At 34.0% G+C, this 71,598-nt stretch overlaps 6 protein-coding genes, 2 long non-coding RNA genes and 4 pseudogenes across 11 annotated transcripts; 6 read left to right on the top strand and 6 right to left on the bottom strand.

Moving 5' to 3' along the window:
* Positions 1 to 5,899: 5,899 nt before the first annotated feature.
* Positions 5,900 to 7,747, top strand: LOC120128738. 2 transcript variants are annotated; one of them, XR_005516655.1, is made up of 5 exons: positions 5,900 to 6,068; positions 6,375 to 6,440; positions 6,782 to 6,889; positions 6,992 to 7,122; positions 7,637 to 7,747. It is a non-coding gene; the product is annotated as an uncharacterized LOC120128738 (long non-coding RNA). The 2 variants fall into 2 exon arrangements; XR_005516654.1 differs by lacking the exon at positions 7,637 to 7,747 and having other exon boundaries at positions 6,992 to 7,526.
* A 305-nt stretch (positions 7,748 to 8,052) lies between these two features.
* On the top strand, positions 8,053 to 9,013 carry LOC120128737. The gene is made up of 2 exons (XM_039146365.1): positions 8,053 to 8,466; positions 8,553 to 9,013. Exons 1-2 carry the CDS (start codon positions 8,426 to 8,428, stop codon positions 8,872 to 8,874), a joined length of 363 nt encoding a protein of 120 aa, XP_039002296.1. The 5' UTR covers positions 8,053 to 8,425; the 3' UTR covers positions 8,875 to 9,013.
* A 79-nt stretch (positions 9,014 to 9,092) lies between these two features.
* LOC120128620 lies at positions 9,093 to 11,518 on the bottom strand (annotated as a pseudogene).
* Positions 11,519 to 16,928: 5,410 nt separating this feature from the next.
* On the top strand, positions 16,929 to 18,094 carry LOC120128736 (protein SODIUM POTASSIUM ROOT DEFECTIVE 1-like). The gene is made up of 3 exons (XM_039146364.1): positions 16,929 to 17,568; positions 17,642 to 17,717; positions 17,795 to 18,094. Exons 1-3 carry the CDS (start codon positions 17,080 to 17,082, stop codon positions 17,905 to 17,907), a joined length of 678 nt encoding a protein of 225 aa, XP_039002295.1. The 5' UTR covers positions 16,929 to 17,079; the 3' UTR covers positions 17,908 to 18,094.
* A 2,767-nt stretch (positions 18,095 to 20,861) lies between these two features.
* LOC120128735 lies at positions 20,862 to 22,048 on the bottom strand (annotated as a pseudogene).
* A 2,108-nt stretch (positions 22,049 to 24,156) lies between these two features.
* On the bottom strand, positions 24,157 to 40,524 carry LOC120128774. Its single transcript, XM_039146408.1, has 4 exons — positions 40,512 to 40,524; positions 24,707 to 24,752; positions 24,523 to 24,628; positions 24,157 to 24,416 (listed from the first exon to the last, which is right to left on the bottom strand). The coding sequence occupies exons 2-4, from the start codon at positions 24,737 to 24,739 to the stop codon at positions 24,280 to 24,282; spliced, it is 276 nt and encodes a 91-aa protein (XP_039002339.1). The 5' UTR covers positions 24,740 to 24,752; positions 40,512 to 40,524; the 3' UTR covers positions 24,157 to 24,279.
* On the bottom strand, positions 33,701 to 34,999 carry LOC120128619 (annotated as a pseudogene).
* Positions 40,525 to 42,247: 1,723 nt separating the features above from the next.
* LOC120128720 lies at positions 42,248 to 44,810 on the top strand. Its single transcript, XR_005516650.1, has 2 exons — positions 42,248 to 42,358; positions 44,582 to 44,810. It is a non-coding gene; the product is annotated as an uncharacterized LOC120128720 (long non-coding RNA).
* A 1,836-nt stretch (positions 44,811 to 46,646) lies between these two features.
* LOC120128810 (ras-related protein RABE1c-like) lies at positions 46,647 to 49,686 on the bottom strand. Its single transcript, XM_039146437.1, has 9 exons — positions 49,613 to 49,686; positions 49,347 to 49,465; positions 48,696 to 48,768; positions 48,495 to 48,595; positions 47,858 to 47,923; positions 47,529 to 47,626; positions 47,343 to 47,405; positions 47,164 to 47,256; positions 46,647 to 46,982 (listed from the first exon to the last, which is right to left on the bottom strand). Exons 2-9 carry the CDS (start codon positions 49,417 to 49,419, stop codon positions 46,899 to 46,901), a joined length of 651 nt encoding a protein of 216 aa, XP_039002368.1. The 5' UTR covers positions 49,420 to 49,465; positions 49,613 to 49,686; the 3' UTR covers positions 46,647 to 46,898.
* Positions 49,687 to 52,757: 3,071 nt separating this feature from the next.
* LOC120129009 (ADP-ribosylation factor GTPase-activating protein AGD7-like) lies at positions 52,758 to 55,967 on the top strand. Of its 3 annotated transcripts, none has more exons than XM_039146612.1 (4): positions 52,758 to 53,893; positions 53,991 to 54,080; positions 55,096 to 55,600; positions 55,720 to 55,967. In XM_039146612.1, exons 1-3 carry the CDS (start codon positions 53,090 to 53,092, stop codon positions 55,597 to 55,599), a joined length of 1,398 nt encoding a protein of 465 aa, XP_039002543.1. In that variant the 5' UTR covers positions 52,758 to 53,089; the 3' UTR covers position 55,600; positions 55,720 to 55,967. The 3 variants fall into 3 exon arrangements, with proteins under 3 accessions (XP_039002543.1, XP_039002544.1, XP_039002545.1); XM_039146613.1 differs by having other exon boundaries at positions 55,696 to 55,967; XM_039146614.1 differs by having other exon boundaries at positions 53,991 to 54,041; positions 55,090 to 55,967.
* Positions 55,968 to 58,661: 2,694 nt separating this feature from the next.
* LOC120128789 (histone H4) lies at positions 58,662 to 59,178 on the bottom strand. Its single transcript, XM_039146420.1, has one exon. It carries the CDS (start codon positions 59,114 to 59,116, stop codon positions 58,805 to 58,807), a length of 312 nt encoding a protein of 103 aa, XP_039002351.1. The 5' UTR covers positions 59,117 to 59,178; the 3' UTR covers positions 58,662 to 58,804.
* A 7,120-nt stretch (positions 59,179 to 66,298) lies between these two features.
* Positions 66,299 to 67,585, top strand: LOC120128698 (annotated as a pseudogene).
* The last annotated feature ends 4,013 nt before the right edge of the window (positions 67,586 to 71,598 follow it).

Here is a 71,598-nt window from a genome sequence, read left to right as displayed (position 1 = left end):
TTTAAGCTCGAAAATCACTTCAATTTCTCTCAAACACTTCATATATCATCCCCTTTTCATTCTTAACTCTAGTACACATACTTAAACCAATCTATATTCATTTATTTCATCTTAAACCTTAGAATTCTATCATCCATATAAGATTCAAAAATCATACCAAATTTTCAATGTGTTCTAAATCAAATTCTATCACTCCAAATCTCTTAATTTAACCATTGACAAGTCAAATTCAACTTCAAATTCTACTTATCAATCCTTTTCCAAAGTTTCATAAAAAACTCCAAATCTTTAATCTCTCTTATACCTTTCATATTGTTGTTTAGAACAAATTAAGCTTTCCTTAAGCTTAATTATCATCTAATAATCAAAACCCAACCTTGAATTGAACAAATAATCAACTAATGAAGAAACTTACCTTTGCCCTGCTCTTACGGGAGAGGAAGAGAAAGGAAGAAGAAGATGAAATGCTTTCATCTTCTCATGTTTTTATCTCTTAATAAAGGGATAAAAAATCTTTCATAACCAATTACCATTTGCCCTTCATTTCCTTTAACAATTACAAATAACCTTCATCATATGTATCCAATAATCCTTGAACTATTTCATTCTATACTTAGTCACCAAATTCCGAAACTTTATATTTGGTCACTAACCCGATATTGAGGATGTTACAAATCTCCCCTCCTTATAAGAAAATTCGTCCTCGAATTTTCACTGCACATCTTAATAGACATATCTTCTAATGTTCTTATATTGCTTCCCTGACTTATCTTTCTGTCATCATCAGAAACTTACTTTTCAATCCTTTAATTATCCAACTCTTTTTCGTTTATACATTCATCTTCTGTTGTTTATCATATAAACAATAACCAGTAATACCAATCCTTGTGTCTTTTCTCTCATTCACTATGCATTTTTCCTTTGACCTTTCTAAAATTCCATATAGTGTCACTCATCACGTGACAGTACATCCATCTCATCACTTATCATAAATCCATCTATTTTTCATAACTCTCTAATTACTTATAACCATACAAAACTTGTATTTCGTCATCATTTGACCAAAACACAACTTTAAATCTTCTTCAATTGTGATTACTCATATACTTTAAGGAGTCAAACAATTTCACATCACCTTGCACATTTTTCGTGTTCTGTTTCGAACTTATCATTTACACTTCCATACGAATCCTCACTTTATTCACTATATCACATTTACGTAATCAAAATATACAACTATATCCAAACAATTCATCACAAAATCTTGTCAGTCAACGCTAACTCTTTCATTCTAAAGTACAAATCCTATCATCTCCACACTTTTTCTTATACACAATACTATCCCTTTGTTTCAAATTCATAACTCTGATTTCATTCATATATGTTACTTATCCTGTAGACAGTAACATCAATTCTTATCATCTATTGTACTTGTATTTCCTTCAAACATACAAATCTTTATCTTCTTCACCACAACACCTTACTATGATCAAATTATATAACTGCATCCAAATCCTCTTATTTGGTTATCATAACCTGTCAAATATATATCCATTACATTTTCATTACATACTCTTGTTAGCCAATGCGAACTCTTTCATCTAGAGTACAAACTCTTTTACAAACAATAACCGGTCACTTGATCTTTTAATATCCTTATGGTGACACTCGTTCACCATATTCCATCTATCCACATAATAATAAGCTTCTCAATTTAATTCTCCACTATGGAGAAATGAACATCTCTAGCATTATCTTCATATATACAAAGGTCTGTAACAACAGAGCCTTCCTCAAATTCACCCTTGAGATCGGGTGCTCCTAACTCTTTTAACTATTTCGATACATCTATGAGTTAACAAAGTATACCATTTAAAACACATCAGAATATCATTCAACATCATGAATCATTCTCTATCTTATACAGGCATTCCCTGAGGTTTTCGCTCTTCTCCCTGCACACTCCTTACCCTATCAGATCAAAAATTTTTCACTTTTTAGTTGGCATGTACACTTTTTAAAACTCTTTCGACTTCATTTTTAGCCTAGAATCGGCTAAACCGTAGCTCTGATACCATTAATGTAACACCCCCAACCCGTATCCGACCCGGATACGAGTCCGAAGGGTCACATTGACTTTTCAACAATTTTTTTTTTCTTTTTTTTTTTTTCTTTTTTCGTATAAATAGTGAGTAATTTAAAACTTTGTATATGTAACTTATTCAAAATATTTCCAGAACTATTCAGGGCTTACATGTTTTTGACAAAACCGATCAGAGCTATACAATTCAAAATGTTAATTACATGCCAACTATTTGCAATGTACAGAATACATCTAATTCAAGAGATCTTTCTGATCTGATCTTCGGTAAGAAGTAACTGACCTGTCTTGCTCCGCATCACTTTTTTACTCTTCTCGAAACCTACGTGTGAACAATCACACGCTAAGTCTATGACTTAGTGAGGCAATAAAATATGTGCAAACTTTAAACTAATAATCATACAGGAACGATTACTGTTATCATTCATGCATTCATACACTCTTACAGGTAACAATACATACATACATATATGTCATTATTCATACCTCTTAACCCAAGTTCCTATGATCTCTTATATTCATATAATTTATCTTGTAAACTTATTACTATATCCATGTAAATCCATTACAATTATTCACATATACTGTAACATGTACTCATATATATATCCTATCATAAAACAAATACACAAAAGCAACTATATCATCATCTTCATGCTTATCACTATCATTGATTCTTTTTATCATATGATTCAATAAACCATTTGTACAATCATATCACATATAACATTTCACAAGGAAACAAACATATCATCATATCAAGTTTATTAATATTATCTCGTATTTAGCCCATGTACACTAGTGAGAACTTAAGGTATGTGAGTACATGAGGTTGTGCACACATATGCTGTCACCACAGCTCGATCAATGTCCCGAAGGACCAGTCCATAGATTCCGAAGAACCTAGGTAATCAGTCCATATGTCCCGAAGGACATAGGTAAACAGTCCATATGTTCCGAAGAACATAGGTAACAGTCCATATGTCCCGAAGAACATAGGTAAACAGTCCATATGTCCCGAAGAACATAGGTAAACAGTCCATATGTCCCGAAGAACATAGGTAAACCCTCGACCCTTGGCATGCCAACTATACCCCTAGCTCTCATATCACATAACATGGCATTATCATTTATAACAGTTCACATTACTTATTCATATTCTTTCTCTTATAACCACATATCTTTTCTTTTCAGTCACGTATCACATGTACTTGTAATCATATATCTAATATCATACGTTGCATGTAATCACATAAATCTTATCTTATACTTTGTTTTCTCATGTTCACATATATCATGTCATATGATTCATATCTTCTCATGCAGTCACATAGTTCAGTTTCACATATGTTCATATATACATTACATAGCACATACTTCTCATAACATTACATTCAAAGCATGTTAACATAGAATCATGCATACATACAATTCATGTCATTCATACGTATAATCATATATTCATGCTTTCTAACAGAGGAAAACTTGTCGCAAGTCTTGTTTCCATTTAGCACCATAAACTAATTAATATGCACTCACCTGGCCTCACTAGTCCCTTTCAATCTCTTATCTTCCCTTTTTATCGATCTTACTTGTCAATGATTCCGGAACTCGTTTAGGCTTTGAATCTACATAATTATACAATTTAAGACAATTATTAGATACCTACACCTTTTAAGTGGATACTAGCAACTTAAACGAACTATTAAACCAATATTAACATTTTCCTATAGGGGGAATCGGTTCCCCCCTGTGGGGGTATCGGTTCCCCTCTGGCCTTCTGGAATTCTGTCGCTTGAAGGGGTATCGGTTCCCCTTGAATGGGTACCGATTCCCCTTGCCCAGAACTCATATTTTAAGCTCGAAAATCACTTCAATTTCTCTCAAACACTTCATATATCATCCCCTTTTCATTCTTAACTCTAGTACACATACTTAAACCAATCTATATTCATTTATTTCATCTTAAACCTTAGAATTCTATCATCCATATAAGATTCAAAAATCATACCAAATTTTCAATGTGTTCTAAATCAAATTCTATCACTCCAAATCTCTTAATTTAACCATTGACAAGTCAAATTCAACTTCAAATTCTACTTATCAATCCTTTTCCAAAGTTTCATATAAAAACTCCAAATCTTTAATCTCTCTTATACCTTTCATATTGTTGTTTTAGAACAAATTAAGCTTTCCTTAAGCTTAATTATCATCTAATAATCAAAACCCAACCTTGAATTGAACAAATAATCAACTAATGAAGAAACTTACCTTTGCCCTTGCTCTTACGGGAGAGGAAGAGAAAGGAAGAAGAAGATGAAATGCTTTCATCTTCTCATGTTTTTATCTCTTAATAAAGGGATATAAAAAATATCTTTCATAACCAATTACCATTTTGCCCTTCATTTCCTTTAACAATTACAAAATAACCTTCATCATATGTATCCAATAATCCTTGAACTATTTCATTCTTATACTTTAGTCACCAAATTCCGAAACTTTACAATTTGGTCACTAACCCGATATTGAGGATGTTACAGGAGGCACTGTTACTTAAGAAAAAATCTTTATGCAATGGGGATACTCCAGAACTTCATGCTGAAAAGGTACCATTCTTCCACCTCCTATCTCTTTGTTTATGATACATAGCAATTAGTGAACTGCAAAATGTCCAAGATTTCTGGCTAACAATTAATGCTTCTCTTTCAAACATGCACAAGACTATAAGCAGGGGTGGATCCAAAGGGGGAAGGCAGGGGCCTTGGCCCTCCTTGGCTCCTCTCCAAAATCCTTGGACCTTAATAATCATCTTGCATATATTTTGGCCCTCTAAACTTCATATTTGATCCTATTTTTTTCTCCCATTCTCAATATAAAATTCTTGAGCCTTGTCCCCGACTCTAAGGTCCTTTTGTTAAGAGCTGAATGCCATCCTATTAGACAGCAAGTGATCGTTATCTGCTGTATCATTTTTCTGGTAATTCTACCTGCTCTACTATGTTATTCTAATGAAAATGTCTTTGTTACATTCATTTCTTGGAAAGATCTGTTTGGAAAAACAAAATCCATTCGAAAGGTAAATTATACATAAGCTGTTGAAAAGAACACCAGAATGATGTCACAGTTTTCTGCTTACTGTAACAGTTAAATAGCTAATATAATCCATTTTTGTTGCAGGTCGATAAATTAAAAGTTTTATCAGAATCTCTCGTTAACTCAACATCAAAGGCTGAAAAGCGCATTTTAGAGCAAAGGTTTTAAATGCAACTTCACATTTCCAGCTTGGAATATTTTAAAACAATTGAGTTCCCTTTCACTTTTTTATATATGCACTAACCTTTCAAGGGCTACTGAAATTTTGTTATTTAGTTTGATAATTGGACCATGTTGATTATAGGTTTTAGTTTTTAAAGTTATTGGATTGAAATGAACCTATCATGGGTTTTCAAATTTTATTGGAGTAAAATTAACCTATGTAACTTGGGAATGAGAGTGTATCGGATACGAGAATGTGTCTGGTATGGGTTTGTTCAACTTTTATTTTCTCTAATTTTTCCATACAAGTGGAAGGACCTTGGAGGATGGGTCTGAAAATCTATTAGCTATGAGTGGGAAATATCGGTACTTTAAGAAACATAAAGATTCAGAGCCAAAATGAAATGAACTAAAAGTAACATGAATCTGGGAATTTTCTTGTGATAATCGGTTGTACTTGTGCTGGTTAAATTCTCATTATCATGCAACAACAAATATATTATCCCTATATATGTCAAAAAAGGGAAATACATTCATACATTTGTGTTTGAAAGGCATTTTACTGTTTCCTTATTAGTTTGGTTGAATTTTCTCTCTCATTTTAGTTTTTTTTTAATTTCCTTTTCTCTGTGTGTTTCAATCAGGGTTCAAAAAAGAAGAAGCAATTAGCTTTCGTATTGCTAAAGCAAACGAAGTCAACCAACAAGAGAAGGTATTAATTATCAAGCGAAGCGCTTTTCTTTTCTTATCAGAATATGAAATGAAGAACTTCCCATAATCATTCACTTTGAATGTTTTCTTCCTGAAATACATAGAGGGCATTGATCTCAAGGCAATGCTTATTATTCCCTTCTCTTTATCAAATCGATGGGGACTTCGAGTTTTCCAATTATTGTCTATGGATCAGTGGTGATTTTCAACTGGTTTCTGGTGTAACATTTGCAGATTGAACAAAATTTTCCTCTTTTCTTTTCTTATCTATAAGTATATCAAAGATAATTGATATTGAATTTCCCAGGAACTGGAAGCTGGGATTCTAGAGCTTGAAAAACAAAAAGATGAACTTGAAGCTGAACTTAGAAAGGTTTACTTTAATACTACTACTTCTTGGAAATCCTATTCTTTTATGAATTGTTTATCATCTGTCATTACATAGTTAAGCTTCAGTTTTACCCTTTTATTTCTTCTTTTACATATATACATATCTGGTCCTGTATGTCAGATACTGGTATTTTTCCAATACGGGTATGTTTATTAGAGTCCTTAGTGGATCATATCCTTCTAACTATGTCCAACATATGTCAGACACGTGTCAGATTCTAGATTTTAGGAAAAGTGAGAGTCGAACATAAGATGCATTATCCGGAAGGGGTTTCTCAATATTTTCCAGAGTGGGATTATGATATGATTATGAATCTTGTTCAGGTCAATGCATCACTTGTGGCTGCTCGTGTATGCCTCCGCAATGCCAGGGAAGAGCGAGAGCAATTTGATGATGCCAGTAACCAGATTCTATCACAACTGTCATCAAAGGTATAATTGCTTTTAAGTACCAGTTAGATGAAACGCTTTTATAAGCCGAACTATCTCTCTATTTATATTCAGAAACTTGCCATCTGTTTCTTCTGTTCATAGGAAGAGGAAATTTTAAAATCGATTGCTTTATGCCGAGTAGAAGCAGACGTTGTTAATGTGTGGATTCATTTTCTGGAAAATACATGGGTTCTCCAAACCACCTACCTCAAGCAGAAGGAGAAGCAGGTCAAGTATGTACATCCTTTCTTCTACCACCTATTGAATTGGTGCTACCACTTCTATTGACTATTGATCCTATCATTACTCAAACCCGAGTGTGATTGTCAGATAAAGGGCATTCTGACCAACACAGATTTCTCCTTTTAAGAACAAGAAATGGTTGCAATATCACCATATTTCATATCTAACTCTGGATTGATGCTACTGCTTCTATTGACTATTTATATATGTTACTCCAACCTTTTTGTGTGTGTGTGTCGGATAAGGGTATGTATTCGACATAGATAACTAATAAGTTCAATTTTTAAGCTTTTGCATGTTTTTGGAAAGTACTTGGAGGGTTTTACCCCCGTACTCCGCACACAGATTATTCAAAAAATATATCAAAGAGTCTGACAAACATAGTTTATCCTCTTAAAACAAGGAATAGTTGTAATATCACAATCTTGTCAATATCATATCTAACTCTGAAATTTCAAATACGAGTTTTGATTTCTTTCTTTCTTTTTTATTTTAATCTACTAGTGGTGAACTAGAAAGATATGGAGAATATTTTGTGAAACTGGTCTCTCACCTTCTAAATGCTTACAAGGTATTACTCTTCCAACAATCTTATCCATGAAAGCTTGTCAAAAACTTAATAATATCCTGTAATTCCTATTCATTTCCATGCAGTCTTTTGCAACTCATGCCCCCTCATTTTTATTTAGTTTCTATCCTTTATTCTTAAGGAACAACTTGGGCCTTCCCTCGCAAGAATTAGGCAACTAGTGGAAAACTTGGTCTCAACTGAAACAGCTAAGGACCAAAGAAGAAATCTTGAAGAAGAGTATTTAAGCCTTGAATCCAAAGTATGTATCAATCTCATTCATTATATTTATATATGCAAAATATTAATTTTATCATATTAAGAAATAACAACGTTTTTTTCTTAATTACACCAAACATCCCAAATTATTACCTAGATTCTAAATTGGTCTTTAAACTTCAAAACGTGTTATTTGGATCTTCAAAGTATCAATATCTTATTTATCAAGTCCTCCCGTCAGCCTAGCCATTAGTTTGGGTGTTAAATGCCAACTTGGGTTTGACATGGAGCATACTTGAAATACAAAAATCATATTTTAAACACTGATGGCTTGGCTGGTCCGGTGATGGATGGACTTGATTGATATAAAAAAGACACTTTGATGATTTAGTTAAAATGTTTTGCAGTTTTGGACCAATTTAGAATTTGAATCATCATTTGGGGACATCCGATGGAATTAAACCCCCTTTTTTCAGTTTGTAAGTACCTTTAGTGTAGTGGGTTCAATGAAAACACAGATTTATTCTCCAAATGAGGGAAGTTACAGGTAAACAGCTCTATCTTGTTTTTCATTTCCCTTTATGAATGTATATTACATTAAGCAGCCATTAATGTTACTTGGCCACCATCCAGGAAGAAATACGACAAGCTGAAAGAGCTATTTGATTATCTTGAAAGTATAAGGCAAGAATTTGAATCCATTGAGAGACCAATTCTGGATCTTGAAAATCCAACTCATATATCAGAGTCACCATCCACCACCAAGTCGCCGATAAGTCCTTGGTCACGACTAAAGTCTTCCTTAAAGAAAACGGATCACAAAAAACTGAAGTTCGAGTTGGAACAAGACTACGAAGTGAGTCTAGAGGATGAAACGGATAAAATCGAAGAGTGGGAATACGATGCATTCGAGAAGGAACCTTATACCCAACTAGCTAACCAAATATCTGCCTAATCTATCTAGTTTGCATGATGAAGAAGCTACCCTTACTGTTTTTAAAGGTTAGAAAAAAGGGTGTAAGATTACGTGTTACTGAAGCAAAAACTACCACTAGAGAAACTGATAGTTGATTGTATTTGTAATGTCAAATGTTGTGGTGTTTATTGGAAGAAACATAGAATACATGAAGTTAAATCTATAATGATATTATTTATGGTAAATTTTAATTTTATTCACGTTAGACAATTGAAAAATAAGTTTACTAGATGCTGATATAATTTGTGTAAATACTAAAAAATATGAAAAATCAATAATTGAAGGCATCAAAAATATAGAATTATAAATCTGAAAAATCAATAATTACGTTTTTTTGATTTGATCAAAATTTACAAAAATAAAAATAATGACCATCAAATGGCATAGAGCTTTGACTTCATGATCGGATTCTGATAACTGCCAGGACCGTGTTCCGCTCCTTGATCTCTTCTTCCTCTTCTCTTTCCGAGTCCTTTTGTGTTTGATCACAAAAAAAGTCATGACGGTAAGAACTCCTCCCATTATTACTCCGGCAATAACTGTTACAGCCAATGCAGCCCTCTTGTAATGCCGGCCGAGCACTATATACGACGCCGATATGAATGAAATACTCATGCACACGGCCGCCAGCCACATCAACTTATTGATCACCTTCACCACCCTTCTCTCCGATTTCAACTCGCCCCTTACGACCGTGATTTGTACCACCACGACGGCGAGTGAGATGAAGAGTGCAGCCGCGTTGATAATGAAAAAGATCTTAAACGGTGCACCGCTAACCACGGCGGCACGTCCGCTGTCGTTAGCACCTCCCGGAACTGTCAAGATAGCTGCGAATGCAACGCTTGCGAAAAGAACGGATACCACGGTGACCGAATTGGTGGCATTGTTGATACCTGCCTTGTGAAGTTTACACAGTTCCATGGCAATATCGTTCACATTTCGGTTCGTTCTTCGTGTTTGTTCAATCTGGATAAACATATCGTTCTTGATCTCTCTCATTGTTTTCCTTCGTCTCGCGGTCGGTTTAGCTCGTTCGCCGAAACGGCTCCGAAACTAAACAAGCAGTCCTTTATTTCGGACATTTCCTCGGAGAACGGCAGCCCTTCGGCTATGTCGAGAGGTGTTTTACGGTCTTTTGTAAGCGCATTCACGCTTGTGTGAGGGACAAGTAAGAGTTCGTTCACTATCTGCAAGAAACAACATAGTCAATGTGACAATGTCATCTACTAGCAGGTCTAATCCCAGGATGACATATATGATATAGGTACGAAGATAATTGATACCTCAGTCCGTTTTTTCCGAGTTGCGATATGCAATGCCGTATTACCGAACTTGTCCGGTATCATGGCGAGTGCAGAATCCATATGAAGAATCAACCTCACCACCTCAGAGCTAGTTCCTTTGACAGCCGTATGCAGAGAAGTTTGCCCTTTCTTATCAGTCCTTGCCAATTGTGGATCCTTGTCAAGCAATACTTTAACAATATCCACGTGCCCTTGCCTGGAAGCAAAGTGCAATGGGTTTTCCCCGTTTGCTTTCGGGATCTCGAGCAAGCTCGGATCTTTTCTCAACAACTCAATCGCTACAGCAGTATGCCCTTTCATAGCTGCAGATACCAGAGGTGTCGCATTGGCTTGCCCAATCGTTTTAATTAGACTCGGATCATGGTCCAATAGCACCCGGACAATGGCTGCATCATGGTAGTCATCGAACTTAATCCAAATGCAGCATCCTAAGGTGTAATTTGCACTAAACAACATAAACGAAAGGCTTGTGACATATAAAGATGCAGTGGAAGAATACCTTCGTCACCTCGGTTTGCCGCAATGTGCAACGGATCAAACCCGGATTGATTCTTCAACGCAATGCCTTCCTTGGTCGTGTACTGCAACAGCTCCTTCACCACATCTAAATGCCCCTTCTCGGCTGCGGTGAACAACGCTGTCTCCCCCAAATAATTAAGCTCATTCACAGCAGCTAACCTTATTTCTGCCACCTTATGAAAAAAGCATATACACGGTATCAGAACATCGGCCGGCATTGTATATGTGATGATAAGAACAATGTGGTTCCTAAACAACTAACCTCAGCATAGAATTCCGCTCCACTAAGCGTCCCGGTCATTTGAGCATCAATTTCTGCCAGAATCTCTCTGATTTCTTCGACGTCACCTCGCTGTGCTGCAAGGTGTAGCTCGGTGTCATTGTGGTGGCCGGTGACTTGTTTCACGTACTTTTTATCGAATAGCTTTCCGGAACTAGAACCTGCTAGAGATTTTCGGAATTGGACACCACCAGGGTCTTCCGGGAATTCGATGCGGCCAAGGCCTTCCCAGAATTGGATAGAACAATAACAGGCCTCGGCGTCTTTGGAGAAGACAGCAATATTGTCTCCGTCAACTGGCCATGCCATGGTGAAACTCCCTTATCGCATACTTAGATCGACCATGTTCCTTAAAAAAAACAAATTAGACACATTACAACTTTTTCCTTCATTTAAAAGAATCCTTGAATGTCACGTTACATTGAAAGGGGAAACAACATTATATTTCCATTTCATTAATCTGGGATTCCTCGAAAACCAAAAAGATATTCATACCTTTTTCTTTAGCAGGTCCCATCGAAAGACGGTGATTTAGACTTCAATTATGTAATGACAGTGCCAAGTTTTTATTGCGTTTCTTTTGTTTTTGTGATTGTAGGGTACGCATGGAAACGGATAAACCCAAGGATCCAGACCAATTCCAGTTAGTTGGGGCCAATAACTAACTTTGAAACTATTAACGAACAACCAGCTCTGGGATATTACTTTTCCTAACCCTAACCATGTTTTGGGGTATATTCCATTTGTGATTTGACTTGTGCTTGAATTTGAATAAATCCTCTTTGCAATACATTTGACTTTTCACAGCTGTTTTCAGATTATTTTAGCTTAATCTGACCAAGGATGGCAAAATATTCCCCCACAAATATGCATTTCTTTATAGCAGATCGACTTCTGATTTTACATAAAATCAGTCTACTTTCATATATTTTCTGAAATATCTTTCTAGTATTACTATTAATATCTAATTTATTAATTACTTAATATGTATCGAATTTTGCAAAAAGTTTAATATTTAAATAATTCTCCTAACCCAATTTAATAAGATTTTCAAGGAATTTTCTCAAGAAAAAAAACTTACAAAGTATATTAATTTAATTGTAAAATTAAATATAATAGAAGATTCCTCTCTAAAAAGTGTGCGGTCAAAGAGTACTTTTCTACAGCCACAAGCATTCCAAACACGTTAGACATCCCACATAAAATGTGTAAAAGTAAGCGCAGACAAGCTAGATTTAGAGTGTATTCAATAAGGCAAAACTAACAAAATTACTTGCATGTATTAGTTAAACGCATTGTGAAACGATAAATCATATTACAAGAGCTCAAACAGATGTTGCAGGAATAGTAATAAAAGGACAAAAATGATCCTCATATAACTGCATCTAAGCCACAACTCAACTTTTTAAACTTTGATAAACAGCATGAGAGAAGAATGAAAAGGAAGAAGCTAGATTCGATTACACTTTGATGGCAATATTTCCTTAGTGGGAAATACATCTCCTTCTTCTTTTCACCTTTGTATTCAAAGATACATGCGTATAAACCCAGAAAGTCAAAGGAAGATGGACTAAAACTTCCAATTTACCCACACAACCAAGTCTCGGAAAAGAAGAATAGCATAGTAGTAGACTTGAGACTTTTTTTTTAATGGGATCATGTTATTATTTGGTAGACATGTCTCCTGAACTTATGACTGGTTGTCTCTTTGCTTTCCAACGGCGTGTCAATATGATATCGGAAACTCAAGATACACTCATTTTAGTGAAGATAGCACATGCAAAAATTTCTATATATAATTAATACGAGATTTTGTAAATATTATGAATTTTTAATATTTTTATTGATTATTTGTAATATAATTTAATATAGGATGATGCATTATTTTTTATGATTAGATTTATTATTTTATTAGGAATTAAGATAGAGTTAAAACAATTATCTTTAGTTTATTTTATTGTTATTAGGAATTATGATAGTATTGTTATTGTTATTTTTAGGGTAATCTATGTCAAATACCACTCATCTTTAAGCTCGGGTTCGAAAATGTCATCGACGTTTCAATTTTGTCAATTTTAGCATGGACGTTTATGTTTCACTGCAATTTTGCCACTTCGCCATTAATCCGTTAACGGGATGATGACATGGCATCTTTTTTCCGTGACGACGATGACATGACACCCTCATCAAAACGACGTCGTTTTGGCATGACCGTTTTGATGCTCAAAAAGCTCAAAACGACGTCGTTTTGTTCATGAAAAATATGTTTTTAATGAGATTCGAACCGTAGACCTTTAGAGTCCAAATCTAAACACCCAACCACCAAACTAACTTAAGAACTTGGTATAACTTAACAAAATTATTATAAATGTTCATCACTACCACCGTCACACTCATTATCTTCCTCATTATCTTCTCTCAAGAACTTAACTTTGGTTACACTGATATCACCATCGACTACCACCGTACGTGCCGGAAATGGGCATAAGGATATAATCCTCCAAAGACTCTCGACTAATACATAAAAACCTTAGAAATTAACTGGTTGATAGAAACATAGGTAGAATGACATCAAGAAAGAAAGGTGATACTGATACACCTCGACCTGAACACCAGACCACACAAAAAAAGTATACAGGGATATGGAGCATGAATAAATAAATAAAACAACTCAATCATAACAATTTCATGATAGTTTTCTTCATTTAACTTTTGTGGTTCATTGCAAATTGAGTTTCATCAAGAAACAAAGCATGCTAACCACTACGAAGCATTAAGCGTGCTTAAAATTTTAAAACCCAACCTTGTAAACAGCATCAAATTTATATGGCATTTTACAAATTCTTTCTGGACGAACAGGAAGACCAAGAGGGATGAGGACGACATCAGCTTTTGGTGCAGGCACTTCTTTTGGATGATGATATCTATAGGAGGATCCGTATTTACAATCACCTATTTTCATATAATACTAATATTCTGGTTGGCCAGGTCTCTCCGGAAATGACTGCTCCTGATGAATACTACTCGAAGACACAACACCAGGAATTACAGGTTGATAAGATCGAGTATAGGCATGTGCTGATGGAGATAATGATGTTACTCCAAAAACTGAGCTCGATCCAATAGTGGCTTGAGTATTGGGACAAACAGGTGGCTGCATCAGGTGCATTAACAACCTCAAGAATAAAATCTAATGAAAATTATTCACAGCTAAGGAAACTGAATAAAATTTTAATTTACCTACCGCATAGGGATTCCAACTCGCAACAGAAACCATGCATGGGGAATGAAACAAAGGACCATAGGGGCCTTGCACATACGAGCCCGACATCAGGGGAGGCCTCACCATTACAACTATTATCCTTATGTCCTTATGCCCATTGGTTTCTTTGTAGTCGGTGGTGATATCAGTGTAACCAAAGTGAAGTTCTTAAGAGAAGATAACGAGGAAGATAATGAGGGCGACGGTGGTAGTGATGAACATTTATAATAGTTTTGTTAAGGTTATACCAAGTTCTTAAGTTGATTTGGTGGTTGGGTATTTAGATTTGGACTCTAAAGGTTTATGGTTCGAATCTCATGAAAAACATATTTTTCACGAACAAAACGACATCGTTTTGGCATGACGTCGTTTTGATGAGGGTGCCATGTTATCGCCGTCACGGAAAAAAGATGCATGTTATCGTTCCATTAACGGATTAACGGTGGAGTGGCAAAATTGCAGTGAAACATAAACGTCCGTGCTAAAATTGGCAAAATTGAAACGTCGATGGCATTTTAGAGCCCAAGCTTAAAGATAAGTGGTATTTGACATAGATTACCCTTAATTTTATTATTATTTTCAAGCATCATTCACACTACAACAAGGACTCATTCATCCTATATAAAAGAGGCTCCTCCCATAATTTTAAATACATCTTTTCTTGAATACAATACATTGAGAGTTTATCTTGACAAATGTTGATTATGTGTGTCTTCGAATCTTATTTTCATTAAGGTTTTTGTGAGAGATCTTCACATTCAAGTTTGTCTCTTCATTGTTATTAAGAGAATGGTTAGAGACATTAATAGAGTTCGATTTTTCATTGCGACTAGGAGGGTTTGATAGGACAATTATCCATCTATTTTCATCATATCTATCTTCATTATCAATATCATCAACGCCACCATCTCTATGATTTGGCCATAAACCTAATTTGGTTAAGTCATTCTATCTTTATCAATTCTTTATTTTATGTTAATCTTCCTTGTCTTTATTTATCTTTATTATCTTAGTCTTTATTGTTTTAATCTTTATTCTTGATTTGGAATTAGCAATCGAAAATCATTTTGGAATTAAAAATGAACTAAATTTGAGCCTATTTCTCTTACCTGTTGTGAGTTTTGCCATTGCAGCTGCACTGATCTCTTCGCTAAAACCCTATAAATTTTGAAGGTAAAGAAGTAAGAGAGGAATTAAGACTTTGGAGAATTGCATCATGTAGGCTTTTTCTTCATTTGGACATTCATTTTCAGTCGAGTAATATTATTAAATTTGGGTTGGAATTAGTGTCACTGATTTATATTTTTCTCTGATATGTGTGGCATTTAGACACTTCCTTCTTAGTGGCCAAGTCAACTTAAACCCCAAAGATCTTAGTATTGAATGCTTAGAAGAAAACTTTATTAGCTTTGGAGAATGCTTTATTAGCAAATGGCCAAGGCTCCTTTATATAGTCTTTCACCTCCTTAACGAACGATGGAGATTTGTTTGATCCTACGGTTTATATTTTACATCCAGAATTTTCTATATAAATCTAGAATAACCTAGACCTAGGGAATACTCTATAAGCTTCTAGAACCTTCTATGATGTTCCAAAACCTTTCATGAAGTTCTAGAACAATCTAGGACGTTCCAAAGTATTCTAGAACTCTCCATTGTGTTCTAGCTCTTTCCATTGTGTTCTAGAACTATTAGCTATATTCTAGAACACTTCATAATCGTCCCCAAATTTCTAACTATATGTGGAGAGATTTAGTTTGTGACATTAGGTATGGGTCGTGTGACCCGAGCTTTCGAAATGATATTTTAATTTCAGAACGACTTGGCATGAATTTAAATTACAAAAATATTTTTTTTTTACATTTAAAACATATAAAAATATTTTTTAAATAGTTTAGGGTGGTTACAAGATAATATTTATTCAAAAAAAATCTTACTTAATGATAATTGTTCTAACTCAAGACCTTTATAGAAAACAACATTCTCTTCTATCATTAAGGTAACTTGATGAATTCATAAATATTATATTTTTTAAACATTCTAAAGTAGATAAATATCATCTTACACTGACAAACATGGCTACTTAAATTTGGGTCATTAAAAAATAAATCTTGGATTATACGTAATTTGTAACGTAATACATTTTTCGATTTGCTCATTTAAGTATTTAAAATTTAATAATGTTGAGATCACATCTGAAATTTAAAAAGATAATAATTAGAGCAAGTAATAATAAAATTTGACATGAATAGCATAAAAACTCTTGAATTGAGCCAGAAGTGGTAAAAGGGGAGGCATTTTCGCAGCATCTGATTCCACAAAATTTGTGAAGGAGAATTTATATAGTTTAAAAAAGAATTCCAAAATATCTGGCAGCATGTGTTGTATAAGAATATCGCTTTTACTTTCTCAAACTTTAAATCCTATATGGCGTTTTACTTCTTCCTCAACCAACCCCATGAATTTTGACTTTAAATCCTATATGTAGGATAATTCAAAAAAATTACTTCCACTCTAAATTTTAACTAACATTCAAATATTGAAAATCGATTTACTGGACTAAAATGAATTGAATTTGATATTTAATTCTTTTCAAATTACAAATACCTCACTTTACATTACAAATCGAATAGCAGGTTCGTGTAACATGGAAGTAGCAGCAGCAACCTTTTTGTCGGAATCTGCCCTCTTTCACTCCCTTATTATGCAGGTTCTTTAAACAACTGGTTACACTTGAGTGCTACCAATATCCTAACTCAAAGAGAGATTTTTTTTTTTGTTGAAACGAATGGATATGTTCCGCGCATTCAACATCCATGTATCTAAGCATGGATGAATCAGCCTCATCGTCTTCTTCCTCGTCATCTGCCATTCAACTCGGTGGTCGAGCCATCGATCGCCATAATCCCATCATCCGAGACGCTAAACGGTTCAACACAAATCCTTTGCCTTCCAACCAGAGGAAGAATGGGAAAGGGTCTTCTTCAAGCAAGTCGAAAAATGATCATAAAAAGACTTGTCCGTCTGTTTCAGCCAAGTCCAATGACCAAAAGAAGACGAGCTCAACTAAGAAGAGTTGGTTGAAGGAAACCGGTAATGGAAAGGCCAACGGGATTGATCTTGTCACCCCTCCTGGTTCCTCAAGGTATCTTTTGGGTGATTCTGTTTTTTTATCAGATTATGATCCAGTTTGGGCATTGGTTCCTGCTGAGGAAAACAAGATGATTCAAGCTGTAACACAAGAACGTTCCATCATTTCCAAATCCTCTTCCCCCTCTTTCAATCAGAAGCCTCCCAGAGACCAGGTTTGCTCTCTTTCTGACTACTCAGTGAGTTCGGTTAACCTGTAACAATATTCTAATTTTCAATTGATTTCAGGTTGTGGTTTTAAGGGTGTCATTGCACTGCAAAGGATGTGAAGGAAAACTGTGGAAGCATCTATCAAGAATGGAAGGTATTAATCATTTCTGGTTTTAATCAATTTAATTAAGGGTTGAATTGAAGTATTTGTCTAGGCAATGATTGGATAAGGTGTGGCGTCCTTCAACATTGACTTCAAGGCGAAGAAGGTGACAATCATGGGAGAGGTAACGCCGTCGAGAGTACTTGCTAGCGTCTCAAAGGTGAAGAATGCACAATTCTAGACATCTGCAACTGCAACACCACCTCTTGCCTCCACCAAGAAATGATGTAATCATCTTATTAATCTTTGAATTCAAAATTGTTTACAAATTAGACTGCTTTTGGGCGTGAAACTGATGAATTTTAGTGTTCGTATGGAACTTGGTATTGTTAGCCGAATCAGAATCACTGTTGCTTTGAACAAAGTAAGGAGAAAGCAGTGGAGGAATCATATGCCTCTTTTATTCTCAACTATCTTCTACTCATCCTTTTATTTCGTATAATTTATTTTTCATTTTATAATATTATTAATAGATTCTAAATGACAATAGTCATCGCTAAAATGAAAAAGTGACTAAAAAAATCACTTTACAGTACTATCAATTTGAATCAACTAATAAAGTACATCATCAAACCACACAATCAAAGCATATTCGTGAAGCAAATATGTACATGAATATGCATTTGTGGTAGAGGTGAGTAAAACTTTACTCAATTAAAAAAAAATTGAATTTTTCAATTCAACTCGACTCAACTCATAATTTTATAAATCCGTCCCCAAACAATTTTAAATTCGAATTGAATTATAAAATAGAACTCGGGTAACTCAAAAAAATTTAATAATTAGTGAATTCATTTTTCAAGTTGAGTCGAGTCCCTCGACTTTGTATGACATGTATATTAGATATGAAAAAATATATGTATACTGTTTATGGGTTATAAAAATATTTAAATTGAAATAAAATAGTATCATAATGTTACAAATATTTACAATTAAATTTAAACAGAAACTCAAACTACTAGACTCGAATAAAAAAATTTAAAAAATAAAATATAAAATAAGATTCATCAACTCGAAATTTTGTTACTCAACTCAATCAAATATTCACCCCTAATAAGCACGAGGAATTCTAAACCAAATATGTGCATTGATATGCACATCATTGTAATACATATTTGGAAACTAGCCAGCCCAGTGTCACGAAATTGGGCCTTTTCCCCACACTTTGGGCTATTTTGGCTATGTTGGGCCATATTTGGTCTTGGAGGTTGATAGAATAGTGTAGATTATTCTAGAACACTCAAGACTTGTACATATTCTAGAAGCATTCTAGAGTCTTCCATGTTAGGTAGGAAATAATGGAGAATTCTAGAGAATCTCTCCTTACCGTAGGATCAAATCAATCTCCACCGTCCATTGAGGAGGTGGGATGCTATAAATAGGTGTAGAATCCTCATTTATTTGGTCTTGGAGGTTGATAGAATAGTGTAGATTATTCTAGAACACTCAAGACTTGTACTATTCTAGAAGCATTCTAGAGTCTTCCATGTTAGGTAGGAAATAATGGAGAATTCTAGAGAATCTCTCCTTACCGTAGGATCAAATCAATCTCCACCGTCCATTGAGGAGGTGGGATGCTATAAAGGTGTAGAATCCTCATTGTAAATCATCCAAGAGTTGTAAGCATTCAAGCATTCAACAACTTCTCTCTAAGTTCTTTCCTTTCTTCTTTGTTTCCTTGCCAACCCTTTCTCTAGCACGAGTTCGAGTGAGGCTGACTTAGCTATCGCAAGGGGCGAAAAGGAGCTAAGGCCGCACGAGGCTTATTGAGCGATTAAGTCAAACAATTTTAAATTCGAATTGAATTATAAAATAGAACTCGGGTAACTCAAAAAAATTTAATAATTAGTGAATTCATTTTTCAAGTTGAGTCGAGTCCCTCGACTTTGTATGACATGTATTAGATATGAAAAAAATATGTATACTGTTTATGGGTTATAAAAATATTTAAATTGAAATAAAATAGTATCATAATGTTATAAATATTTACAATTAAATTTAAACAGAAACTCAAACTACTAGACTCGAATAAAAAAATTTAAAAAATAAAGTATAAAATAAGATTCATCACTCGAAATTTGTTACTCAACAATCAATATTCACCCCTAATAAGCACGAGGAATTCTAAACCAAATATGTGCATTGATATGCACATCATTGTAATACATATTTGGAAACTAGCCAGCCCAGGCTGCAAAAGAAAGAAGGTGAAAGGTAATGGAGAACAAAATTTCTAAATCAAAGTAATACAAGAACTTACCAATCACGATATATAAACTCTACTCTAAAATGAAAGTGATCCACCGGCCATGAGCTCAAATCATGTTTTGCACTGAATTCCTTCAAAAACTTCTAATCTCATACGCACATGCAGCTCATAACTCACCAGAAAAGAAAATAAACTGGCCCCTGTAAGTATACTCTCTGAAAGTCCTATATATCTAGATTTTACAGGCATTTACGTTTTCTTTTTAGGTATACTGTCTATGGGGTATTTTCTAATTGACACATGTAACCTAAAATGCCACAACATCAAAGGCTGAAGCCGTTGCAAGTTAAGAAGTTTGATGAGAATACCTTTTCATGGAGAAAGAAACCGAAAACTACTTCAAATTTCCTACCTTTTGTAACAGAAATACAACAGATGAACACTTACTTTTCACCCTCTCTTGCTTCTTCTTTGGGCAAAATTAGAGAATGTGTGCATTGCGCATCCCTGTTTCCATACCAGCAATTCTAGCAAATTCTCATTTATCACAGCAGTCTCATGATAAAGCAACTACTGTAACATCAGCATGTATAGCTACTACAAAGCAATCTCTACTGCGATAATTATCGACTCCCAATACATACAAAAGAACTAAAATGCTTGCCTCAAATTGAAAATATCAATACCATATATTATATCTTTCATGAACCACATCTACTCCTACGAATTAGCCTCATAAGGGAAGAATTTGACGACATCTCCAAGGTTCAGTTCGATATGTTATGAGGGAATATCACCAAAACTCAGCAAAGCTCATACTAAACCAAGAAAAATCATTTAATGCAAAAATCAATTGAACATAGAGGCATATCAAGCTTCCTAAGATGTCCATGCAAAATTCAGGCGGAGAAACGACTGATCAAACACAATTATCAGCCTTTTATCATTATGCATATTACAACGGTAAATACCTAAGTAACTTCAAATTACTATCCAAACTGTTGCAAAAACATTGAAAGGTAATTAAAAACAAAACAAAGGGCACCTCTTTGTAAAAACCACCATTTTGCTCCAATGATGATAAACAAAGCAAATGTTTATTCGCTCTTTCAAGCGCCTTCCCTCTCAGCCTTTTCAGAGAAAAGCTTTGTTGCCACCATATTATCAACAAAGTACTCCCTATAAGGGTGATTCCTAGGGACAAGTCTCCTAACCTTTTCAAAGTATTTCTCGGCCTCATCTTTCTTCTTCAACAAGGAGTAAATAATACCCATACACAGATATGGCCTAAAATCCCTTGGTTCTTCCTTAACCAAGCCCTCATATACCCTCAAAGCTTCCGAATGGTTTCCTTCAATGACCCGAATTTGAGCAATCAATAACTTAAAGTCTCTAAAATCTTTATTTTTCTTCTCATTCTTGCATTTCTCCATTGCCCCTTCAATTCTTTTTTCCAGCTCTTTCAATTTCTGACCTGACTCCGAATAAGCCATTACAAGGCCGTGAAATGCCTCCACTCGAGCTGGGTCTTTAGCTATTATCCCTTCGAACTCGTTCTTGGCTTGAGCGTAATCGCCACTGTAGCTAAGAATTTGTGCTCTTAGCATTGGCCACTCATCGTCTTCGGGTTCAAGCTCAATCAAACGGTCGATAACTTCAATAGCTTGTGGAAGTTTCTTCGATTTGATTCTGACCTCCATGAGTGCCTGTAGAGCTTCAATGTCGTTTGGGTTCACTGTCAAGTGTTCCTCAAAGTTTTTCTCTTGGTCTTCCAACGCAATATTCGAGTCCGTTGAGGAGGGCTCCACCGTGGGTGTTACAGTTGTGGCGGCGGCGAGCGCAGGTTTCTGGTGGAAGCGCGTTACAACGGAGATGACGAGGAAGATGAAGCTCTGATAGACGGTAATTTGAACGACGATGATGACGATGAAGTTCTGAAGGTGACAGATGACGCGGGTTTAGCGAAATACGGTCGGTACTGATTGAAAGAGAGATGAAGAGTTTGGTGACGGCAATTCACTTTAGAAAGAGACTCCATTTCTTAGTGAAAAGAGAGAGTTTTTGCTCTCTCTCTCTTTTTGTCTAAAACCCTGATTGATGATAACGCAGAGGGCGAAGGGGACCCTTCAATCAACGAGGATATCCAGAATTTAAGGTATTTTTCATGAAAACGACGGCGTCTTCCGTAGTTGGATTTAGTGATTGAGGCCCAATGATTATTTGTCCAATTTAGCTTGAGCCATCAAGGTGCCCAATCCATTAATTTCCTATTATATACGATTAAATTTTTAAATGAGATAATGCACATTAGCCCAAATGTAGTAACTGTATTTTTTTTAAATGTCAAATACAATAATTATAATTTTATTTTAATTTCATCCCTGAACTTCTAACACCAAATTTAATCACTGATATTATATATAGTATACATAAGATAATAATATTTAGAATCTAAAAGGGAAATTGACAGATTTACCTATATACTTTATCATTTTAATGTAATATATACATCTTTTAAATGTTCAATATAATATATATTTATTTAATCTTCTAATATAGTACCTATATACTTTACAAGGCCAGACAAGGACGATACAACTAGGGTTAGGGAGCGAGAAGTAGGGGGAGATGAAAAATAACCCCAACTGCTCGTATAATAGAGTTTTGGCCCTTACGATATGATTGACAAATAAAAAAAGTAAAAATCTCACAAAATATTTCATAAATTCTCTTTTATCATATGATTAATAATTTTAATCAATAAAAAATAATCATTTCATTCTTTTTATTCTACGTTACTAATCCACTTATAATAATTTTCAAGTAACCGTCAACCTTCATATTTACATGCAAAAAACAAAATGAAAATTTGTCATTAAAAAATAGCATGGAAGAAAATATACAAGATAGATAATTTTTAATGATTAAGATCGTACAAATAAATTTTTTTAACATGTGATAATAAAAAAACTATATGTATTGTGTTCACCATTTGTTCTATTAAAGAGAACGAAATGTCCACGTTCACCTGAAAAATATAATCTTTCTTCGTTTTATAATTTTCAATATATTAAAATTACGACATAACGCCAACAATACAAAAGATTTAGATAAGTCATAACACTAAAAATTAATATAAGAGACAAATTATAAAATTAAATCTTAATTTTTTATTAATCTAATATTAATATAAAAATATTAATTTAAAAATAATTTTTAACTGTTTAACTTTAAGTACTCTTGCTCCACATTCATGGTGCCCAGATAAATAATGGTCATCATCTGACATTCCCAAGCCTAGCCTCGCACTTTGATGATGGGAATAATATTGTATTAAAGTATCTTTGACCTACTAGGGAGATGATAACCTCTTCAAGTGAAATGTTATCTTTGATTTTCTTTTGAGTGAATTAAAATATTTTAGAAATTTGAATAACATTTTTAATGAATTTAGATAAACTTAATATAAAAATAGGTATCTAAATTATGTCTTGAAAAATATTTTAGTATCTAAATAAATTTTTCGTTAAAAATGGGTATATAATATTTTTTTAAATAATATATTTATTTTTTAATAAAAACATTTTTATTTTTCAAATAAATTATCAAAATTATCAAGACGTGAAACTTGTTATTTAACAGAGAAAAGTGTAGCGAAAAAAATATTAGACACCTATTTTTCGTAAAAAAAATTTTATAGACTAAAATATTTTTAAGAATATATTTTAAATACTTACTTTTAGATTAACTCTTTCGGATAATATTTGATGCATGCATGTGAAAAGTTCATTTTGTGTGTTTTTAAGCTAACACGGCATACTTGAGGTGGTTGGCAAATGGGTTGGGTGGGCCAACTCATATCAGCGTAAAAAGGCGAAGTAGGTTTTCTCCACCGCATACTTCGACACCACAAAATAATACGAAGGCAGAGAAAGGTTGTTTGATGGGCATGGAATAAAGCGATTTCTATTGCTCCAAAACCCCCCAAAAAACCCTTGGGACTCTGATAATAGACACACGCAGTCGTCCCTTTTATAACATAACATGGTCCCCAAGTCGGCCTTTTTAATTAAACATCTTTTATTTATTTCTATACATGCATTTAGTATAGTTCTTAAATGTGCAAAGGACCAAAGAGAAAAGTGGGGTTACATAAAACGACACCAATACAAAAGTAAACAAATAGGGCAGTGCCACGTTTGTCGAACGTGCCATCACCTCCTGCAATCCCGTTTTGTTCATATACTGCTCCCACATTCTCACATGCCGTCGCACTTCCCAACTACTGTTGAGTTATACAATTCTTCATTCTCTTCCTGCGACGTCATTTTCTACTCGTTCGTATTATTCTGAATCCTTCGTGATAGCATTAAGCCTCTTCTGAATCCTTTGCCTTTTCTCTCTCTCACTTGATTTCTGACCTCTGCCCCTTATGTAAGCCTCAAAGAACTCTTTGTTCTCTTTCTCCAATTCATTCCAAACTGAAAAACCAAAATCATACACATCATATAATAAATATTACAGTGCATGTAAGCTTATAATCTGCAATAAAATAAAGAGAGAAAAAAGGGTGGGTCAGCTGAGAACCTGTTGAAGTTTTGACTGGTATAATGTCGGCGTGCTTAGATAAAGCTTCCATGCACTCTTCTTTGCTCATGTTGAATATCAAACACTCTTCTATAAGATGCTGTACCTGCATACAAAATATAGAGATGAAAATTACAAGTGGAAATACGAAATTAACAGGCTTAATTAATTGTTTACTTATTACCAGGTGGATGTATGAAGCAGAAGAGTCTCCCATTGATTTCACAAATCTCTGTTTCTACTGGTTAGGCTTATGGATAAAACTACAAGGGCTGGAAATATATAGATAAAGAGAGGGAGGGAGGGGGGAGAGTAGATAAAAGAACGGCAGGTAGCTAGGAGAAGAGTGGGTGCAAAACAAGGAAGAATCGGGTAGCGAATAAAGATCAAAGATAAGAGGGCCAAATTTCTCCAATTTATAGAAAGCTCGGGGAATGGAAATGCGATATTAAATAACAAAAAAAGTCACAGATAATCACGTTAGATTGGACGTTCTCAAACTATATCTCAAGTTTTAAATTGGTCTTCAAACTTTAAAACATTTTGATTGAGTGCTTAACACGCATTAGTATTATATCAATTAAGTCATTCTACTAACTTAATAACCTATAATAAAATTAGGGTTAATTTCATTAGGCATCCTCAAAGTAGTGCACAGATGTTAATCGACCTTTAATTTTAATATGTTTTAATTGAGTCTACAACATTGGAATTGCATTAAAATGGTCCTTTCACTGTTTCACCAACATAGTAATCAATTTTGGTATTCAGTTATAGCTCAAATTTAACATGGATAAGATTTTTTTTATTAAACTTGGGTAAGTAAAAGGTAATATATGTTCAAGATAACTTTTAATTTTTCGACATTGATCGTTCATACCCTTAACATCTATAGTGCTCGAACTCGGATCCTCAAGGAAAAACAACAATTCCTTTACCACTTAGCCCACTTGATTTGTGCAATATATATAAGATTTTAAACACTGGTAATGACATTCATGTGCCAAAAACTAGATAATATCATTAAAATTTAGAAAAATGATATATTTTCTGATGTATATCTTCATTCAATTAGCACATATTCAATTATCGTGTATTTAAATTTAAATCTTTTTAATTTAAATATGATCTACTCCATATCCAAACTAATAATTAACGTATAAGTTGACAATTAAAATGACTTAATAATATAATTTATACGAGACTTATACTTCAAAAACTCGGTTATAATATTTTGAAGTAAGATGACCAATCTAAATCTAGAGCATAATTTGAGGACATAAGCTCCAAGCCTCCAACTAATCCATACAATTTTTAAAACTTTTATTTTTGAAAGATATATAATTATAGCAAAGGGAATAATATGTTGATATTATTGTTCATCTAGTATGATTAATTGATCACATTTATTTATATTATAATATAGGTTCACACATCCTATAAAAGGGGTGAAAGAAAAGCAAATCTACGTGGATGAAGTCATAGGTTGTCGGCGGTGTCCAAAGTGCACGTGGTACTATGAATATGATTGGTTGAGGGGCAAATTTATTTTAAAAACCTCAAATAAATAATTATTTACATAAATAAGATCCTCTAGAGATTATTTGAAAGAATAACCCTTAAATTGTCCATATAGGACAACCTCGCAGCCTGCAAAACACGTGTTAACTCATCGCACCCTCCAACAAGCGAGATACGTCCGACGTGGTTGTATTTTTTAGGTAAGCCAATAAAACAATTGAATAAAAATGACCTCACTCATTACGAAGCACGATGTAGCCTTTATGATCCAAAATATCACGAGATTTATAGGGGACCTCGTGGCATGCAAAGCCTGAGGTTCTTTCGGAGTCCCTAACCCCCTTTAGTGTCCATAGCCTTGTTCGAAAACTATTTTCAAGTGGGAAATTGATTTTTTTTTAAAATTTAATTATAAACACGTAGTGTTGCAATTTATCTTTAAGGTGACTATAATATCATCATATATAAAACATTTCAAGCAGGGTAAAAATGACGTTGAAAATTGTTAGAAATCATGGTTTTGTGAAGGAAGAAGAAAAAAATGGTTTGATAGACATATTAGAGTGTTATTATTTGCTTGTAAATATGAGTGATTTCAGAATTTATATGCTTAGAGGTATAGTATTGCAACTTATATTTATGTTAAAGCTAATTTGGCCACAAACGAGATATTTTAATGGGGTAAAAATCGTGTTGGAAAAGGTTGGAATACATGATTTGGTGCATGAAGAAATCAAAAGAAATTGAAAACTAAGAAATATGTGTTGTTAATTAAAAAATAAATAATGAAAACAACCTCATTTAATTGATACATGGGTCTGAGCGATTGTGACATTTTCTTCGTATGTCCGGGATTCTTACATATAGAGCATAATTTCGGTTGTCCTATTCTTTCTTGATGTTCGACCAAATCCTCGTCACAAAAAATCCGAGTTGACATTGGACGACTGATTTTTTTCGTCGTAGTGAATAATCTAGCCGTATTGTAGGTTCATCATTAGCTTCATCCAGATCCCATTCATTTTCAATGGGAGGGAACTCATATTCATTAACCTTGAATATATTCCAAGTAAGTAAACTCGATCAACAAATCTCATATAGAGTATTCGGACAGAAGCAACAGCAGCAATGGTGTGCGTACATGAGTATTTGAAAGTTTGGAAGAATCCGCACTCGCATGTTTTTTTCTCGTAAATTAACCACATATGTGTTGTGTTGCATTCCTTCCAATGTCCTCGTAAATTCTGATACACGAAATAATGACATTTTGCGAGAGAAGCATATGACACTCATTGCGTTGGAATGGTGCTGAAATGATTGTAACTTTCAGAGGAGGTCTGGGTGGATTTGGTGGCCACCTGCCATCCAGCCAGTTGTTTGTCTTCCCAAGGTTGTGAAAAGAGTTATCAGTCGATAATATGTTGTTTTGACAACGGATGTGATAGGCAAATGGTGCACTCCCTTGAGTGATGAATTTATTGCCTCAACCAAGTTCGTTGTCATGTGACCATACCGTCTACCCCCATCAAATTATCGAATTCATTTCTCCTTTGTGGTTCTAGTAAGGTAGTTGAAGCCCTCAGATTTCATGTGTCTCAGTTCCTGCATCATGTCCTCAAACTCACGTACGGACTGTGTGTAATCTATCAATAAAAGGTGGAACAATTAATTTGAAATAATTTTTTAAAGATATGGTAAACCGAAAAGGGTGAAATATGTACCCATTCGAAGCACCATTAGATGTTCATCTTGAATCTTGAACTTCTGTAAATAGTTTGTGGCAATATGTCGTAAATAGTATCGGTGATAAATATTAGGGGGGTTGGCAAGACGGGCCCATACGTTGGAGTGCGTATTTGATACTAACGCATTTGCCAGAAATAAGACAAATCCCACCATCTCTATCATGTATCACATGTGATAGAACATGTGTTTGAAAGTTCGTAAGAAAGAATTCCCAAGAGTTGATACCTTCCTTTTCGACAGTTGCGAAGGCGATGGGAATAATTTTTCTGTTGTTGTCTTGTGCAACTGCTAATAACATTATTTGAGTGTATCAAACATATAACCAAATGTCATCGATTTGAACAACCGGCTTGCAATGTCGGAATGCATTAATGCATTGTGGAAAAGTCCAAAAGAGTCGGTAGAATTGGCATACACATTGTACAACACGATCATTTTTGTACGTCTGGATTGTTTCCAATTTCACAATTGTTCCCGGAATTTGTTTCTGCATCAATTTAAGCCCTGACCGCAATTCATTGTATGATTCATCCCATTGTTCGAATAATTTTTGTTAGACCCCGATACCTTGCATATCATGCCTTGTGGTAGTCAACTTTGTACCCGTATAGCGATGTAACTGAAGCAATGCATGTCGCAATCGTAACACGTGGATTTGATTTGAGCAATGGAATGAAGGCTTCAGAAAGCACGTGCACATCCAAGTTATGATGATCTTGATTCAGGATGTCAGCGGTGTATGTATGTGGTTGGACGTATTTTATGAGTTTCCAAAGGTTGTTCATCATCTTTAATCGTGATACATGAACCCTTTAATTACATCCATGCTTATTGTGGAGACATTCAACGATGTACTTATTCGTATCAGTTTTTTTCACAGTTGACGTGACAGAGTGACGTATGTTGTAGTTATTGATTACAACCACAACTTATTCTTTTGTCTTAAAACTCATTCGTGAAAAGAGAAAATAAAATTGCCAACTTACTAAACAAATCAAAATAAATATTGAAAAATTAAAACATTATATTAACCTGAAAATCATTCCAACATAGAGATCACCATCACTACGTTGATTGTATTGCTCAATGTTTGAGAATTGGGAAAATTCTGGAGCGTTGAATCCTTCCATATCAATTGTTGTAAAGTGTGATGGTAGTTGTTAATAAGAAATAAACATTGCAGCATGTGGAACCGTTGTAGCCTGGTCGTATTCTATGTTGTCTTATGCTTTTGGTGGCATGTCAAGGTCTTCTGGTTCTTCATAGAAGGGGCCTAACTCATCACCATCGGGGTCAGGCTCCCTTATTGGTTCTTCGTCAGAATGATCCCCCTCAAAGTGAAATAGTTCAACCTCGTTTAAATCAAAGTTAGCTGCCACTGCATATGTTTGTCGATCACGAGACCGCTCACGAACTGGTTCCCCAAGATCAATGTTACAAACACCAGTAAAAGAATGTCTCCCCATATGTGTTGAGACGTTATCCGCAGAAGGGATTTACGTTGAATATTGTCCAGATGAGAAATCATCGAACCAATTAAATGTGGATTGTTGCATAGGTGCATGGTGGCATGTTCAAGTAAAACTCAAATCTAGCAACGCATGAATGCCTTGGCATTGAAGACGACGATACACCAAAATCGTTATGTGTATTGTGTGTGCTTAACAAATTGAAGTCGTTTCTCAAATTTTTCGTCGGACTTTCAACAGTTGGATCAAAGCCGAACTCCGCTCGTCTCTAACTTGGCATATTGGTACCATCATCAGCATCAGAAAACAATGCACACAACTCCATCGACCCTCCAAATGAATATTGCAAGTGAGCATCGACCATCATATTCACATCACTATTATCCTCAATGGTGTATATCGTGTACGTTAATGGTTCTAACGATGTCGGTAGTCGTTACTTCAAGGGTAACAATTTTGTACCATAAGCATGTGAGACATTTTTCTTCACTTCCTTCATTAACTTGTTATACCTTAACTTTGTTGGTAGTGCTATTGTCATAGTGTGTACGGACTCAAACACGACACCGAGATATACATCACCTATCATTTCACCATTCTAATATACCAAAGTAGTAAGGCTTTCTCTTATCGACATTTTAGTTGAGTGGTTGTTCGCTAATACTGAATTGTGGTTTTTTTATTGATTAAGAACCTCGCGGGTGTCAAGACGCGATTTCAAATAATGCGTGTTGCAGGGTGCGAGATCTTGGTATATCGCATTTTGCAAGATGTGTAGTTCTGCTAACGTACTTATGGTTATCACACAATTATGATTATCTCGTTATTATTATAAGTCTTTCTCTATAGCTTACGCCTTAACACACGTTAGTCGATGCCCCTCTAAAGAAATCAAAGTAGCTTAATTACTCGTTATCGATCTTGCTGAAGTTAGGTGAGGTCATTTTCTCTCACCTGAACTATCTCGTTCGTCTTCTCACCTAGGATGTTAAGGAAAGGTTAATTAGCACTTAAAGGGTATTTTAGTGATCTCTAACTTCAGAGAGATCTCTAAGCGTTTCACGATTTTCTCGCAATTATGCTTGTTGTTCACTAACTGAATCACTAGTTAGCTCAATACCTGAATCAAGTTCATTACTAGGTTATAACACTCCTAACACTCTTATTGTACTTCTCCCACCCTTGAAGTAGTGAAACGACTTATCCATTCCCAGTTCACTGACATTCTCGAAGCCCCATACTTTTTGTTAATACTGAATCTGACATATTCATCGTATTACTTATCGGATATCTCTTGTAACGATCTTTGGTCCCAACTATTTGTATACGTCATTGATTGAAGATACTTTGGTGTATTACGCTTAATATGGTTACACTCGATGTAAACTACTCCTACGAGTGTCTTTAGGTATGTTTGATCATTTATGTCCCTCACGGACTAAGTCTTACTATTACGAATCGACATTAGATCTAACAAACCTTAAACGGGTCAAAACAACATTCAATAACGCTTAGTACCTTTAATGAATGCAAATGCATCCTTTTCCATCGAGCAGAACAGAGAATGATCGATCATTTCTTTCAAGGGATCGATCATTTTTCTCAAGGAATCGTTCCTTTCAAAAAAAAAGGATCGATATTTTCTCCTGAGAAATCGATCTTTTTGGAATGGGATTGATCCTTTGCTAGACAGATACTTTGGGATCAATCCCTTTGGTTGAGGGATCGATCCTTTTTCTGAGAATGACTTGCTTAAGCTCGGGAATCACTCAAGAATCATCCCAAACAACATGGGTTGGTTTCTAAACTTATTCAAAAGCTTTAGTAAGTTATTCAGGGTCTTAAGGCATCATTTAAACATATTATTAACACCTAAAACGTGATTTGGTTGAGAAATCAAAGATGAACCCTAAAATACTCAAATCACAAAATCTTAGCAAAAACCATAGATTTATGAAACCTTAATACTCCAAAGGATTAAAAATACACTACCTTGAATTTAGAAACCCAAAATGAAGCTCCTTTTTCTATCAATCAGTCTCCTTTTTTACTTTGGTTGATTTTCCACCATTTTTCCAACTCTTGAAGCTATGGAGACTTGGAGGAGAGAAGGAGAAGAGAAATGAAGAAGAAGAATCTAAGAAGAGGAGATGGGATGAGAACCCACGTCCAAAACACCAATAAAAATCCTAAAATCAGCTTCCAAAATATTCAATGGTCTAATTGCACTTTTGGTCCTTTGCATTTTATTTTATATTAAAAAATTCTTTTTTTGTGACTAATAGGGCCCAAAGCCAACCCAATTAAGCCCAACAACTTAATTTATAATTTCACATGGTTTACTTACCTCTCGGGTAAACCCGAAACTACTAACCCGTAATTTGAGGTATTACAACCACGCCGACTAAAGATTGGGATTGGGAAAAACTAAAAGCGTTTGTTCCAGAATGGGTGTGCTGCTGTATAGCTGCTATTTATTCTCCTAGTTCAAGACTCGCCAAGGATATACCGGTTTGAAGACGAGAAACGAATCATGCTTTCACGGTTCAGTCAGCATACTGTGCTTTGTCTCTAAATATTCCAATTGGGAATAATGCGCCTTGAAAGGTTGTGTGGCAGCTGAAAGTATCACAAAGAATTAAAACCTTTCTTTAGTTAACCTTTCATAGAAAATTATTAACCAACATGGAAAGGTACCGTTGACATATTGCCATGTCTAGCAGATTCTCGTTATGTCAGGCTGGTGAGGAAGATTCAAGCCACGTTTCACGCCACTGCACATTCGCCACTAATATATGGCGCAGGTTGATCAATGAAAATAAACTTCAATTGTTCCTTTCGATGCCCCATGAGGAGTGGATCATGATGAATGTGAAAGGCCAAGGTAATTTCCCTCTTAATAATAGCAATTGGAATATTCTTTTTGTTACTGTGTATTGGAATATTTGGAAGTGCCAGTGTAGCCTTCTTTTTCAGCCCCACTATGTAGAGAAGGATGATGTTATAAAGCAAAGTATCAGATTTAAATTAAAATGAAATTTTGGTGAGTAAAAATTCCAGATCACAGCAGAATGGCGCTACGCAAGTCTAATGCGTGGTGGAGTCGACCTTCCATGGGTTGGATTAAGGTGAACACTGATGATGTGGTTGGTGGAAGAATGAACATGGCTTTTGCGGGGGGGAGTGCTACGAGATCATCAAGGAGCTTGGATTTTAAGGTTTGCTCGTAGCTTAGGTATATGTTTTGTGCTCTCGGCTGAACTGTGAGCAATCCATGATTCCTTGATCCATGCATGGAATCTCGGATTTAGGAAAGTTGTGTTAGAGATAGATTGTGCAAAGGCGGTTGTGATCATTCACAATGTCGGCCAGGAAAGAGACGGTTGTGCGATAGTTAGCAGGATCCATGAGTTGATTCAAAGAGACTGGGTAACGAGATCATTTGCCACTTTGTTGTAGATAAACTGTAGACAATGGCAAGGGGAAAGGAACTTAGGACAGTGTTCTACCATTATCCTCAGTGAGGTGGCTAATATTATTGATAAGGATAATGAAAATAAAACTAAAACGTATAACACATGTTCAAAAAAAAAATTAGTGTAAACTACGCCAATGGTCACTGTGTTTTAGGTAAGTATTCATTTTCACCATTGATATTTGAAAAGTCAAAAATCGATCACTAACGTTATTGTTTGACCATTATTTTGCACAATGTTAACAATTATTATTGTGGCTGACAGAAAGCTGATGTGGCATGTTAATATAATTTTTTTGTACTATTTGACCATTATTTTGACCTACTCTCTCTTTGTTTCTAACCAAATGACGCCAGACAGAATAGTGATTATCCTGTAGGCTAGCTCCGACAGACGATTCACAAGAGAAAATTCGCCCAAAAACCAGAGAAAAAGTCTCTAGGGTTTAATAAAATATTATAAAATCAAAACTATGCAAAAAGCAGTCCACAAGCCGGACTATTATAGCAAAAAAATCGTCTTTATTCGAATTTTTCCAAAAATCACTCTAAATTGAAATTCGAAATAAAATAAGCAATCTCCCAAAAATCCGGCCTAAATCGGATTTAAATTGACTTCCTAATTAACAATCGAAATATTACCATAAATAGTAAAAAATAACTAAATCTAGTGATTCGGAGGGGAAAATGGCAGAATTTGAGGTTGAAAAAAAGGCCACATGGAGCGTAGCTCGATGTGGAGAGCGTGCGCGTCGAAAAGAGCTTTCCGGATTGGGGTCTTATGCGTGATTCTGACACCTGTAGCCAAAGTTATGGCCAAAAGACTGAAACATACTCAAAACGACCCCAATGAGGAACATGTCACAATCAATTCCCGTCTTTGCGCTGATCTGCCAACTTATGGTATCTCAGCGCCATCAACGTGCAATCTGACAGCTCAGCATCATCTGTCTCGGATCCCCCTACATCACCAAACAAGTGCTCGTGCATAACCTCCTCTTCGTCCTAATACCTTTGAGATAATCTCCAACTCATCCTGCAAATCGCCTTTGAGGTCGTATTAAAAAGGATCATATAATTAAATTATCTAACAATCAATACCTAATGTCCCTGTCTAAATGAAGAAACAGTAGCCATGGTCATAATCTTGGACTACCTGAACCGATTATCAAATATATGTATATAGTGGGATTATTGAAAGTAACTCATAACATTAAAAGACAGATATTCTTCATTGAGCCTAGCAGTTCTGAGAAACGAGATGGACATGTCGACTGAAACATTCATTGTAAGGCTAAGACCTTTGACCTGAACAATAGTCACTCCAACTTCATCGACAAGATTTACAACAGCACTTGCAACTAAATTTCCAGTTTTATCCTGCCAGATTTAATTTATTGTCAAACAAAATGAATCCAGATTTCATATGATTCTAATTTCACAGGATTTCAGATGGAGATTTTGAATAGCTTACGGTGAGGCGATAAGGGACCTTGAAGGTGTAGTAAACGAAGCCAAGCTCCACCTATCTACAAGGATGCCATGCACGACGAAATCTTCGTAGAATCTTCCCTCGAAGATGACTCTGTAAGGGTGAATAATAAGCCGTGAAACGCTCTCCGCTTCTTCTTTGTTTAGCTCCAGGAACACCTTGGCTTTTTCTATGTCCAATTTCTTAACTCTCTGGCTTAAATTAGATAGTGAGAAGTAAACACCATGAGAGCTCACAAGGTTCAATCCCCAAAGTTTTTTTTTTCAAAAACCGACAATTCAATAAGGTTAGAGATTGGGTTTAACAGGCTCAGTCCCAAAATCCCTAACCTGATTGAATTGAAGATGAGAGAGTGGAGATGGAGGAGAAGGGTTGATCAAAATAATGGTCAAACAGTGATAAAAAATTATATTAACGTGTCGCATAAATTTTTCGTCACATTAACGGTTGTTAACGTTAAGTGATCATTTCGTAACAAATGATAACGTTAGTGATCAATTTATAACTTTCCAAACATCAGTAGTGAAAAAAGAATACCGACCCAAACAATAGTGATCATGGATGTAGTTTACCCAAAAATTTATTTCAAAAGCTGATTCAAACAGTAATTTAAATTAATTATCGATAATTAAATTTTCAACGTTGCATAGACCATAGAGATAGGGCGATTTGACTAAATTGACATCTTTTCGTCGAAATTCTCCCTTTCTAATACCCTTTGACCAATATTTCCCGAAGTAGCATCCTTTCGATTGAGGTGGCACAAAGGCGCATCCCTGGGGATGCGCCTTACCTGGGTTTATGTTGACTGGGATGCCACGCGTATAAGGCGCATCCCCGGGGATGCGCTTTATATGGGTTCTGTTGAGTCGGATATCACGCTGATGTTTTTTTTAATAATAAAGATTTTATTTTTATTGTTATTATAAATTATTAATATATTATGTAAAGTGTTTCGGTTTTAATTTAAGAATTATCGAATGTATTTTTTAAATGTGTCTTAAAGGTAGAGTGAATTTAGATTTTAGTGTTATATGTTTCAAGGACTTTGGCATTCACCCATTCCACGCGATATTAATCGGATGAAACAATAGATGAAAACCAGCTTTGATCTTATTGTAGTTATAGGAAAAATGTATGAAATTATAATATTACACGTATGGTTATATATCTATTATTTTTTTATTTTGATTATCGATCTATTAATTTTATCACTTAATTATTTAAATGTTATCAATCTAGTCATATGTTAATCAATATTTAACGAAAATATTGATGCATAAGTTAATAAAATTAATATAATTACACATTTAATCTTCAATACTTACATATTTTATTAATTTAGTTTTACTTTTAATTTAATTTAATAAATTTAATCCTCCAATCAGAACATGAAATGTGTCATCGTATACATAAATTTTTTTATAACTTTTAATTTGTTTAATTTAATATTTTTTTCTCTACTTAGAATGTGGAATTATTATAATATTTTAAAATTAATAATTAATTTTTATAATAAATAATATTAATTATTATATTAAATAAATATCATAAAATAATTTTTAAATAAAAATTAAAAAAAATATTTAGGTGTTCATACATTGAGAAATTATAGAAAATACAATTACATTTAAATATTATAAACAAAAACATTCATTTAAATAGAATATTAATTACATAAGGGTTAACGGTTATGTGATGATAACAGAGCTGGACATTTTTTTTCTATTGTGTCCGATGTTTCTACAATGCCCACATTGTTTTTGTTTTGTTGACTTCTCCCGAATATCCATATCACAATGTATTCTAGTAGATTTTGGACGACCTGAGTCCCTCAATAGCAGTAGATCTGATACAATTGTAAGCCAAGTTTGAATCTCATCTGAGTCTCTTTCGTTTCCTATGGGTAGAAACTCAAATTCATATATCTTGAATACTTGTGAAAGTTGGTATACGGGATCAACATAATTTTTGTAGTCTAAATGCGAATATGACCAAGCTACAATGACATGAGAGCATGGATATTTGAGTGCTTGAAAGAAACCACAATCACACCACCTCTCTTGCAAATTAACTCTGAAAGAGTTAGTTTTAATCCCTTGCAGCGGACGTGGCATTTTGGTTACACGAAACAATTCACGGGTATGAGAAAAATTTGTAACCAACATCACATTTGATGCAACCACTTTTTTCTGTAAATCAACTACTAGTCTTGGGTGGTAAATATGGATGTTTTACATCCAAGTAAGAGCTTGTCCATCGAGCTTTGTAATGAGTTGACCCAAACGAAAATAAGTCGTTTTGACCAACGTCGTGACTGGTAAATAACGCGCCCCCTTTAAGGTTGAATTTATTGCTTCAGCCAAGTTGGTTGTCATATGACCATAGCGATACCCCCCCCCCCCGTCATACGCATTTGTCCACAACTGGATCACCGATGTCGTCTTCTCGAATGAGTTCCACATGGCGGTGGTTGTCTATTTCGCTGAGGATTTCTTCATGGAACTTGTTCTTCAATCTCTTCATCTTCACTATCATCATCATCATCGGTATTTTCTTCGGCTGGTGTTGTAGATGACGCTGAAGGGCATGTATAAAATAACTGTAACATCCCAAAATACAGGTTAGTGACTTTATTGTAAAACTTCAGAGTTTGGTGATTGAAGTAGGATATTTGAATAGTGTAATGATTTGTTCGGAAATATTTCCTAAAAGTTTATAGTAATTATCCAAAGAATTAAAGGCAAAATGGTCTTTTAACCATTAAATGATTAAATTGTGTTATGTTGAGGATATATACGGGGAAAGGGATAAGAAGAATATCTATTCGTCTCCTCTTTGTTCTTCCATACGAGAGAAAGCCACAGCAAAGGTGAGTTTTCTATTTTATTGCTTATTTGTTGTTTTAAAAGTTGGGTTATGATCACTAGATGATAATTAAGCTTAAGGAAAGCTTAATTTGTTCTAAAACAACAAGATGAAAGGTATATGAGAGATTAAAGATTTTGAGTTTTTGAATGAAATTTTGAAATAGAGTTGATAAGTTGAATTTTAAGTTGAATTTGACTTGTCATCTATGAGAATAAGAAGATAGAAGTGTTGGAATTAAGTTTGGATAACATGGAAAATTTAGTATGATTCTTGAATTATATGAAGGATAGGATTTTGAAGTTATAGATGATTTTCATGGATATAAGTTGGTTTAAGTAATGGTAGTTGAGTTTAATGTCATGAAAAGCGCTTAATATAGAAGAATTGAAGGAAGAATTGATGATTTTCGGGATTGAAATACAATTTCTGGGTAGAGGGAACCGATACCCTATGAATGGGAATCGATTCCCCCTCTTGAAAGAAAATTTCAAGAATGTCTAGGGGGTATCGATTCCCCCTAAAGGAAAAATGAAATTTGGTTCAATAATCTGGCTTAAGTTGTTAACATCAAGTTTAAGGTTTAGGCTTCTGATAGTTGTTTTGAAATGTTATATTTATGTAGATATTGAGCCTAAACAAGTTCTGGAATAATCAAAGGATTATAATTGATTCAAATCAAACAAGGCTAAGGTGAGTGCAATTTTAATTGTAATTATATTATTGAACGAATATTGGCTTGTGATGAGCCAATGATGGAGTTACTATGGTAAGAAGTGACTCCTAAAATGTTATTTGATATGTGATTTTTATATGTACATGAATACATGATATGCATAATCATAAGAGCATAAAACATAAGATATATGATATGATATGCCTGATTATATGCATATGTGATATATGCTATGAGACATGACCAATGTGAAATGAAATAAGCTATGTGTATATATGAAATGACATATGAATATGCAATACATGATACATGTGATATGATATGAAATACATGGTTACACATGCATGTGGTATGTGACAGAAGAGAAAGAACAAGTAATGAGAAATATATTCATAAAAAATGCCCATAGTATATGATACGAGAGTTATAGGTATAGTTGGCATGCCAAGAGTCGAGGGTTCAAGTGGTCCTTTGGGATATATCACGTGGTCCTTCGGGACATATTCAAGTGGTCCTTCGGGACATATCATGTGGTCCTTCGGGACAAATATCAATACTGAACGAATGTTCGGTGCCCCATGAGGGAATTTATCGAGCTGTGGTGACAGCATTAGTGCACAACCACAATGTACTCACATACCTCTATTCTCAATATTATACATGGGCAATACAATTGCAAGATAAATTAAAGTGAAAGTGATACAAGAAAGTAAGTTTCACATGTGCATGACATGATTTATATATGTCATATTGAAATATATGCATGCATATTGAAATGTTATGATCAAATGATAAGAATGCATATTCATGAAATTATTGTTACAAGTTTATGTATTGCCTCACTAAGTCTATGACTTAGCGTGTAAGTGATTTACACGTAGGTACCAAGAAACGAGAAGATCAGTAATAGAAGTGGCAACGATAGCATCACTACTAGAAGTTCAGATCAGAAGTAATCGACAAAGTATGTATTTTGGTGTGTATAAAGTGTTGGCATGTAATAAGTCGTTAATTATTAGCACTCTGATTGAGTTTGTATTTTGTGGTCTCTTTTATGTAAATTAAAGTAATTTGTTTTAAACAAAGTTTTAAATTTCTCGGGGTTTTTCTTTAAGTGTCAAGGTTTGAAAAGTCAAAGTGACACCTCATACTCGTATTCGGGTCGGGTACGGGTTGGGTGTTACAATAACGACCCTGGAGGAGTGCTACTAACAATCTCACCGCTCATAGAAAATTGAGAAAAGTGTGAAAACATTGACATCGATGTATGTGATCCAGATAGAGGTTGAGGTGTATGTGGAGAATGACCACCAGCCAAATAAGATGCATATGAACCATATGATGGATCATTAAACATAGTCGTATATGCACCTCCATATGGTGTCATAAAACCCTGCGGCCTAGGCATGTAACCTGGCGGGCTAGGAATGTAACCCTACGGAGATGGCATATAAACTGGTGGGTTTGGCATATACCCGTGAGGAGATGGCATCTGAACTGGAGGGCTAGGCATCATCATCGGTTGATAGGGATGTTATGGTGGGACTGATGCAGAACCGATAGCGCCTTCTCTCCATCCACGAGTCGGGGGATGATGATATTGAGATGGTGGACGTCTCTCTCGGTGCCTAAAAATGTTAAACATCGTGCTTCCGCCGAAAGTAGAAACGACTTTCCATTTTCATTAAACTAGTCCATATAGTTATCCGTAACCATATAACCAGTTTTAGCGTAAAATTGTCGAGGGGTCAACTGTGCATACTGGTTCTCCCAAAGCGCAATCCAATCTCTGTGTCTCACCACCCAGTTAACCTCTTTCTTGCCTCGTCTATCGATGTTATGCATGTCGTCTAAATTCCTAAGTTCTCCAGGAATATATTGCGTACAACCAAACTGACAGAGCACGCGATCAACTGGATGCCACTCAATAATAGCATAACAAATAAGATGTACAATTGACATCCAAACCTCTAATGACCCACTCAGGTGGGGTGGGATGCAAGCATTTACTTCATCGCTCGTATAAGGTATCCACTGAAACTGAAATATAAATATACAATTCAAATAAATATAACATTCTAATTATATCTAACATTTTAAATTTAAATATTCATATTTAAACATATTTCAAAACATACCCAGACCTAGCTTTTTTATCAATAAGTAAACGGATTTCCTCTAGTCCAGTAGGTATATCTCTATGGTTCTTTCTTTTCATCGACCACCTATGAAATATAATATAAACTAAATATCACCCTATTTAATTAAAAATATTTAAATCAAAATTTAGTTCGAAAATTACCTCAATAATAAGGGGAATACGTATGGTTCATTGACGATCGGGCATAAGAAAGGCATGTGGAACCACGCCATGATTGCAGAAGCAAGAGACATCCACCGATAGCAGTTTTCTTATAATTTATCGCACAACACATTTATCTAAAGAGAAATGCCAAAACTGTAGCGCCCCAACTATATCTTCCAGCATCATCAAAATCAATCAGATGCTACAACCACATACAATGCACCTGGTTGCGAGATTTGTCAGGCATCAATATTCCTCCAATGATTCGTAGAATATAAGCCCGAGCACATGCCTTTACTTCATCATCTGAAGCATTTTCATTCAGAACTTCAAAATTAGCTTTCAACCACGATAATGTTATTCTACCTCCATTAAACTCTAGCTGAACAACTCCAAGATACTCCATGCACATTGACTGCCAATCATCATCCGCATACCACACATAATATTCTCATCGACGGGAAGCCCCAGATGCATAGAGACATCCTCCAATGTAATTGTAGCCTCTCCACATGGAAAATGAAATGTGTGTGTCTTGGGCTTTCACCTCTCAATCAATGTAGAAATTATGACAGGTTCGAGTTTACAACCGCCAATAATTGTTGCAATATACCCGAACCCGGCAGAAGAAAAATATTGCAAAATACGTTGCGGTGTCGGTATACGTGGGTTTTTAATAAAAGTCTCTTAAATACGATCAGTTTCCTAAATAATATGCATTATACAAATTTATAATTAATATAAATTCATTATAAATTTAAATTAAAAATAATAATAAATATTAACATTAATTATAAAAAAATATTATTATATCATTAAAATGTCTGGAGATGTGGTTTGTATCCAATCGCAGCAGCATTTCACTTTCCATTATAACTGTAGACAAAAAAATATAATTAGCACAAAAAATAATTAATTAATAAATTTAAATAAATAATAATTATATAAATATTATTTTAATAAAAAATAATATTTATATAATCATATTACTATAAAATATAAAAACTATTTAAAAAGATACTAACTTAAAAATAAATTTCTTACCACTAATAAGAAATTTAAAACTCAAATAGTTGGAGAATTTGAGTTATATAAGAGATGAGAAGATGATTTTGGTGTGAAGAATAAGAGGTTGGGGGGTTTATATAAGGTAATTGGGGGAAAACGGATGGACAATTATTACATTTAATGGAATGCGCGTCCTTGGGGATACGCTTTACCCCAGTGACATCCGACTCAGCAGAATCCCGTGAAAGCGTGTCCCCGAGGATGTGTCTTACACACGTGACATCCCAGTTAGCATAAACCTAGATAAAACGCATCCCCATAATACACCTTTATACCACCTCAACCGAAATGATACTACTTCGAAAAATATTACTCAAAAGAGTGTGATCGTACAAAGGCACAATCTTATATTATCTCTTCCGCCAAAGACCTCAACTCCCCTCCGTCCTTTATAGATCTCGCTGCAATAAACTTTCGTACAATCGCCGGCTTGGTTTCCGGTCAACCACTTCCAGAAAGTTTTCCCTTTATCTGATCACCGATCGTCGCCTTCGTAATCAAACGTCTCATTGCAGTTATTTCCACAATGAAGATCTCTCCGCTTTTTTCTCCCCTGTTACCCCTTTTTTTACGTAAACTGTCTTCTCGAGAGGTTCTATAGTTTTTTTTAATTTTTTTATACTTTCAAATAAATGTAATTTTTATTAGTGAACTTCACAGTTTGACACTGGAAATATAATAAATTTCTGGAAATGGTTTAGTATTATACAGTTTAAGAGAGAGTAGAATTTCTAGTTATCGGGGTTTTTCGATTGATTTATTCTCAATTTAGCAGATATTTAGCGATTAATGGTTTCAATTTTCACTAGGTTTTACTTTATTTGCTTAAGCCTGGAGTTACATAATTTTTCTGTTTAGTGGTAAATTTGATCCTTCATTAAATGCATGCTTGTATGTGCCTAGTAGCTTTCTGTAAAGCAATTGGTGAAGCTCTCTTGTTATAATTTTTGATGGCGTACGGCAATCTTGATACTAGATCATTGAAAATATTTGGTTGTTGTTATCTTCTACATGGCCTTAGAGTCTCCGATTAGGAATTTGTTACATGCGACAGTCTTTTCAGAATCAGGGCATTTGGATGACAAAAGATGCCGGTTTAAACGATGGTGAGATGACGTATGATACTTCATCTAGAGTTGATCCCAAACACTCTCATCAATGGTTCATGGATGGTACTGAGACAGACTTATATCCTAACTAGAACCAGGCGTTTGGGGTTCCAACCTTGGTTTTAAAAGAAGAGCCCTAAGAACGAGGCGCAGCCAGGCACTGAGATGGCGCCCTCTTGAGAAGAGGCGAGGCGAGGCGAGATATAAGAGGCGCGCACCTCTGGGCTTTAGGCGTCAGGTGCAACCCATTTGCGCCTTTCGGATTTTTTTAAAGATATTAATAGGAAGTTAAACAGATTAAAGAAGAAAGAAGATGATAAAAAAAAAGAAGAGAATATAACCGAGTGACCAAAAATCTCAGATAATATACGATTTTGACCAATTTTTTTTGGATTTGCGAAAATGACCAAAAAAATCGCAATGCGATCTTTAATTCGCATTGCGATCTCCACTATCGTAAATTCGCGTTGCGATAGTCTACAGTTGTCATTGCGATTTTCCAAATTCGTTGCGATAGTCTACAGTTGTCGTTGCGAAAGTCTACAGTTGTCGTTGCGATTTTCCAAATTCGTTGCGATAGTTAAAAAAAAAAGATTTTGTTTCTTAAGAATTTTTTCTAAAAAGATAGTATCCGCGCGGACGTGACGAACACACGTATTACCATTACCATTACCATTACCACGACCACGACCCGACCCGAGACGGACGGCGGCAGCGCGCGAGAGTCCCCCTTGTTCTCTATCACTCAATAAGGAAGTGGGAAAGTCAAGCCTTAAATACCATTCCCAATAGTGTTTCCAATACTATGTGGGATTTGAGCATTACCAACACTTGTTCCCAATACTATGTGGGATTGAGCCTTAAATAGTGATATTATTTTTGAATGTTTTGCTTAAAATTGCAATAATCGCGATTGATTGTAGATTGACTTTTAATTATGACATATTTAATCGTATAATACTAATGCAATTGGTTGATGATTCAGTTGTTTTAAGGTGCATGATTGTTAATTGTTTTCTGAATAATCACATTGTATTTGAAACAAGTGTTGGTAATGCTCAATCCCACATAGTATTGGAAACACTATTGAGAATGATATTTAAGGCTTGGCTTTCCCACTTCCTTGTTGAGTGATAGAGAACAAGGGGGACTCTCGCGCGCCGCCGCCGCCGCCGTCCGTCTCGTGTCGGGTCGGGTCGGGTCGTGGTCGGGTCGTGGTCGTGGTAATACTTGTCTTCGACACGTCCGCGCGGATACTATCTTTTTAGAGAAAATTCTTAAGAAACAAAATCTTTTTTTTAACTATCACAACGAATTTTCGCAACGATTTTGGAAAATCGCAACGACAACTGTAGACTATCGCAACGCGAACCGCGATTTTCAACTATCGCAACGCGATTTTCAACTATCGCAACGCGAATTTGCGATAGTGGAGATCGCAATGCGAATTAGAGATCGCATTGCGATTTTGTTGGTCATTTTCGTAAATCCAAAAAAAATTGGTCAAAATCGTATATTATCTGGGATTTTTGGTCACTGAGGTTATTTTCTCATAAAAGAATTACAATAGTAAGAAAGGAAGAAGACTTGAAAACTCTTTTTTTTATCACATTTTCTCATTTCTTAACCCTAATATTTGACATATTAACAAGTTCAACCCTATAGCCTAAATTTATAATCCAACTCTAATGTTTATTTATTTATAGCAAACCATTATAACTTCTTCCGCCCTTTGTCTGTTTTTAACCCAAAGTATATGTTCTTTTAGAAATTTAGTTATTTCATAATACATAATTAATTTTAATTTTTAAAATAATTAAATATTAAATTAAATATTAATTACTTAATAAATTTTGTTAAATATAAAAATTATTTTTTATAATAATTACAAATTTTAAATTGATAATAAAATAAATTTGTATCATTTAAAAATAAATGAAATAATAGTTTTAAATATTAAAAACATTAAGTATAAATCAATAACAATGTAGATTTTGGTGGAAGGGATTAAAATATGTTTATAAAAATAAATAGAATAATGGTTTTAAATATTAAAAACTTTAAGTATAAAGTAATACATTGTAGACAAGTATTTTAGGAGTTAATCGGTGAGTAGTGAGTATAAATATGCTCATACAATTAATTTATAAACTTTTTATCATAGATATATTTATAATATTATTTTAAGTATAAAATATGTTTCATAACTGATTTATAGGTTTTTTAGTATAAAAGTGTGTCTTGCCTACGAAATGTGTGCGTCTGGTCCTTGCACCTAGGTTACAGGGACCTTTTGCGCTTAGTTGCGCCTTGTGCCTTTTAAAATCAAGGTTCCAACAACCAATTTATTTTCTGGAATCTTGAATTCGAATGTTTCTCCATGGGGAAATGTATCTGGTTTTACTTCAATCTCGGGGCAGTTTTCTGAACGGTTATTTGATACTGAAACAGCTCGAGCAGTGAACTTTGATGATCAAAGCTATTCTTCTGGTAACATTGAGAAGGTTCTCATGGGGAGACAGGTTAATGAGGATTTATTTACAAGTGATTCATCATTTGGTTTATCTATGTATCATACATTGGAAGATCCTCGATCAGGGTTGATCTTTGGGGGGGGGGATTAGTAAGTTAAAAGTTTGTGAGGTCAAGGATTCGGAGAATATCATGTCTGCATCAATGGGATACGTGTTGAATAGGGTTGATAACAACTCTGTGTCAACTGATCATGATTACAGCAAGGTCGAAGATGGTATTATGCCAGTGGGCCTTCCTTATAACAAAGGGGATTCTATTGGTGACACCTATGAAAGAAAGAACAATGTTTTCATGTCTATGGGACAATACTATAGCAAAAGTGAGGATAACAATGGATTTGCAATGAGCAATTCCTTTGATAAGGGTGATAACAATTTCATGTCCATGTGTTAAACCTACAACGGGACAGATGATAATTCTGTTACTATCGATAGGTAAAGGAGACCACAACACCATATCTATTACTCGTAGCTACAAGGGGGGGGGGGGGGGCAGCTATAATTTGTCTGTTGATCCGCCCTATAGTAGGGGAGAGAGTACTAGTATATCGTTTGGTGGCTATGACGATGATTGGGGAGTATTATATCAAGCTATAATTTGTTGATGGGTCAGTCTTTCATCCAAAGATCAAATGCTCCTCGTGAAAAAGAGTTGGTTCAATCCAAGAATGCCATTGCCTCTGGAGCTGAAGTTTTTAGGAGGAAAGATGAGCCAAAAACATTTTAAAAAAAAAGAAAAAAAGAAGAAGAAGCTTCTAATAACTTCCCATCAAATGTTTGAAGTTTGTTGTCAACTGGTATGCTTGATGGAGTTCGTTTTAAATATATCGCATGGTCACAGGAGGTGAAATCACATTTCACGTGTTCTTTTAGTTTACCTTACTGTCTGGTTAGCCTGCTTCTTTTTACGTACCTCAGAAGGAGCTCCGTGGTGTAATAAAGAGTTCGGGATATCACATATACTTTGAGAATGGAAAGACAATTTATGGGATTGTCCAAGAGCTTAGAAGCACACCTCAGAATATGCTGTTCGACGATATTCAGACAATAACCGGCTCACCTATTAACCAGAAGTGCTTCTGGCTTTGGAAAGGTAATGTAAGGTATCGAACTGAAATTGCTTCTTTTTTGTTACCTAACATTCTGCTAGTTGCTATAGATTTAAATCACCCGAACATCATTTTTGTAGCAACTACATTTAGTGAGTACTCGTCGTCGATTAAAACAACAAGGATTTCTACTCATGTGCGAATCTTATCTTTTTCAGTAACTTTTACCTGTCAGTGTTGAGCTTCAACCTATATATGGAAAGGATGAAATGAAACAGTTGTCGTAAAACGACCATATTCATTTGCAAGTCGCAAGGTAGGGTTATCTCTTTTGTGTACATACGAGGGAAGCTTGTTAATGGGTGACAGCACCACTGACTGAACCTGCCTTTTTCTAAACATGGGCTAGGGAACATGCTAAAAAGCAGGGAGTCGATGTTTCAAAGAGGGATGCTTGCTATTTTATGTATTTCTTTGTATCTCAGCAGGGAACCTATAATTATGGCTTTAATCTTTCTATTTTGCTGAAATGTGAGATTTATTTATTTTCTTTATGATGTTGTGTAAACATCAGTTTATCAATTTAAAGTTACTTGTTAGGGAAGCAAATTTATAAGCGCTGATTAATTATCAATTTAAATAATTTTTAAATTTGAGAAAGCTCAATTAAAACCTAGCTAAGCTCAACTCAACTTGAATAAAAGCATATTGGAATGCTTAAATCGCTCACAAATTTTAAAAATTATGAAAAGTAGACCCAACTCAATGGTCTGATTCTTGGCGTGAAGGGGTCTTAACTTCAACTCAAAATATCAAAGTGGGTAGACAAATTTGCTTTCAAGCACAATGTCATCTAGGGAAAACAATCTAATATGATTAATTGTTGCATGATATCAAGGATCCATCATTTCACACCAAAAGAGTAATAGATGTAAAAATAATGATAAGCAGGAACATACAAACATGAACGATATAGTTATAATGAAATTAGTTTTCCCAAACTGATAGAGCTCTCGAGAGAAGAAAATGTACCCTTCAAAGCCCATCGTCAATCGTAGCTTTCTTCAAGACCCGCAGCAACCTGAGTTTTGAGCATTAGCTGCAGACCCTTCTGCCTGATCTTGTTGGCTAATTTTGATTGCATTTGGCTGCAAATAGGAAGAAAATAAACATTACTACAATAAGCATAAATAAACTAAAATCGAATGCAATGCTTGTCTCATTAGGAACTAGTGTTTTTAAATGTGTTTAAGAAAATGATTTGCATAATTATAACGAGTATGCATTTCTCATCAGAAGCGAGATACTTCCAATTAAGAGATATGATACCTCAACCCTCGCGTCACTATCCGCAAGTCTCTGCTTAATGTCCCTGGCTATTGCAAAGAAAACCTCCTCAACATTCAAGTTTGTTTTTGCACTCTGCAAGATAGGTTGGCTCTTGAGCATATATAATAGATCGCTAAACATAAAAGGGAACTCCAAAATACGGAGTAAAGATTTCATACAGTCTCAAAGAACTTGATGCCATATTCATCAGCAAGAGCTTGGCCCTTTGAAGTAGGGACAGCCTGAAAAAAAATTCCTCAGCAACTTATACAAGAAACTGAACCAGGCCAATATGCCAAAAATAAGGATAACCATAAATGCAAGCAATAAGCTCACAGAAGCGAACAAAAGAAAGAGAAACAAACCCTTTTGCTTTCATCCATGTCGGCCTTATTACCCACCAGAACCTTGTTGACATTGTCTGATGCATGCTGTTCAATATTTCGAATCCAGTTTCTGATGTCTGAGTATAAAGGTTGTTCAATTGATAAGATCATTATAATGGAAAAAGAATAAAATTTCAAATCAATGGATAAGGAATATACTTTTCATGTTTAAACCTTTTAGGAAACTGATAGTTTTGAATGATGAACGAGAGTTGGTGGAAACATACACATTTTTAATGATTCAGAGGTAAGAAAAGGTAGAACAACTTATGCATGAAAATCCAAATGACATAAAGTTCAGTAATTACTATTGAAAGATGACTCATCAGTCACATCATACACCAGCAAGATACCCATGGCTCCACGGTAGTAAGCTGCATGAAAAGAAAATATTACTGAACTCATCTGTTAACCAGACAAGGGTCTGGAAGACAAAAAAATTCAGGAATCACTGTGTATTGGAGTGTAGACATCTGAAGAGACAAAAAGTAAAATACTATGCAGAGGCAAAATTTTCAAACACCCTCAAAGATGACGCTAATATCGAACACCTTCAATCAAGAATCTAGAAAATATGAATGGGTAAGCAACTGTTCTTCAAAATTTTATTTCCAAGTCCTGTCATACAATTCAAGTGTATGACAACGGGCAGGTTAGAAACTGTGCGAACCATGGAAGCAGACAAACTCCTAACTTCCTAAAGACTAAAAATCAGAGAGTAGGAAAATGATAAAGCAACAGCAACCACCTTGAACTAAAGCTGTTATAGAAATTCACAATTTTTGAGTGAGAATAAATGGCAAGTCAGACGACACAACAATGCTCGCAATTAACAGGCTCAAGTAAAACAATGCCCAAGTCATGCTATTACGACTATAAGTTATTTATAATTCTAAACAGACCATTCATTTCCAGTCAGTGAAGCCTACAAACCGAAAAACTAACCAGTTGTAATTGTTCGAAACCTCTCTTGCCCTGCAGTATCCCAAATTTGCAGTTTGATCCTTTTCCCATCAAGCTCTATAGTCCTTATCTTAAAGTCAATCCTGCCAAAATGAGAGACAGCCTTATTAAACCACATGCCCCGTTCAGAAACAATACTCGTAACAATAATAAGACAAGTTACCACGATTCAAAAAAACCTACCCAATGGTCGTGATAAAACTTGTAGTAAATGAGCCATCTGAAAAACGCAAAAGGAGACAACTCTTTCCCACACCTGCCCACACAATAACATAAATAAACAGACTATTCAGTTTCAGAACGAAAATTCAAAAAGAAAGCACAAAATACCAAGAAAAAACTCCTTAAAAAAGTATATAACTTATCAGTTCCAAGTTATAGGCAGCTACAACTAATTGTAGCATCCATGGCCTGAATTGAGCAATGGTTCTCTCATGCAAATGTACATGCTACTGGCTCCAATATAAAATCATCAAAACACTAATCCAGACAAATAATACTTCCATGTCAATGAGCTATATTAAGAAACAATACATTATCAAATATATTCATACGAAAAAAAACAATAGAAATTTATCATAGAATCACAATAAAAACAGACATTGTTTTCCAATCAACCTCGCTATTGCAATAAAACATTCGTAAGATAATCTATAAGCCTAAGGTAATGGTCTTGATACACACATCACGGTCTCACACTTAGCTTTCCACTAAAAATAAATAAATCAAATCCTTTCAACGAACGCAAACATTTCGCAAAATCAATGCACATCAAGTAGATCGCATTTCAAATCAAGATGCACAATATAAACAGAAGAGATAAGAAATAATTACCGCTGTCACCGATCAAAAGGAGCTTTATGAGGTAGTCGTAATCGGCGCGAGCTCTTGCAGGTGGAGCAGCCATGTTAATAGAAGCAGTCTATCGAATCAAACAAAAATAAAACCAAACCCTAGACCAAAAACAACAACAACAACAAAAAGCTTTGATGTTAATAATCAAATGTAAAAAGTAAAAATCTATCAAAAAATGTAAAAGGAAATTTTTGTGTTTTTGGATTTTTTGAATTTTATTTAGTGAATTGAAATGAAAGTAATACCGGGTCAGGGGAAAGCAGAGTGAGATCTGATGGAAGGAAATGAGAGAAATGAGGAGGGAAGCGATTTTGGAACGTCAGCACCGGTCGGCCGTTGAAAATTATTTACTTACTATTTTAAACAAAATTGGATAAAGTATAAGTCCCTTAACTATTAAAAAGGGTAAAGTATATAAATAGTCCCCAAATTTTTAGAGTACTTACATTTTGGTCATCCAACTTTTAAAAATTACAATACAATCATTGAACTTTTAGTTCGTTTTCATAAGGTCCCTATCATTACTTTCCGTTAGTTTTTGTAAACGTGGCACTTAAATGTTGTTAACCTTCCTCATCTTCTTCCTCTTCTTCTTCTTTTCTCGTTCTCATTCACCCTATCTCGGGTCAGAGGTGGCTCACCACCATCACCATCATCACCAACGTCGTCTCCCAACCACACCTCAACCCTCGATTCATACTCACCATCCATCGTTCATCCCAAATCATGAGAAGACCCCAACTCTTCTTTTCTGTTTTTAACCAACGAAGAACGGAGGAGGGATGATAAAAAGGAAGCACAACCGACTAGGTTTTGGTCGAAATGGTATGAGAACTCCAACGGTGGTGGCGATGTGGCGAACGAATGGTCCAATCAGCCGAAAATTGAATGAAATAAAAGGGGCGTTGAGGTTTTCTGACAAGATTCGGGGGCCCTCTCCATGGCGAACGAAGGTGAGTCTCGACAAATGGTTAGTATGGTTTTGGTCGAAATGGGTGGCACTCCTACTAGTACCGATGGTGATGATCACCGGTGATTGACGAAAGAGATCAAATATGGGTGTTTGAATGGTCTTTCATGATTTGGGATGAACGTTGAATGGTGAGTATGAATCGAGGGTCGAGGTGTGGTCGAGAGGCGACGCCAGTGACGATGGTGATGGTGGTGTGAGCCACCGCTGACCGGAGGTAGTGTGACCGGATGTGAGGTGAACGGGAACAGGAAAAGAAGAAGAAGAAGAAGAAGAAGAAGAAGAAGAAGAGGAAGAATATGAAGATGGAGATGAGGGGAGGGGAGGGTTAACGGCAGTTAAATGCCACGTCAACAAAAACTAACGGGAGGTAACGACAGAGGCCTTAATGAAAACGAACTAAAAGTTCGATGATTGTATTTCAAGTTTTAAAAGTTGGGTGACTAAAATGCAAGTGCCCTAAAAGTTTAGGGACTATTTATATACTTTACCCTATTAAAAATTACAAAATGGTCTGACTATAGACTGCTGCTTTGTTGAGTCCATCGACTATTAAAAGTTACAAAATGGTCATCCGGCTACTTATTATGTCCTAAACTTGTCCTTTTTCGTTGAAAATTCGACAGTATTCTGAACTGAACGTTAACTGCTGAATGTGATAATATAAAAATATGATCACATAATCTTAAACAACTACCATAACCCAATCATCACATTAACATCTAGCTTAGACAATTGCTTTTTTTTTAACAAAAAATGATGAGTTTGGAACATAATGAATAGACAGGTGATCATTTTGTAACTTTTAATAGTTGAGAGACTTAGCAAAGCAACGGTCTATAGTCAGATGATCATTTTTAACTATTAATAGTCGAGGTACTTAATATAGTTGTGTCCTATAGTCGAGGGACCATTTGTGTACTTTACCAAAAAAAAGTTAGATTCAAGTTTAGGTCCTCTACTATGCCTTTTTTAATGGAATGCGCTAGTTTTATTAAAAAAATGTTTAATTATGAAATAAGTGTCTAAACTATAGCGTTTTTCAAGAATATATGCCTAAACTATTTTTTAAATGATGTAGGTGTCTAACGTTATAAACGTCACCACTTTATGTGCTCGGGTCGTAACTGTCATTAGTTTTTTCCGTTAAGTGACACATGTCACATTCTGATAATATTTTAAAAAATTAAAATATTATTTTATTTATAAAAAACATAATTTCTCTTAAATTCCAAAAAAAACTCAAATCCCTAAAAATCATAAATCTCTAACCCATCTCTGTCCTCCTTTCCTGTCACGGTCATTGTAGTTGATGCAGTCTCTATCGTCCTCCTAGTCATACACCACAGTAATTGTCACCGATTAACCGCCGGAATTGTATGGGATCACGATTTTTATCTTAGGATTCACGGGATACAAAATGTCGATCGGTCGCGATTTCATATGGCTATTGATCATCGAGGGAGGTGAGGTTGAGTGGAGCTTCGTTGATGGTAAAGGGAGACAATCAATATGGGTTTATGGGTTGAAATGAAGTTTTTTAAAAGTTTTAGGGCTATTTCAAAAATTTTGTGTTTTTAATATAATTTTATTTTTAAAATTTTTAAATAAAATTTTTAAAATTACCAGAATGTGACACGTTGCACTCAACGGAAGAAATTAACATATTTTTAAACATAACATATATTTTTAGTAATTTATCATTTTTTTATTATATCCTTTTATTAAAACGCTATTTTAAAAAATTCCTTAAACATATTTTTAATTTATATATGTTTTTTTGGTTGTCCAATCAGTTTTAATGTTTCGCTTTGACCAGTTCAAATAATTCAATCTGTTTATAACTAGAACCAATCTTCGTTGGTTATTTTGATTTATATTTTCAAAACTTAATAATAATCATAGATCAACTAATACAATACTTATATATAAATGTTATTAAACATAACATAGTTTTTAGTAATTTAAAATATATATATATATATAATAAATACTGTAACAATATTAATTATGATATAAAAACAAAAACATGCTTGTCATTTTTAATTAAATTAATATAAATTAATTCATAATAGTAACTCAAAAATTGTTTAAGAATTAATTTTTCTTTTAATTGTTTATGATACACACCTCATCTTATTTTATCTCCCAAAAAGTTTTTAAAATATAAAAACTAATTAATAAAATATCATTTTTATAATAAAGAAATTATAAATAAACTTTACATATAATATACAGATTTACTATAGACTTTAACTGATACTTAATTAGCATGTAAATTCGGTAGGAGACCTAATTCACTGAATCTCTACGATTTTAAATCAAATTCTATCCAAGATTAAATTCCAGATTTACGTTAACCCACAGTACCTTTAATTTTAAATCTCACAGTATCAGCCAATAAGGACCAGGCAAGCTTTACAAAGTGCAAAAACTAGTCATAACTCACTAATTGAGTTGGATAATTCATGTTTACTTCCTTTCACACAAACGACGCGAGTTTTATCATTTATATTACGCTGTCGGTGATATTGTCCCCAAAACCGCGTATTCCAAAACCACCCCACCGCCCGTTATCTCCACCCATTCCCCTGAGCTACGCTTCCACGCCGTCGTTGATATTCTCCCCCTCCATCCCTGAAATTTAGCCTTCCAATCTTTGTTTAAAATAAAAAAATTCAATCGACTCTATTGTTCGATTTCTTTGATTATCCCCTTTCTTCATCGAATTCGGTTCAGACCTGATTCCAAAATGGCGGCAACGAGACGGTTACGGGATCTCCAATCACAGCCGGGTAACAAAACTTGCGTCGATTGTAACCAAAAGAATCCTCAGTGGGCTTCGGTTTCTTACGGCGTTTTCATGTGCTTAGAATGCTCAGGCAAACACCGCGGTTTGGGTGTTCACATCTCGTTCGTCCGATCCGTTACCATGGATTCCTGGTCCGATATACAGATCAAGAAGATGGAATCCGGTGGTAACGAGAAGCTCAACGCCTTTTTGTCACAATACGGTATTCCTAAAGAAACCGATATCGTTACCAAGTATAACACTAATGCCGCGAGTATCTACCGCGATCGTATCCAAGCCCTAGCCGAGGGTCGTGCCTGGAGGGATCCACCCGCTGTGAAGGAGACTCTGAACGGTGGTTCTGGTGGTAATCGGAAGCCGCCGTTGAGCGGTGGAGGTAGCCGGGGCGGGAATGATGGAGGATGGAATAGTTGGGATAATGACGATTCCTTTAGATCTTCGAGCGACATGAGGAGGAATCAATCGGCTAGTGATTTTAGAGCAGGGAATTACCACGGTGGTGGAATGGGAGGTGTACCAGTGAAGTCGAGGTCGAGTGAGGATATGTATACGAGATCCCAATTGGAGGCTTCGGCGGCAAATAAGGAGAGTTTTTTTGCGAGGAAAATGGCGGAGAATGAATCGAGGCCTGAAGGGTTGCCCCCTTCACAAGGAGGGAAGTATGTTGGTTTTGGATCGAGTCCTATGCCTACGCAGAGGAATAATAATAATTCTCAAGGGGATGTGCTCTCTGTTGTATCTCAGGTTAAGAGAATATTTCATTCCTCTTTTTCCCCATAATTAGGGTTTAGTTCTTTATGGTGATATTCGTCAGTTATTGATTAAGTTGTGTACGGTGCAGGGGATTGGGAGGCTATCTTTGGTAGCTGCATCTGCCGCTCAATCTGCCGCAAATGTTGTTCAAGCAGGATCAAAGGAGTTCACCTCGAAGGTATTTTTGGGGAATTTCTGTTATGATTTCTTCTTTGATTGTTTTGCAAGTTCATATTTAACTGTTCATGTCTGCATTTTGATCTTTATTTAGACGCATCGGCATTGTTTATCATTATATGATTTTACAGATGATAATGCATTGTATGAATTGCACTGTGGTGCGAGTCTGTGAACCTTCTTTACAGAAATTCTTTGTGTATAAAGAAACTTTCACCTAATCATTTATGATTTGTACATAATTGCATGATAAACTGTCAAAATCCCACAATTATTTTATGGTTCTTGAAAAATATTTAAAAAATATATAAGGCAATGATTTTGAGGTAAGCAGGACGTGGAAATTTTGGGAGCATATTTCTCTTCTAGGATAAGTTCATAAACTTTAAAATGTGCATATCAATCAATGAGTTAAAGTTGGTCAACCTATAATTTTACTTCATTTTTCTCTTGATTTCTTTGCTATTGTCCAAATTGTAGAGAAATTAGAGTTCACTCCATTTCAGCAGCTTTTCATTTTTATGAACTTTTTACTTTTCTGTGCGTTCTACTGCTCTTTTAAATATCAAATGCATTGTCAAGGTTTAGATGCTCCTTTAACTTATTGGAGTCTATTATTCTTTATTCATTTTAAACCACAAGACTGCTGTGATATATATATATATATATATATATATATATGAGAAATTTGAATCATTTATCCTCTTGTTTTCTATTGTTCTAAACCTTAGTAATTTGTACCCATTTAATTCTTATTCCGCAGAGGAAACTAGTTTTTGACTTGATGATTCTTCTTTGTGGCCTTTTAGAGTCTTCATTACATTAAAATCAAATTCACATTCTTGGGTTGATACCTTGGGGGGGAAAACATGCTTCTTTAGTTTTGGCTACAACATAGACACTATAGTTATTTCTTGATGAGTTTTATACCCTTGCATTGTGACTTTTAAGGATACGGGTGATTTGGAAATTGCATACACAAGATCATGATTGTTTTCCTCTTCCATTTTTGGCAGGTGAAGGAGGGTGGCTATGATGCCAGGGTTAATGAAACTGTCAATGTTGTCACTGCAAAGACAAGTGAGATTGGCCAAAAGACGTGGGGCATCATGAAAGGGGTCATGGCAATGGCTTCACAGAAGGTTGAGGAGTACACTAAAGATGGCATGAACTGGAAAACCGATAACTGGCAACAAAATGATGGTGTGAAGAACGGATATTATAATGAGTTTAAACACGAGAATAATGGATGGAATTCTACTACCGGAGGACAATCCTCTTCTGCTGGCAATAATAATTCTTATAACTCAAGTTCTTGGGATGACTGGGACATGAAAGGCAACAGAAAGGAAGATAATACAAAAGTGACTTCCTCTTGCAGTAATGATGGTTGGGCTGGCTGGGATGATGCCAAGGACGATGGATATGATCATTTCTATAATGGTGGTTCATATGATAAAAAAGCTGTCGGACAAAATGGAAAATCCAATTCCTCACGGACTGGTGGAGGCTTCCTTTAAGGTTTAGTTTCATATTATTATAGATTTTATGATCATGTTTTGATGAAGTTTCAATATATTTAAATGAACATTGTCTGATGTATATCCAATGTCCAGGTTTAACTTGAATTCTATTTACAGATATCAGAACTATTACTTACTCAGAAAGGTAAGAAGTACATAAATTATCCAGGCATCATTATTTGCGAATCAGATCACGTAGTGGAAGGTGTGGATGCTTTTGATGGAGTTGGCAATTTCTTCGGTATGTTTCGTGTTTGTTATAAGTTTAAATTTGTAGAACTGTGGACAGAAAGGGCTAATTTGCCCTATTAGAAAAAGGATTGCTTTTACCTGCGACATTAAAAATCAAAATTGTTTTGGATCTATATGCTGAACTGCAAGTTACTTTTGGTTTTCCTCGTTTAATCCTATTCTTGTTTGCTTAAATGTTATTTACATAAATATTTCCAAGCCAAGGTATATAAAAGGAACAGCTTAGTATATGGTTTTAGAGCTTCATTGGAAGTACATTAAACTAAATTTCTTAATATAATGCTTAATACATGTTAAACACGTTCGGAATTACGTCATTTTGAGTGTAATATACTGTCAGTATGGTAATATTAGTTTTAATATTTTAATGGAGTTGCCTATACGATATAACAAGGAATGTGCTTATTTATATTAGATCGTGTTATTTTTACCATATGATAGGATAACCTTGTTAGTCATTTTAAATAGAAATTTACCTTTATTAATACCAGGATAAAATTGGCTATTGATTTATGAGAAAATTTATTTTTTACTTTTATTTTATGTTATACCGAGCTGGGTATTATTTGACCATAATATTTTATAATTGTAGCACAAAAAATATTTTATAATACCATTTATTGTTTTATAAAGAAAATTACTACTGTCACTTGTGCTAATTTCGGTTAGATATTTATGAGTTTATGTGCTTATGAATTTATATTTTTTACCTATACGTCATGAATCAGTCTGATGAATTCGTCATTAAACAACTTCAAAAATAAATTTAGATAATTTCATGATTAATGGGAACGAATACTCAAATCATAAAAACAAATATAAAAAGCACACTGAAAACCTCTCTTGCATGGGATGAGGTTGAGGATGAGGATGAGGATGAGGATAAAAGGCAAATTACATCATTATTTAATTATATTTTTTATTTCGATATTAATATTATCACTTAATTTTATTTTACTTATTTTTGAAAAATGCTGGTATATTTATTTTTAATTAATATGATACTATATTTAATTTTGCAAAATTTTACATTTTATTTATTGTTTAATAATTAATTTTTTATCTATTAATCGACTAATTTTAATTCTCAATCGTTTAATATTTTGAATTAAATCATTATTTAGAGAGGATAAATCGATATTTTTGGCACAAGTACAATCCTATATTACGTGTTAGAGCTTGTTATCAAAATTTTATATTGATTTGTATGGAAAGTTTATCTATTTTATAAAGAAATATTTTTTATTAAAAATTTATTTCCAATTATAAATTTAATATTTTTGTTAAATTTTAAAAAATAATACATAACATTATTTGTTAAGTTTTAGTCTAACATAAGTAAACTTTATATTATTTTTATTATAAATATAATATTATTTCCTTTGTTTTAGTAATTTTATATTATTTTTATTATAAATGTAATATTTTTATTACAAGCAAGATAAATAAACTTTATTTGTTACTATTTTCAATCTTACAATAAGGTTCTTACTTTTATATTCCTTTTATGTAACATAAGTAAGCTTTCTATTATTTATATTATAAATATAATATCTTCATTACAAGTAAAATAAATAAACTTTATTTGTTATTATTTTCAATCTTACAATAAAATTCTTACTTTCAGTTCGGATCAATTCCTGTTTGGATTGATTTCAGGTCGGGTAAGCAAAACGAAATTAAAAGGTAAGCATTACAAGAAATTTTACCGTGCTTTATTTGAATGCCAAATTGGTGATAATAATGATGCATATCATGTTCTTGAATTATTGGTGTTTTATTTTGGGGGTTTTACTATGATGATATTATCTTCAAATTTTAAACGTAGTGGTCATAATCTGAAAATCGACGCTGGAACAACGAAGGGTCTACAGCTCAGCGGTAGAGCATTTGACTGCAGATTAAGAGGTCGTCGGCTTGAGCCCGGTTGGGTCATTAGTTTTCTCTTTTCCAAGCTTATTACATAATAAGCAATTCGATCAGACTACGGACTTTTCTCACATGCCAACGTTGAGATCCACCTTCCTTATCAGTAAAACATTTGTACTTCTCCTTAAATTATTAACAAAAAGTATATTTGTTTTTTAAATCATTTAAAATTATTATAAATAATATATTTTAAATTTATTATCAACGTATATATTCTATAAATATAAGAAAATAATATTTTATCACTTGAAGAGTTAAAAAATTATTCAAAAATTATATTAACATTACAACTACACACATTCTATAAATATAATTGATACTCAGATTTAAACTTTGAAGGAAAATTAAAATTTTATAATTTTAAAGAAGAATAAAATTTTTATAATTTTACACAAATTTAAACTTTAAAGGAGAATAAAATTTTTCTTTATGACTGAAATTAATTGATGAATTCAAAAATTATAGTTTCTTTAGGAATAAAGGAAGATTTATGAGTTTTTTAATATTGTAAACAAAATGTTTATCAAAATAAAATTTAAAAGAACATTAAAAGTGTATATAACCTTTAATAGAATACGTCAATTATATATATTTGAAATTGTAACTTTAACAATATAAATAAAATTTTAAATCAGTCAAATTTAAATTCTATTGTATCGAATTATTAAATATATATAACAAATAATTTATATTATATATTGTCTACAATTTCCCCGTCTTACTGCTATTGTAGTTGAAGATGCATTTGTTAAAGAATGAAATATGGTTTAAATTAAAAAAAAAAACCCCCAAATACAAACATGTCACCATTCGTGTAAGAAATGATAAACTAACAAACTGCAAAATCAAATGTTTAAGCGAAAAATTAACATTTAGAATTCAACGAAAGGTCTGAGGAAATTTTAATTCGAGATAAAAACCAGAAAACATTCTAATGAAAGTTCACCATCACACTAATAACCAACACCAACGATCTGTTGCAAAAGATATACAAAGGAACCAATTACAGCCTAAAATCAACCTAACCACCGAAACCGTAAAGAGTCCTTCCCTGCCGCTTGAGAGCGTAGACAACATCCATGGCGGTGACCGTCTTACGCCTGGCGTGCTCCGTATAGGTAACGGCATCACGTATGACGTTTTCCAGAAAGATCTTGAGGACGCCACGTGTCTCCTCGTAGATCAAGCCGCTGATCCTCTTCACGCCGCCTCTACGAGCCAATCTTCGAATCGCTGGCTTGGTTATGCCTTGGATATTATCCCGGAGAACCTTCCGGTGCCTCTTAGCTCCGCCCTTGCCCAGCCCTTTGCCTCCCTTGCCACGGCCCGACATTTTTGTTGATTCGTAGGGTATCCCAAAGAGACAAAAAGTAGGTCGAAAAGAAAATTAAAGTTGTTGAATAATGCAAATGACGTGAAAGGGGTTTAAATAGGGATGTCCAAGGGGGTGTGCTTTTCTCTCGGTGTCCGCAAAGGGATGAGAAGTTAAGGTTAACCGTCAGATTAGAACGTTATCGACGGCTGAAACGTGGATCCGTGTGTTTAGACTTTTTTGGTGGACACAGAGATTGGAGTGAGTGAAATATGTGCCCCGTGAGAGTAAGGTGTTATCAATAATTTTATGTATCGATCCGTGTCATGTGTATTTGTGTAGTTTTGAGCCGTCGATTAAGTGTTCATCTACTGCTTCCAAGCGTTTTGGTTACAAACTGTTACAAGGTTAGTGATATTTTTCTGCATCTCTTATGTGAAAATATGGATTCGTTTTTCAACATTGGGTTGGACCGAGCAAAACACTTAGCCCTTGTAAGCAAACTCGATTTTGGACTATTAAGAGTGGCCTGGTTTGAATATGGGTTATTTTGAATTGGACTACTAATGCTAGCTTTAAATTTCCTTCCTCTTTTGAATGGTCTAAATCTAATTTAGTTAAATTATAAATTTTATCACAACATTATTCTTGTTTCCAATTTTGATCATTTACTTTTAATTTTTTTGAATTTAAACACAAATTTTTTGTAATGTTCTTGTTTTTATTTTTTTGTCACTGGATCATATCCCTTTAATTTTATGTTGACTTGACTCTTTTCATTTACTTTTAACCGCACAAGAACCAACTCGAATTTCAACCACCATGAGTGGTTGTTATTAGCAATGATGATTAGACACTAAACTTTTAAATCCTCTATTATAACATCTAGAGTCATGCCAAATCATAATAAACATGAAATTAAAGAGATATAATCATGCCAAATCAAGAAAATTTAATTCCCTTGCTGGATTGTCTTATGGTTGTGATTTTCCAAGAAGATAAAATTTCCTTGAGTATAAACTCTCTGACATGGATAAGAGAAAATATGAGATATCTATTTTTTGGGGACCATACTCTCTTCATATAGTTGATTTAAGAATAAGTTATTGTTTGTACTTATAACTTTATCTCTCATCAAATTATAAATACAACTTTAATAGTATCTACACTTTTATTTTCATGATACTTCTAATACCTTGTGACTTTATAACATAATTGGTCACTTAATTTTTCATATTTTATGATAAAATACATTATAAATATGTGCCCATAATTATGGATTTTAATTTAAAAATATCCCACTAGGGCAACATATGTTTCTTGATAAATGTATAACCTCATGAGCTCAAAATTTGTTATCATGCAATATGTATTTTATAACAATCTCGTCCATCAACTATATCTATATAAGATCAAAGCGGCCTTCTTTTTTATTATATCCTTTAGCTACAAAGCGTGCCTTATATCTTTTCACATTATTGTTTACATCCCTCTTAGTTTTAAATATCTATTTGCAACCAATTGGTTTTGCACTTTTAGGTAATGAGACAAGTTTCCAAACTTTATTATCTTGCATGGACTTATACTCTTCTTATCGATCCACTTTTGAGAGTTAGCACTTTTCATGACCTAATGAAAGTTGATTGGATCGTCTTTCATCATTCCATTATCATCCTCATTTCTTGAAGAAATACAATGTACTCATATGGAATAGCATTTATTCTTCTTTGTCTCGTGGATCTCCTTAATAACTCTTGTTCTTGAGGTTGTTGAGTTTGTTCTTCTGAAAAAATTACCTCATCTTAAATAGGAAGTTGTCCAACATGATCTTGTTGAGATTCTGGATTCATTTCAATAGGTATAGAAACTTGAACACCATCAAAGTGATAGTAGGAATTGAATTAGAATTCAATTACTGCTTAAAAGTAAGGTCATTAACCTTATTTCCCTCCAAACTCAACATTCTTAAAAATGTTGCATTTCCCATCTCAAAAAATTTATTAATTATGGGATCATGAAATTTATAGTCCCTAGATCACTCAGAGTAGCTAATAAAGTAGTTGCTCATTGTTTTGGAGTCCAATTTATCTTCATGTGGCATATAAGGCTTTGCCTTAACTGGACATCCCAAATGTGAAAATGCTTTAAACTAGGTTTTTGGTATGTCTAAAGCTTATAATATGTTTTACAGTTGCTTTCATGGATACTATATTCAGAATATAAACTATTTTTTTAAACACTTTTCCACAAAGAGACTCAGGTAAGGTAAAATGAGCAATCATACTCCTTACCATATCCTTAAGAGTTATATTATGTATATCAGCTACACCATTCATACTAGGTGATCTTGACATGGTGTATTGTAAGACAATACCACATTATTTTAGGAATTTAGCAAATGGTCCTTGATGTTGCTTACCTAAGCCACCATATCTACCGTAGTACTCACCACCACTATCAAATATGACTTCCTTAATTCTTTTGTTGTGTTGATTCTTAACTTCAGTTTTGTAAGCTTTGAACACATCCAAAGGCTAAGATTTGTCATGAATGAGATATATGCACCTATAACGTAAGTAGTCGTTTATGAATGTTATGAAATATGTTTGACCATTCTAGGATGTTGTACGGAATGGCTACAAATATCCGTATGAATTAATTTTAAGATGTATGTAGATCTGTTAGCACCTAATCTCTTAGTTTTGGTCTATTTTTCCTTAATACAATCAATACATACATTAAAGTTTGAAAAAACAATGGACCCCAAAATACCATTAGACACTAAGTGCTAAATTCTACTGTTTGATATATGACCTAGGCGTTTATGCCATAATGATGTTGAATTTTCCTTAATTTTTGTTTAGTATCACATGATTACACGTGCAAGACTTCATTATAGAATGTAATTGAATCTAGTAAATAAAGGTTGCCATATGCGTTCAAATAACCAGTTCCAACAACATTTGAATTTAAAGACAAAGTAAACTAATTGTTTCCAAATGAACAATAATATCCATATTTGTCCAATAAAGAAACAGGAACCAAATTTCACCTAAAAGATGGTACAACAAAAGTGTCTTTGAATCCAAATAGTAATAAGTTCCTAATAGCAACCAAAAATTTCAAATTTTTTCCACCTCTACTGATTTTCCATCGTCCACGAAAATGTATCTTTCACCATCATTTAACTTTTGGTAGTTCATGCAACCCTTCATAGAAACACTTATGTGAGTAATAACACCAGAATCTATTCACCAAGTGTTTCTAGTTACTGAAGTTAAATTAACCTGAGAATAGACCAAAGTAAGATCCATACATTTCTTTGCACGCCAAATGTGATATTCGGTACAATCTTTCTTCACATGTCTAGACTTATTGCAAAAGAAACAACTTTCTTTATCATGTTATTGTTTCTTTTGAGCTAGATCCTTAACATATTCATTTTGATGTTTCTTTTTCTTGCCCTTATCTTTAGAGGCACATACCAAGTGAGCACTTTTAGTTATGTCTTACTTCAACCTTTTTTCCTCTTACACACAATGAGATATGAGCTCGTTTAGAGTCCATTTCTCCTTTTAGCAGTTGTAACTGATTTTAAATTAACTAAACTACGTAGGAAGTGATACCAAAACCATAAGAACAAGTGGATCTTTAGAAAGCTCGATCTTTAGAAAGCTCGATCTTAAGTGTCTTAAGTTTTAAAGCAATATGGAACATTCTCATAATGTACTTCCTCACATTTCCTTGACTTTTATACTTCATAGACATCAAAGAAGCCAGAAGTGATGTCATCTCAACCTTATTATTTTTAACAAAACGTTTTTCAATTTCATCAAGGAAAATCTTAGCCTTAGTAATCCATTCAGGTTATGTGACCTAAAAGGCTTTCAGAGTGATGTGTTTCTTTATCATCAGACTCGTGCGATTTGAACGATTTCACCTCTTAAAATCCCTTTTTGCATCAGGTTTGCTTTCCGTAATGAGAGGTGCATGTTGTTATTCCCTTAATGCAAGGTCTATGTCCATACAACCAAGCACTATAAGTAAGGGTTTTTTTCATTCCTTTAAATTTGTCCCATTAAGCATTGATATTAGTAGAAAATGTGGCTGCAAAAGAACTAGCTGAACAAAATAAATAACAAGCTCACATAAGCAAAAAATAAATTCGAAATAATGGATAACAAATACTACATTAATACCAAGTCTTTGAACAATAATACTAACAGTAAACAATACTCTTGTTGTAGTAATCAAACATTGACGATAAACTATGTTGAACAAAAGACTAATATTTGGACTAATGTAACGCTCACACAAAAATACCTTATAATTGTCACATATTTATTACCACATGTGTCGCTTGAAACCTAGCCAAATATTAACTTTCCTTTGGGTAATAAACGCATGAATTACAAGAACAGATAATCAACTTGATATTTTAAATAAATTAATTTATGCAAAAAGGTCACTTTGGCAACATTTTCTTTCAACGAATCCACTAAAATATTAGATATAGCCAAAATACGAATTTATTTATTTCTTAATAATTTCCTTAATATCCAATGATCAAAATTAAAAATTTTAATCAAACCAAATTTAATATATATTTTAAATTAAATATATATTCACCATAAAACAAATTACAGGAAGTCAAGAATCAAACAAAATCAATTTTCATGCGTTAACATAATTACAGAAGCAATGCGCAAAATCCAATTCAATGCAATTTTCATCCGAAAATAGAATTATTTTTGAACAAATTACATGATCTATGAAGAAAACAGGAAAATATGAGGATAATAGGAAGCTCTCGGTGTATGGTATGAATGTCAAAAGGCTATGATAAAGTGCTGGTTTCACAATAGAATGGAAACGACAATATTAAATTCATAAATTTTGAGATGTATTTTTATTGAACGGAAATTAAATTCATAACAAAATTTGTATGATTTTTCTTAAAGACCAACTTTATATCAATCCAAAACAACGTCGTTTAACATTGTTTATTCCCTTTTAACTTTATATTACATACTAAAATCAAATTGATAACATCGCTAATTACTTACATTAAAAAGACGAAGTATAACTTAAAAAAAATTACCATGGACATATATGTGAATGTATTTTTTTTACACAAAAGTTTAGGTTAGGGGTGGCTCTCCAGTCTAGGGTCAGGGCATACTTAAGACCCAATTGAGATTTATATAGGACTTTATAAATTGTCTACTAAGAATGACAGTGGTGAGATTCGAATTTGGCCTTACAAGCTCAAATTCCTGAATTTCAATCACTTGTGCCAACACTCGTTGGCATATATGAATGTATTATTAGTCATACATTGTTAAATGAATTTTCATGTGGTCATGCTTGTATCATGTACTAATTATAATAATTTCACAATACCATTTTAACGGTAGCGACTATAAACGTTATCAAATTGAATCTAATCTACTAATAACATTATGAAAACATAAAGACTAAATCATGTTACATTAAAATAGAGACATTAAATCTTATATTTTAGATAGTAGAGGGACTAAATCTAAAATTAGCACCTTCTAGATATGCCATAGAAAACATGTGGTTAAGAAGTGTAGTAGGAAATTAGGGATCAAATTGGTAATTAGAAGAAGTTGGGAAAACAATAAAATCTCCTAAACCTTTATATGTAATTTTGGGTACCAAAATGGCAATAATTATTTGTGGCGCATCCCAGTGCGTAACAAGGCACGCACCTCGATAAAAGCATGCGGATCCCATGGCAAACTAATTGCAACGGAAACAGGCACAACCCAAACCGGGGGATAAAGGTTTTTGGTCCAATTGTTGTAAACCAAACTTTTTTTTATTTAGCATGACATTAGTAGTAAAGTAATTGTTATTATTTTTTGAAGTTTTGGGGTTGAACACCACAAATAATAGGTGTGTAAGCATTCAATGTTAAATAATTGAGAGTTATTTTTAAACAAACAATGTCTAGTTCTTTTTCCATATTAATAAAATAATATTTAAAATATAGGATAAATAACATGTTTAGTACCTAAATTAATTTTTTATTTATTTTAATAAGTCAACTTTTTTTAAAAAATAATCATATCTAACATTATATTTTGATTTTATTTCGATCATCGTAAAAAATGTAAGAGTTGATCCAAATTTCATCCCGCTGTGTATACATGAACTTTGCATGTTTTAAAGATTTACTAACGTAACATATGATTTCTTAATAAACATGCAAAATTAATAAAAACTTCACGAAAATTATTAAGAATAGTATTTTTTTTGGTAAATAAAGAAATGAACAAACTTATAATCTAATCTGCTACTTAGAACGCATCCCTCTTCAACCAGTATTTCATGTAAGCCTACGGGAGGCGTTGCAAAAATGTGGCATTGTATATCTCTCACTCGACTCAACTTAACCATGTGTGTAATAATGTTTTTAATCGAAATATTCTTAATTTGACAATAAAAACTCAAACACTCCTGACATACGATGTGCTCGAGCTCAGGACCTCTATAGATAACAAAATCTCTTTGATTATTGAGATAACTTAATTTGTGCTTAGTATTTAAGTGTGCGAGCTATTCAATGACATATGAATATAATTGTAGATTATATTTATAAATTCGAGTATATTTATAATTAAAAAAATAAAAAACCTAGTCATAAAATCATAGTTAAAGTTAATGATGAAATATAGGAGAGGTTGGTAGTGCAGTCGTCCTCTAAAATTTCAAGTGTTCATATATTAGTTTTTTTCTTTATTTGTTTTATTGATAATTTTTTATTCTGATATTTTTTATAAATTCGTCTTACTTATAATGGTATAAATTCGTTTTCTAACATAAAATTATGTGTTATGTGTTTGTAACTAGTTAAAGTTTCGCCATGTTCTCTCTTTCAAAGTGGTCAACTTTTTTGCATGCAACTGCAAGAGGAGAGCCGCTAAGTACGTAAAAATCACTATATGACCAGCTTAAGAAAAAAAAGGTAAAAAAGCTTAAAGGTTAAGAAACTTCGCCTTTTATAAACCCTAAAAATAATAAACAAAAAGAATCGAGTGAGAGAAGGAACAATAATAACTTAATTATAAATAAATAATTATTACTAATATGTAAATACATTAGTATATATAAAGTAGCTAAGGTTCCTTTGATTTTTGTTGCTTCTCTCTTCATTCCACATCTCATCTTCTTTGCTTTATTTTCCTTTTTCCTTCGCTTTCTTTCTCTAACACTCTCTTTGTTTGATGTGATTCATTTCTCCCCCATTATTAGTTGCCTTTACAAAAGGAAAAGAAATTAATCAAGGATAGAAACCATGGTTTTTACTTCAATCCCAGCTTATCTTGATCCACCCAACTGGCAACAAGTAAGGGTTTCTTCTTCTTTTTTTGTTCTTTGAATTTATTCATTTTGAAGTATTTGATAAAAAGCAACATATTTCAAAAGATAAATATTTATGTTGTTGTTACTTTTGTTAATATCTTGTTGAATATACCAAGTATTTGATTTCCCTTTTTTCACAGCATACAAATCATAAAGCTGGTTCTGGTGGCAGTACAAGCGCCCAACACCTTCCTCCTCCTGCGCCACCTCCACAACCACATGGAGGAGGTGGAGGTGGGAGCTCGATTCGGCAAGGTTCTATGGCGGATCGAGCTCGTATGGCCAACATACTGATGCCGGAGGGGGCACTAAAGTGCCCAAGATGCGAATCAACCAACACAAAGTTTTGCTACTTCAACAACTACAGCCTTACACAGCCTCGTCACTTCTGCAAAGCTTGTAGAAGGTACTGGACCCGAGGGGGTGCCATAAGGAATGTTCCGGTGGGAGGCGGATGCCGTAGGAACAAAAGTAGCAAAGGGAGTCAACAGAAATGTCCGGTGAGCGACGACCGTCAAACGGCTTCTGGTTCCTCGAACACTATCATTTCATCAAACACTTGTGGAAGAACTGATATTTTTGGCCTCGGAGTTGGACCTCAGGCTCCTCCACTTAGGTTCATGACTCCCTTACATCATCTTAATGAATTTGGTGGCAGTGCTGCTGATATTGGGTTGAATTACTGTTCGATTTCGGCTCCACTCGGAGGAACAAACGATCACTTAAGTTTTAAAATTGGAAGTGCTTTAGGTGGAGCCGGTGGGGCTGTCGGCAACGGTGGTGGTGCTGGTGCTGGTACTTCACTTTGACCATGAGTGGCTTGGACCAGTGGCGGCTACAACAACCGCCGCCGCAATTTCCCTTCTTTGGAGGCTTGGAACCTTCGTACCAATTTGAAAGTGGAGAGGTTGAAGCATCGGGATATGGTGTTGGTCATCAGGTTCGACCTAAGATACCGAGCTCGTAAATGGCAACCCAAATGGTTTCAGTGAAAATGGAAGAAAATAATAATAGCCGGTCATTTTTGGGGGTTCAAGGAAATGATCAATACTGGGGTGGAACTCAATGGACGAGTCATTAGTCATCCCTTCAGTAAGAATGTAGAATAATTGCAAGGCTCGTTCATTTTTCACTTTTATAAACTTTTTTTTTTTATTTTTCACTTTTATAAACTTTTTTTCTTCATTTAATTGTTTTTATACCACTTAAAACTTTCACTTTATTATCCTCGAGTTAAAGGTTCAATGTAATGACTTATTAAGGCATGCCTCTAGTTGATATGGATTTTCATACTTCAATCTTGGACATATGGACGCTAACTTCCGAAAAAGTTTTAAGTTGATATGGGTTTTTAGACTTCAATCTTGGACATATGGAGGCTAACTTTCAAAACAGTTTTATTGCAAAACGATAATCAATATGTTTAGATATTTTTTACGCATGTTTATAATGTGTTTGATGTTACATTCTACTTGTAATATTGTCCAAATGAGATCGAACTACACAACCATCTATATTTTATTGCATAAATGGTCGACGATCGACATCATGTTCTAAAAAATTCAACTCTTCCCCCCTCTTTTAAGTTTGTGGCATACTGGCATTCATACATTGCATCGGTCAGTTCTTATTTGATAATAACATCAAAATAGTTTATTTTCGAAACAATAGTGCATTCTTTCTATGTTAAATCAAATTGTTTTTAGAAAATAAAATACGTAATCTTGTAATTTTTATGATAAAGACCAGAATTTGAGCCGTAATCCTTAAGTATCAACAAGAAGACTCAACCACTGGTCCGTTTGGTATTGATGATTGCTGCCATTATTACATGGTGAGGCTCACAAGAAATAGGAAATATTGTATATACCTATTTATGTAATGATAATATATGTGAACGAAAAATCTCTCTTAATAAATTGGCGACAGTTAGGCGAGACATGATACAGCTACCAATGATTTTGTTCATGGTTTGAGATTGTACTTGTTTCTATTGTGATGTTAGAAACGAGGAGTGAAATGAAAATAAGAAAATCAGCATTAACTCATTATAAATATAGTGATTAACGTAAGAACAAAACTCTCAAAAGACTCCAAAATCCCACTCAAATTTATATTATTAAAACTTTTTCTTAAATATGCGAATATATCATTATCATGTGTTTTCCTTGTAATAAGTAACAACTACATTGAACATCGTATTATAACTATAGACACCTTGAAAACCCCAACAAAACCTTAATTTAAACACTTATAATAGGATAAAGAAACCTTGAATTTAGAATTGATAAAGAAAATAGAAATTAAACAAACCCTAATAATAATAATGACGACGAAAAGAAAAAGACCGCTAGAGGCAACAATAGGGTCAAATTGTCAAAGGCAGGTTCAGTAAAGCATGGCTGATGGATATTGGCTTAAGGACAAGAGAATAGAATGTCTGACCCATTTCCAAAGTTTGACGGGCGTAGACGCGTGTTCAGTTCACGACTCACTAGGAGACAAAGTACTGGTTTGTCAGCATGTGGACGTGACTGGTGATTCTTGTTCTCCGTGATTGGATCTTACATGCACGCGCTTCATGGCTGCAGTTTTCTTTTTCCTTCTTCCTTCACTTATTTTTTTTATTACAAAAAATATAATTTTTCATTGCTCTCTTCACGGACACAAGACACACAACAATCTCCTCACCCATTTTGAATTAATATAATTATGTTATTGACAACTAAATTTGAGTTCGGGACATAAAAATTTCGTTTTAAGAAAAATTGCACTGTATTTTTTCTAAAAAAAATATAATCATACTCATATTACTATCAACATTATATGTAAGTCAAATTGTTCTTAACTTTTTTACTTTTTTAAATTACAATATAAAATTAGAATTGTAAACCAAATCTTTAAAAAATCATCATGAAATTAAGATCTCGTCCACATCTTAAACAATTGTTCATCTTTCTAAATGTTCCTTTTAATTGGCCGGTAAATTTGGGTTACTGTTTGCATAAACCTCGACAAAATATTCAGGTAAATGGGGCTACAGGTATAGATTAGTGAAAACATAAAAGGTAGGGAAATCATCTTGAAAGCCAAACTCATGATTAAAGAGCAATACAATTTCATGGAAAAAATGATTTCTTTTTCAAATAAATCATGGGTTTTTGTCCAATTCAAAAATAAAACAACATGTGTTGTGATTATTGTTTCATAAAAAAGTCCAACCATCATCTTCCTAAACAAACATTAATGACGATATACTTACTGACAATAATGTTTTATAATTAAACTTAGTTTTTTTTATTAAATTGAGGTGATTACAATATAATATATATATGTTCTAAACATTTTAATCATATGACAATGAATACGTTCAGACACCTCTGTTGTTGACATTGGTGTTTGAATGTGAGATATCTAGAAACAATAATCGTATTTTTAATTACTGAGATAACTTGATTTATGCAATTAAACTTAGCTTTTGTTTTGAAAAAAATCAATGATTAAAAAAATAAAAAGTGTTAAAATTATTATGATTGAAATTGAAATACTCTCCCAAAAAATAAGTATGTATATTTTTTTTTCTAATTTGGCGTATTTAAATTTAGTTTCTCAATAAAATCCTTAGACGCTATTTTTTATTTAAGGTTTGTGCATTTTTCTATAAATCAGATATTTTTTTTACTTTGATTTTATTTAATCGGTAGCGTCACTAGTTTTGATGTTGCTTGTCAACCGTTAACTTTTTTCTTTATTCTTTTAGTTTTTTTAATAAGAATAATTCTACATTCGATATGTTTTTCTCTTCCTTTATGCACCTTTTTAATATTTTTCGGTCGTTTGAGCGTTCTTTTATTTTTATATTTTCTAGGGTTGGATTTGATGACATCACAACTAATCTACATGGTGTTTATTTGTAATCCTTTAAAATTTCTCTACTATGAATCCTCAGACTGAATTTTGAAATGCTATTTGAAATTCGTAGATAGTTTCTCACGATGCCCCGACTCTAATTTTCATTTCTCGATGGTTTTTCAATAGATTAATTCACTTTTATGGTTCATTTACCGATGTAGTTAAATTTGTTCGTATCTATTTTTCATTCGAGTCTTTTGTTTGAGTTTTTAACCTTTTTCATATATGGTCATTATAGGATCTAAGGTGACTATGTTTAATGTTATAGGAAAATGTTTAAATTATGTATTTAGTTTATGATTATACTTGTAAACCCTTATTATAATTTTTGGATATTTTCACTTTTTTTTTATAAAACTAGGGAATTTTATTTAAATATATTATGATTGGAATATAAATTCATTTGAATATTATTTTTTAAAAATATAGTGTTGCTGAATAAAATATTGGTTTTTTCCTAATGTGCTGCCTTGTTCGATCGTTACTACATCTTTGTTCTCCAAACGCCATGAATTATTATACTTAGTTTTGATATAATGTGATCTCACTATTGTTAATGTTATGGATTAGTCCAAATCTTTAATACTATTATAAAATTAGGTTAACATTTTGATATATTTATTTTTCAAAAAAATATAAATAATGAAGTTAAACCGTATAAACAAATTTTTTTATTTTTAAATATGTATCACATAAACACTACACATGGGTTTTTGAGCCAAACATTAGTATATATATTCCAACTTGAATAGCGTCATGTTGAAAGGAATGAATCTGAGAGCGTTGCTTTTGCAAGACCCAAGGCTGCTTACCAACAACGAATAACGCACGTTCTACACCGTCAAAGCTAAACCCTTTATCTTTATCCTTCGCAAACAAAACAATAGTATAACAAATGTTGTAGTTTGGTCGGTTAGTCATCGTCATTTCCGTTATCATATAAGTGGAGATTTACGACCGACAGTTAAATTAACGCTAACCCACTGTAATAAAATGACAAAAGAAAGAAGAGCAAACCCCATGGAAAGGCTCGGAAAACCAAGGCAAATCAAATCTAAAGACAGCATCTCCATGCTTTATGGGGGCACGTGAAATTGTGTGCAATACAACTACAGTTTTGCAGGTTTCACTTTTTCTAACGTCTTGTTTATTTCGTTGCTACATCTCATTCTCTAACAATATACTGCCCAACTCCCTGT

This window comes from Hibiscus syriacus, unplaced genomic scaffold, assembly GCF_006381635.1.
Source record: "Hibiscus syriacus cultivar Baekdansim isolate YM2019G1 unplaced genomic scaffold, ASM638163v2 tig00110482_pilon, whole genome shotgun sequence".
Lineage (NCBI taxonomy): Eukaryota > Viridiplantae > Streptophyta > Magnoliopsida > Malvales > Malvaceae > Hibiscus > Hibiscus syriacus.
Note: the sequence above shows the minus strand (reverse complement) of the source record. Positions and strands in the feature narration are given on the sequence as shown.

What these genes read in the sequence shown, in the direction of transcription:
- LOC120128810 (XM_039146437.1), bottom strand. Translation starts at nt 49,419, where the DNA reads ATGGCTGCTCCACCTGCAAGAGCTCGCGCCGATTACGACTACCTCATA. An exon ending in CCTTTTGATCGGTGACAGCG is followed by an intron (nt 48,769 to 49,346) that starts GTAATTATTTCT and finishes TTGTGTGGGCAG; the next exon opens with GTGTGGGAAAGAGTTGTCTC. An exon ending in TGATGAGTCATCTTTCAATA is followed by an intron (nt 47,627 to 47,857) that starts GTAATTACTGAA and finishes CTTTATACTCAG; the next exon opens with ACATCAGAAACTGGATTCGA.
- LOC120129009 (XM_039146612.1), top strand. Translation starts at nt 53,090, where the DNA reads ATGGCGGCAACGAGACGGTTACGGGATCTCCAATCACAGCCGGGTAAC. An exon ending in TGCTCTCTGTTGTATCTCAG is followed by an intron (nt 53,894 to 53,990) that starts GTTAAGAGAATA and finishes TGTACGGTGCAG; the next exon opens with GGGATTGGGAGGCTATCTTT. An exon ending in CAAAGGAGTTCACCTCGAAG is followed by an intron (nt 54,081 to 55,095) that starts GTATTTTTGGGG and finishes CATTTTTGGCAG; the next exon opens with GTGAAGGAGGGTGGCTATGA.
- LOC120128789 (XM_039146420.1), bottom strand. Translation starts at nt 59,116, where the DNA reads ATGTCGGGCCGTGGCAAGGGAGGCAAAGGGCTGGGCAAGGGCGGAGCT.
- LOC120128737 (XM_039146365.1), top strand. Translation starts at nt 8,426, where the DNA reads ATGAAAACACAGATTTATTCTCCAAATGAGGGAAGTTACAG. An exon ending in CCAAATGAGGGAAGTTACAG is followed by an intron (nt 8,467 to 8,552) that starts GTAAACAGCTCT and finishes GCCACCATCCAG; the next exon opens with GAAGAAATACGACAAGCTGA.
- LOC120128774 (XM_039146408.1), bottom strand. Translation starts at nt 24,739, where the DNA reads ATGGGAGACTCTTCTGCTTCATACATCCACCTG. An exon ending in CTGCTTCATACATCCACCTG is followed by an intron (nt 24,629 to 24,706) that starts GTAATAAGTAAA and finishes TTTTGTATGCAG; the next exon opens with GTACAGCATCTTATAGAAGA. An exon ending in ACCAGTCAAAACTTCAACAG is followed by an intron (nt 24,417 to 24,522) that starts GTTCTCAGCTGA and finishes TTGGTTTTTCAG; the next exon opens with TTTGGAATGAATTGGAGAAA.
- LOC120128736 (XM_039146364.1), top strand. Translation starts at nt 17,080, where the DNA reads ATGTATCTAAGCATGGATGAATCAGCCTCATCGTCTTCTTCCTCGTCA. An exon ending in AGAAGCCTCCCAGAGACCAG is followed by an intron (nt 17,569 to 17,641) that starts GTTTGCTCTCTT and finishes AATTGATTTCAG; the next exon opens with GTTGTGGTTTTAAGGGTGTC. An exon ending in GCATCTATCAAGAATGGAAG is followed by an intron (nt 17,718 to 17,794) that starts GTATTAATCATT and finishes TGATTGGATAAG; the next exon opens with GTGTGGCGTCCTTCAACATT.